At 43.7% G+C, this 60,948-nt stretch overlaps 6 protein-coding genes across 10 annotated transcripts; 3 read left to right on the top strand and 3 right to left on the bottom strand.

The window, feature by feature from the left end:
* Positions 1-1,112: 1,112 nt before the first annotated feature.
* Positions 1,113-5,915, bottom strand: cdk5rap3 (CDK5 regulatory subunit associated protein 3). The gene is made up of 14 exons (XM_046367889.1): positions 5,758-5,915; positions 5,278-5,323; positions 5,059-5,190; positions 4,845-4,945; positions 4,701-4,749; positions 4,195-4,373; positions 3,870-4,006; positions 3,618-3,762; positions 3,314-3,424; positions 3,067-3,145; positions 2,838-2,926; positions 2,396-2,601; positions 1,417-1,588; positions 1,113-1,310 (listed from the first exon to the last, which is right to left on the bottom strand). The coding sequence occupies exons 1-14, from the start codon at positions 5,761-5,763 to the stop codon at positions 1,245-1,247; spliced, it is 1,518 nt and encodes a 505-aa protein (XP_046223845.1). The 5' UTR covers positions 5,764-5,915; the 3' UTR covers positions 1,113-1,244.
* A 1,408-nt stretch (positions 5,916-7,323) lies between these two features.
* On the top strand, positions 7,324-12,839 carry LOC124048264 (proline-rich protein 15-like protein B). Its single transcript, XM_046368869.1, has 2 exons — positions 7,324-7,554; positions 11,722-12,839. The coding sequence occupies exon 2, from the start codon at positions 11,753-11,755 to the stop codon at positions 12,074-12,076; it is 324 nt and encodes a 107-aa protein (XP_046224825.1). The 5' UTR covers positions 7,324-7,554; positions 11,722-11,752; the 3' UTR covers positions 12,077-12,839.
* Positions 12,840-13,401: 562 nt separating this feature from the next.
* pnpo (pyridoxamine 5'-phosphate oxidase) lies at positions 13,402-17,614 on the bottom strand. 2 transcript variants are annotated; one of them, XM_046368868.1, is made up of 7 exons: positions 17,025-17,614; positions 16,237-16,316; positions 16,041-16,140; positions 15,640-15,693; positions 14,915-15,043; positions 14,738-14,808; positions 13,402-14,513 (listed from the first exon to the last, which is right to left on the bottom strand). In XM_046368868.1, exons 1-7 carry the CDS (start codon positions 17,067-17,069, stop codon positions 14,348-14,350), a joined length of 645 nt encoding a protein of 214 aa, XP_046224824.1. In that variant the 5' UTR covers positions 17,070-17,614; the 3' UTR covers positions 13,402-14,347. The 2 variants fall into 2 exon arrangements, with proteins under 2 accessions (XP_046224824.1, XP_046224823.1); XM_046368867.1 differs by having other exon boundaries at positions 16,237-16,361; positions 17,025-17,589.
* A 993-nt stretch (positions 17,615-18,607) lies between these two features.
* mrpl10 (mitochondrial ribosomal protein L10) lies at positions 18,608-20,957 on the top strand. Its single transcript, XM_046368866.1, has 5 exons — positions 18,608-18,823; positions 19,512-19,681; positions 19,902-20,066; positions 20,155-20,299; positions 20,433-20,957. Exons 1-5 carry the CDS (start codon positions 18,688-18,690, stop codon positions 20,684-20,686), a joined length of 870 nt encoding a protein of 289 aa, XP_046224822.1. The 5' UTR covers positions 18,608-18,687; the 3' UTR covers positions 20,687-20,957.
* Positions 20,958-21,507: 550 nt separating this feature from the next.
* Positions 21,508-32,570, top strand: LOC124048260 (oxysterol-binding protein-related protein 7-like). 4 transcript variants are annotated; one of them, XM_046368861.1, is made up of 20 exons: positions 21,508-21,872; positions 24,293-24,542; positions 24,790-24,930; positions 25,043-25,096; positions 25,185-25,298; positions 25,503-25,664; positions 25,764-25,917; positions 26,563-26,684; positions 26,984-27,073; positions 28,316-28,487; positions 28,583-28,674; positions 28,815-28,974; positions 29,060-29,343; positions 29,618-29,755; positions 29,849-29,912; positions 30,095-30,173; positions 30,251-30,546; positions 30,744-30,870; positions 31,090-31,212; positions 31,390-32,570. In XM_046368861.1, the coding sequence occupies exons 2-20, from the start codon at positions 24,393-24,395 to the stop codon at positions 31,496-31,498; spliced, it is 2,631 nt and encodes an 876-aa protein (XP_046224817.1). In that variant the 5' UTR covers positions 21,508-21,872; positions 24,293-24,392; the 3' UTR covers positions 31,499-32,570. The 4 variants fall into 4 exon arrangements, with proteins under 4 accessions (XP_046224817.1, XP_046224819.1, XP_046224816.1 ...); XM_046368863.1 differs by having other exon boundaries at positions 21,509-21,872; positions 24,293-24,533; XM_046368860.1 differs by having other exon boundaries at positions 21,509-21,872; positions 26,984-27,082.
* Positions 32,523-51,207, bottom strand: LOC124048261 (T-box brain protein 1-like). The gene is made up of 6 exons (XM_046368865.1): positions 50,283-51,207; positions 39,319-39,473; positions 38,404-38,525; positions 38,094-38,252; positions 36,514-36,575; positions 32,523-36,157 (listed from the first exon to the last, which is right to left on the bottom strand). The coding sequence occupies exons 1-6, from the start codon at positions 50,828-50,830 to the stop codon at positions 35,365-35,367; spliced, it is 1,839 nt and encodes a 612-aa protein (XP_046224821.1). The 5' UTR covers positions 50,831-51,207; the 3' UTR covers positions 32,523-35,364.
* Positions 51,208-60,948: the final 9,741 nt, after the last annotated feature.

Genomic DNA, 60,948 nt, shown 5'->3' with positions numbered 1-60,948 from the left:
AGCCTCCAGAGGAGGAAGAGGCGTTGTTGTGCCCTCTTCACAACTGTGTTGGTGTGTGTGGATCATGATAGAACTTCAGTGAACTTGAAGCGATCGTCCCGCTCCACTACAGCCCTGTCGTTTCGAATGGGGCGTGCTCAACCCTCCGTTTCCTGTAGTACATGATCAGCTCCTTTGTCTTTCTGACATTGAGGTTGTTGTCCTGGCACCACACTGCCAGGTCTTTGACCTCCTCCCTATAGGCTGTTTCATTGTTGTCTGTGACCAGGCCTACCACCGTCGTGTCGTAAGCAAACTTAATGGGGTTGGAGTCGTGCATGGCCACGTGGAGGATATGTTATTTCCTACCGGCATCACCTGCGGGCAGCCCGTCAGGAAGTCCAGCATCCAGTTGCAGCGGGAGGTGTGCAGTCCCAGGGTCCTTAACATTGTTGTGGAGGCTGATTAAAATGGATTTCTATAAAATAATCAAACTTGACTAACTAACGAGAAACTTTAACATATTTCCATGAAATTGAGATATTGTTCTAATGTGGGATTGGTTTGATAAATGTTACATTCTCGTCTCCATTGGATTTTTCTGGGGAACTGTACACACTGCTTATCACCACCATCTAGGGTATTTGCATGACAACAACATGCATCGATATTGGGATACAGTGCAGATCATTTCAACAATACTGACTCAGCCTCAGCGTTATCCATAAGTGGTGTTCGTTGTCTGTGTGATATCAAAAGAAACCCCTCTAAGGACATCTACCCTCCTCTCCCTCCCCTTTATCCATCTGTTGAGATTCAATGATACTGGCCATTAGCCTCTCAATCTTGCGATCGTCATGAGTTTTGGGAGTGTGATTATGCAGCTAGCTGCCCAGGGGTGAAAAGGAGATCACAACATGTTAGAATCTTAGGTTGCAGTAACAAAGAGCTCAAGGAGAAAGCTGAGGTTTAGATCAAGAATTGTGTAACGGTAGGGGGAGTTGACATTGTGCATCTCATTCAAGTGCAGAATGTGTATACTCCAGAGTGTTCTTATTTCTGTTTCACATCTACTATCTATCTTGCCTAGCAACATTAGGAGCGGTTTAAAAACAGGTACAACAATGTCAGTATATTATTTGAAGAGTTGTTTACAGCAGATAATGAAAAAAGTATTCATAACAACACACCTTTACATCAAATCAAACATTATTTTTTTTCTAGGGAGCTATGGCGATTACACAAATCTGGGTGAACTACAACAGCTACACATTGACTCCCATGAGGTTGACAGGCCGGTTGTTGTAGCGTTTTGAAATGTCCGCTTCGATCTGTAAAACACAACACAATTCACAGGTCAGGTGGGTCCCACACTTGCCCGTCGTCATTGTAATCTACCAGACAGAGACATACGAGAGAGAGACAGATGGACAGTACCAGTTTGTGGAGTTGGTGGGTGCGCTGAGCCAGGAGGTCGATGCGGGGCTCCAGGGTGGCCTGCTCTTCCAGAGCTTCCTGTCTCTTTTCGGCCAGTGTGGCCCGCTTCAGCACGAGGATGTCTGCCTGCTTCAGCTTCTGCCTCAGGACCTCCGAGACACGCTCCACGTACCTGGGACACACACACCGCCTCAGCATGGGGAGTTCCCCTGAATACCCTTTACAAGGAACCAGCTAATGGCAATACTGGTTGTTGTAAAGGTCTGAGAAGATGATAGAGATTACTTTTTTATTTATCTGTTATTTTACCAGGTAAGTTGACTGAGAACACGTTCTCATTTGCAGCAGCGACCTGGGGAATAGTTACAGGGGAGAGGAGGGGATGAATGAGCCAATTGTAAACTGGGGATTATTAGGTGACCGTGATGGTTTGAATGCCAGATTGGGAATTTAGCCAGGACACCGGGGTTAACACCCCTACTCTTACGATAAGTGCCATGGGATCTTTAATGACCTCAGAAAGTCAGGACACCCGTTTAACGGGGTGGCAGGGTAGCCTAGTGGTTAGAGCGTTGGACTAGTAACCGAAAGGTTGCAAGTTCAAATCCCTGAGCTGACAAGGTACAAAATCTGTCGTTCTGCCCCTGAACAGGCAGTTAACCCACTGTTCCTAGGCAGTCATTGAAAATAAGAATTTGTTCTTAACTGACTTGCCTAGTAAAATAAATAAAAAATGTATGTCCCATCCGAAAGACTACACAGGCCAATCATTGGGATATTTTTTTTAGACCAGAGGAAAGAGTGCCTCCTACTGGCCCTCTAACACCACTTCCAGCAGAATCTAGTCTCCCATCCAGGAACTGACCAGGACCAACCCTGCTTAGCTTCAGAAGCAAGCCAGCAGTGGTATGCTGCTGGTAAAGCAGGGTGGTATGCTACTGATGAAGCTGACAGTTGTAGCGTTGTGGCGAAGACTCACCGTGGCGAGGCCTGGATCATGAAGAGGTGCTGCATCCGTAGGTTGGTCAGCCGTTCCAGCAGGTGGCGCACCTCAGCCAGCATCTCCTGGATGCGCTGGCAGGTCTGCCCCTGGATGATGGAGGGGGCCAGCTGGAACTGACACATGGCCACCACATTGCCCTCCTCTCCCATCTCACTCTGCCGCTGGGTCAGGAATACCTCCAACTGCCCAACACACAACCACACTGGCTCAGTCTGTGCTCTCATCTCCAGTCAGTAAACAATGGTGCGCTAAGACCAACTCGCCATGTACATTGCAATCTTAAAACGGAAAAAGGTAATACTACGCACTTCAATACCACGCATTTCAAAGCATAATCTGATAAATGCACAATTACATTGAGACTGGCTTGTCAAAATCTTTCAATAGAGTTGTGCATTAGAGCCGGATGGTTACCTACCTCCATCAGCTCATCGATGTACTGGCTGCGGGTCTGTGGGGTCTCCAATATTGACAGAGCATCCTCCCCCCTGGCCACACCCTCAGGACCTGGTCACACGGCCATAGTTTACAGTCACATTTCACATTCTTAATGTGCTGCTACCATGCGGAAGATGCATTGCGCAGTAGAATAGATTAAACTTTTTTTTTGTCTACAGCTACAGTTATAAAAAGGTAAGAATACTCACAGTCCGTGCCCATATCTAAGATCTCAATTTCTATAGGGGTTTCACTCTCTCCCCAATCAATGACACCTGCATCTGTGCCCTATGGAGGTAAAAAACACATGGAGAGATAAAAGGCATCTTATGTGCCTCAAGCCACAAAGAGGATTAGAAAGTAAGTAAGAAAATAGAAAATAAGATTCATGGCAAACACTAAAATGTTCATACAGAAATTTATGAAGAACAAAATGTATGTCCTCTTAACTCTTACCTCAGAGCCAGGCTCCAGGCTGATGCCCCAGTCCACTCCTCCATCCTCCACCGTGATCACATCTTGTGTCCCTTCTGCCCCTGTCCCACACCCCAGGTCACCCCAGTCAATCTGAATGGACATAGTGATACAGACACCGTCAGCATGACGTCTTACTATAACGATGAATTGTATGTGAATTTAAAGTTAAGAGGATATTTTTAAATGCCCTAAAAGTATTTCACACTAGTTTCAAGATGCAGCCCGGACACTGTCATCTTTTAGACCAACTTGTAATGATAGACAGTGTGTAAGATCAACAAACCGTTTCCTCTGTGACCGTATCAGGGGGCGCCTCCTCCATTACAGGCCTCTCGATGACCGCTGGTGCTTTTCCAGTTCGCCACTCATAGAACGTGGGGTTACCTCTCTTTTGGGCGAAAGTCAGCATGGGCAGCACTGGCTCATCCCTGTGGCAGGACGACACACTCTTACTCAACAACTGATGCCATTCAAAGAGACGTGCCCAGCCCGGCCCAGTGTTTTCCACAGAACCTAGATGGGATTTCACACTCACCAGTCACAGAGAAAGTTTGTGAAGGCTGTGTAAAGTTGGATTTCCTCCTCTAGCCTGGCTGTGTCTCTCCCCACTTCCACAAGAGTCGTTGGTAGATCCTTCACCAGAGCCTGTAGCTCCCGAGCCACATTTTCCCCCTGGGAGAGAAATAAATTTTGTCAGCCAGGCACAGGGAAAGTATACCATTTGAAATACAGAATATCACGCTGTACCCTTGCCTTGAGTTATGGATCAGTGTACCTATGCATCAGCGTAACACATATGCATATGCTGTACCTCTGTTTTCACCACATGCATACCACAGCGTTTCACTATGTGTCCTCACCATGATGCCGTACTGCTTGCAGCCTGCGTAGAAGCGCTCCCTCAGGTCCGCTGCAGAGCTTTGGCACTCAGTCTCTCTCCGGCTCAACTCCTGCTGAAGCTGCTGGGCCTTGGCTACCTGCTTCCTCAGGGCCGGACCCTCATAGCTCACAGTGCGGCTCAACAAGCTGGCCACCTCCGCTGCGTCACACAACGGGGAAGAGTCAATACTCAGTCACACTCAGTCTATATTCAAATCTTAGTTCACACATCCATCAGTGTTCCTCCATCCCGGTCTTGAGCATGGACCCACAGGGTACTGAGGCTTTTTCCCAACCCAGTTTTACGAGAAAAATTAAAAAAAATATCCACTAAACTACAAAATGATTCAACCCTTGAATAGCTGAAAAGCCTGCACACCCTGGGGATCCCCACGACCAGGATAGAGGGCCACCATTTCATCACACACTTACCCAAGTTAACATTGTCTGCCTCATAGATGAGCCCACTATTTCATCTCATACTTACCCAAGTAAACATTGTCTGCCTCATAGAGGGACACTATTTCTTGCCAGTCCTACAGCAACAAAACAGAGAACACTGGTTTGTAGATGGCTACTTGGGGGATAAACGATGACAAAAACAACTGTCAGACATTGTATGTCACTTCACCTTCATCCTCTGAGAGGAGTATCTGCCAAATATGTTTTTGGAAGAGGCCTCTGTCCCCCTCAGGATGTCCACTATCCTCAAGCAGTGGAAGTAGTGGATGTCTGCAATAACAAAGGACAGCACTATTATATATTGGTATGTCAATGGCAAGTACCAGACATCTGCGTTTATCTGAATAGTCGCTGTGGAGCAGTCAGGAGAGTGAGGGACTTACAGGACCCTGAGAGAAGCTCCTTGATCTCCTCGTTCTCTGGCATGTCCTGCATCGCAGCGTTGATCTTCTCCCGGATGCTCATTACAGCACTCTGCCATTTCAGACTGCAGTGTCGTCGGTCCACCAGCCAGTCTACAGGGGATAGCTGGTTAATGTACCGCTACAGAAACCCAAAGACTCGTAGAAAAATGTCCCATTCATTACTATGTCCAATCTTACCTAAAAGCTTACTAGTCTGTATGTCAATAGGAAGATTTTGAAGATTCTGTTGAGAAGATGAGGTTAAATGTTAGCCTAATAACGTTACTTGAACAGCTGCATTTAAGAAAGGGGAATTGTAGCTCCTACATTTTCACGTGAACAGTGGCAGCCATAGGAAAGGTCAAAGTGAAAGTCTAGATATAAACAACCGCATATGGATGGAAAGGAGTGCTTTTGACAATCTGTGAGCATTTACAGCCAACTAGATGCGTTAGCTTGTTATCAATATATGGATAGATATATATAGTAGCGGGTTCGTGTAAATTACTGACACTACCGTGCACGAATTAATCTGCGAGGACAAGATAATGGAGAGCAATTCAGCAAAATATTTACTGGTCGACAGTTCAGCAGAAGTAACGAGATACCATGCAGGCCAAGCTGAACAGTCTTCAAACCACTGTTCTGAAGAAAAACAACATATATTCATACATGTACCTCCATCGCCTCTTCAACTGTTCATGGAATTGTTGGTTTTTTATTATTCTTGGCACATTGCAGTTATATTTCTGCGACTTCTTCAAGTTAATCCGCTATTCCACTATTTACACCCAAAACGACACGTTACCAGACGAAGGACCAATAGAAAAACGTGATGTTAGGAAAGAGAACTTTCATAAACCAATGGAATTGTACCATACTTAGGACGGATTCTAATAGGTACATATTTTAGTTCCGGATTGGATGACGTCTACCAACAGAGGGCGTTGTACCCTCAGGTCTAATTTATGTCTTGAGCTGATATTAATCAGAGCTCAATCACGGGCTCAATGCAGGACTTTGGAATGAAACAATGAATTTTTTATTTAATAGCCTACCAGCATTGATGAATCTACCCAAACATGATCTACATCACCAAGTGGCCTAGAATGGTCATAGTTTACTGTAAGCAAATATTTCCCAAGTCATGTTGAATGTTATTCAAACTTGCAAAGCAGGCCTGGGAATGAATTCCTTGTCTGTGATTTCCCCTCTGACTTTGAGCAATGGTGACACATTGTATTTCTCCTCTGTGGACAGGCTATTAATTCAAAAGTTGAATGAACATTTATTTTTTGTTGAGGTCTTTTCAACTGTCAATAAGAGTGTTCCTAATTGAGACTTTGAATGAAGAGATGGAGATAAAAGGGTCCAGTTTGAGTGTTTTTTGCAGCTCGTTCCAGTCGCTAGCTGCAGCGAACTGAAAAGAGGAGCGACCCAGGGATGGAAACTGGAAAAACATTGTTGCAAACATAAGGATATCAATGATCCAATCACATTAGTGAAGACAAATTATTACCACGTCACTTGTCAGTGTTTTGTTTCAGCATATTATTCCAATGAAACTATAGCCATGAGAAAACATGGCTTAGGCCAATTAAAACGAAGTTGTTTCCACTCCATTCCACTTGGAAACAGATCCAGTTTTGCGGTAAGAGAGGGGTTGTAATAGTGCATTCATTAACCAACTGGAAAGCTGCACACCTCTCAAGTTCACTGTAAAACCCCGCTGAGCACAGACGTCAATTCAACATCTATTCCACATTACATTGAAATGACGTGGAAACAGCATTGATTCAACCAGTGTGTGCCCAGTGGGACAGTAACTTAACAGTACTCTTGAAAGGGGTTGGGCATTCTGACAACAAGTCCCCTTCAAATCGCATGGTTGTTACATTTACTTGCTTGTATTTGGCTGTCTTTGTGTGTGTGTGTGTGTGTGTGTGTGTGTGTGTGTGTGTGTGTGTGTGTGTGTGTGTGTGTGTGTGTGTGTGTGTGTGTGTGTGTGTGTGTGTGTGTGTGTGTGTGTCAGAGGAGGCTGGTTGGAGGAGCTATAGGAGGACGGGCCCATTGTAATGGCTGTAATGGAATAAATGGAACGGTATCAAGCACATCAAACACGTTTGACTCCGTTCCATTGATTCCATTCCAGCCATTACAATGAGCCCGTCCTCCTATAGCTGCTCCCACCAGCCTCCACTGGTGTGTTTGTGTGTGTGCGTGCGCAAGAGAGAAAGAGCGAGAGCAAGAGAGAGAGAGAGACTGCACCTGTGACAGAACACCTGAGTGTCAACATAAGGAGGACTGAGAAACTGAGTGAATGTGAAAAGAGAACAGGAAGAGAAAGAGAGAATAATAAAGTATAAGAAATTAATGCAGAACCTCTAACTAGGAGAGCACTAAGATATGGTTGGACATTTTCACATCTGAATTCCACTCCCTCTCCAGGACAGAGACCAATTCTCCATCAACAAGGTAAGCATTACATTCATGCACACTGTACATCCATCAAGGGACCATTATTTCTCATAGGAATGTTTATAATTGGAATGTCAATGTGCTACTTGTGTTATGTTTATGTTTTTAGAGGATGTGTTTTAGCCTTTATGTATTTTACAGTTTCTTATTGTGTGCATTTCACTATATGTAATACAATTCTAAATATCCTGACACAGTACATTTGCTTACATTTTACATTTCCGTGGCATCAAGGTGATAGTGTCTAATTAAACTCCCCAAAAATCAAACAATGGTGGGAAACAAAAATGCCAAATCAACTGGGTACAAGCCATGTGCCAGCCCTTCTGACATAGCAAAAATAATGATTCAAATTGTCCAGATAGGTCACAACTGATAAACATGAAATATGAAGAGACACGAGGGCCACAGCTATGTGAGAAATCAGTGTGCCCTCCGAGCATCCTTCCCAACCTCTATGTTATAGGTCAACAGTGAACCTTAGTTTGGTTACCAGTATTTTTAGCTAACATTCCACTCCTTGCCACTCCTGTCATTTGCCAAAGACATAGGCCAGTCTCTTTGGCAAATGATAGGAGTGACAAGAAGTGGGAATGCAATAGCTGAACAGAGATGGCAACCAGGCTAAGGAAACCTGGCAGCCAAAGTGAAACCCAAGACTGATGCAACATTCCAGCTCTGTGTTCAAGGAAGCTCAGGCACACAGTACAGTAGACGTCCTTGGACCCACCTTTCAGAAGCTCAAACAATGTATCATCAAGGCTTTGTGCTCAATTAGTGATTTCCCAGTGTTCAGCGTGAACATGCTGTTCCTTCACTGTGATCTTTGAAGCTTCGCAGAACACAGAGTAACTTATTAAACAGGACCTACTGAGAACCCCCAAATGAGTCATATGAGTTCTCTTTGTAAAGGTCAAATCAACGATGGCAGAGAGATGGTAGAATAATGGTCAAAGTTATCAATCTAACCTGGTTAAACTATTTCAGGTAACACTTGCCATTAGCTAGAATCCCTAGTTGCTACATCCATACTTGGACTTATATTCTTCAAGAATCAATGGGTATAATATCATTAATTTATAACTTATAAATGCCTTGTGAGCTTAGTTCAACTGTCATACTCCATCAGAACACAAAATGTTTTTTTAATCTAAGGTTTGTAAACCTCATAAATGTAAACATACACTGAATAGCTTGAAAACATGGTTAAAACTATAATTTTTATATGGTCTCTTCTCGCATTCCAAAGCTCTGTCTATGCATTTGAGAGTGGTTACATTCTCCAGGCCCATCCCTCAGCTTTTTACCTAAACAGAGGCGGGGTAACCACCTTTTTCAACCGCAGATTCGAGCTTTAAGGTACCATTTCTGAAACATTTATATATATTGAAAATAAAGGGTTAATAATCAGTTAATTGACTATTTACAACCCCTATAAATCATCATGTTATAGTTAGTCAGGAAGTTGGCAGGGAACAGGAGTCCAGCACTGAGCCAGGAGGGTAAACTGCACCTTTTTAGAGACATCACAAAGCCATAAAAGGTCATCTTGGGGAGCAACCACATCTGCTTCTTGGGTGTCTGTGACTCTGTCGCAAATAAGTGCAATTAGAAAATGCAAATGAACTCAAAGAGTAAAACTAGTTCGGAACAAGGATTGCATCAAAGAAATTACACAATTACTTTGAACATGACAGTGACAAAGTGAAGTTACTATGAGCCGACCTAGATTGTTATTTCTTCTTATTTCTGCCAATGCCAAGTGCTTCAGATAAGAAAGTGATGTAATTCACATGTACATTTACATGGGTGTGATATCAAACCCACAGCAAGCTGTACTGTCAAGACTGCTGGAGTAAACGTCATGCTATGGGGTTGGGCAAACTAAGGGCAATGAAAATTAATCTGTTACTTGTTGCATTTAAATGATAAATTGTGGACTACAGCCATATCAGAATAGATATGGGCATTTTAAGCAAATAAACATGTTCTATAGAGAGAGTTCCCACAGAACCAACCCAACTTATAAATATATTGCTTTATTTTTTGACTATGATAGACTGTAACAAGAATGTTTCTGTGGCATTCACTTGCTTGGTTGCCCGGAAACTTGGCATTGTCTCATTCTTGCCATCTCCATTGTATGTTGCACCAAACAACTCAAGGAAACCTGAATATAACCTGCTTTAATGCTATTAATGTTAGATAACATGATACATCTATTAACCCCATAACTTATCACAATGTGGTATACCCAAAATAGCTCACATTTAAAAAATGACTTGTGGTATGCCTGTAATCTTACAACACCATGCTAAAATGATCATCAGAAAAGGGTGAGTCTATTACTACTGACGTTTCAACTGGAACGGATGTTGGCTAAAAGGTTGCCAGGTGACTGAGCTGGGGCACACCTCATACTGACAGTGGATAACAAAGCATCACAATACCTGGGCTCAATATGTGTGCTCTTGTAATTGCTACTTGTTTGCATTTATGCGCCCATTGGTTTGCATTGGTTTGTGTCACGCAAATCCAAAATGGAAAAGGATGCAGTTTGCAGGGGCGCAACTTTGGTTTTAGAAGTGGGGGGGGACATAATTATACAAGTTGGATAAACTCTCCAAACAGCTTACCTGACCACTCGGAGGCGTCCGCATGGTCCTAAAGCATACAGTTGCCTTGTTTTGTATCACATTTCAATGATAAATCTGGGCGGGGGGGCGGGGGGGGGGGGGGGGGTGGTGACAAAAATGCAGTGAAAGTTGCGCCCCTGGCAGTTTGTATTGAGTTGGTGTCATATCTAGAGTGGATTCAGGAAACAAGTTGCTTTCTCATCAGCCAAAAGGTTTTTTCTGAGTTGATATCAGATCACATGGAAGAGACACGAGATCCTCTCAATGTGTCGGTTAATTTATTAGCTGAGAGCCTGTATCAAATGTCAGATGAGTCATCTCCTTGATTAGTCTTTATCACTGTGATGTGATAGATACTGCTAACAAGGGCTCCCGAGTGGCACAGTGGTCTAAGGCACTGCATCTCAGTGCTAAAGGCGTCACTACAGACCCTGGTTTGATTACAGGCTGTATCACAACCAGCTGTGATTGGGAGTCCCATAGGGCGGCACACAATTGGCCAAGCTTCGTCCGGGTTAGGGTTTGGCCGGGGTAGGCCGTCATTGTAAATAAGAATATGTTCTTAACTGGCTTGCCAGGTTAAATAAAAAAAACTAAAAAAACAGGGGAGTGAACAATTTACAGCATGAATCCTCTGGTAAATACACACTCATAAGATAAGTACACAGAATATAGACACAGGAAGTAAACCAGCCAACCTGGAAAATGTGATGGAAAGCATTTGCCTTCACATAGGGGAGAAAGGCCAGGACTGGAAATGTTTGTATTTTGGTTATCAGTAAAACAATTCTGAGAGCAGGCTCAACTTGCCCGACTGCCATGAATCACATACATTTTCTGTCTTTCACGTAAACATCTTAAACAACGGGGAGGAATTAGATAAGTTTTAGGCTAATGGAATTCTTGGTTGTTTTCACTTTTCTTTTTTTAAGCCCCATGGGGCCACCTCAAAGCAGGCTCGTTTTCTTTATATTCAGTCAATATGGCCAAAATGTATCATTACCTCAAAAATGTCAACTTTGACTGCATTTACACTTGACCCGTAGTTCCAATTTCTCTTCCATTGTTCCCACAAGCAAGGGGGGGAGGCCAATGACATTACATCAGACCATCTCCTTGACATTTTCAGTTGTCTTAAAAACCCTATTTTGCTTCCAAAAAATATTTCCCCATTAAGTGTGTGACTGTGTGTACATTACTGTATGTATACTTGTGTTTTTCAACAGGAAAAGTTCACAAGTGTTACAGCTGGAGTGTGTTTTTAACTCTCAAGATAAAAGTTTATCATTGTCAGCTAATGAATGCTATTATATTAAAGGTCTGGATCATTTTCACTTTTTTTGCCCTGGAATGTAAGGAATGAGTCAATTTAGTCAGGCAATCAACTACAAGAAACATGTCACCATTGTCACAAGATCCCCCCCCCTGCTTGTGTCTCTTGAACTTCAACTTGAAACCTCTTACTGTGTAACTCTCACAAAAACCCACGTTACTGATTGACATAACCGGGTGCCCTTTTACTCCCTAGGTCAATCCTCCCTCCAGTCTCTGTTTGTGCCATGGCTGACCCTAGCTGGTGGAAGCTAACCTTCTCACCTACGAAGTCTAAGGCAAAAGTTCTGTATGAGATCCCTCAAGAGTATGGTAATAATAATAAGGAACATCACAACAGCCCTCAGCTCCCCACAGACCCAATGGACAACCAATTCAGTGCCAGACTGGAGAAGATAGTGGATAAGTCGGCCACTAAAGGTCGCCATGTTAAGGTGTCCCACTCTGGTCGCTTCAAGGAGAAGAAGAAGATCCGTGCCACACTGGCTGAGAACCCCATGCTGTTCTCTGAACACAGTCTCAGGGATGAGAACCACAGGGCAGAGAAATAGCACATAACCAGGTGCATGCTTTTTAGGCTATTTTTTTGGTCATGCATTACAGACAGCCACACCATTCACGACACCAACACATCCATAATCTTATTGGTACAAAACATATATATACTTCCAAGGTGGGCTCCACACCTAAGTACACAGATAATACTGTAACCAGCTGAATTATCATGCACATCCACAACACTGTTCAAGGTTCATTGATGCAAACATATTAGAATGGAAGGTATTTTTCACCAGCTCATTCCTGAGCTCACTGCACTTGGACAACACTGAACATTTCCAAGAATATGGCAATATGTTGCCTGTGTCTTTACAAGGACTCATGACCAGTAATGTGGAGGGAATTTTTCACTGTAGTATAAGATAAATCAATTATGGAAAATGTTTAGCTGCAAAACTTCATCTGTTATAAATGTTAGTTCCACATATTTTGTATATTTAATGACCTGTAATGATATGAAGTAGTCTAGTTTACGACATGGTGATGTAAGAATGTGTAAACTGGGCCCTCCATCAGGGATTTATCGTCCAGTTTGTCACTTCATCGGAGTCCGGTTGGTGGCGAGGCTTGGGCAAATGGAGTCAGAAAGGAGATGTGAGGGATACATGGTATTGAAGTGATCACAGAAAAGGGCATGTCTACCCATAAGAACAAGTCAGAGTATAATGTGATCCAGTGATTATTTTATTTATATACAGTTCTGTTTCATCTGACACGCTAAAAAGATCTGCATGAAATAAAGTTGATTGAAAAACATCGAAATGTCAGTCAAGGTGTATGGCAATATACTTAGTGGTAGGTCAAATGTAGCTTTTTTTTATTTTACCCCGTTTTCTCCCCAATTTTGTGGTATCCAATTGTTTTTAGTAGCTACTATCTTGTCTCGTCGCTACAACTCCCGTACGGGCTCGGGAGAGACGAAGGTTGAAAGTCATGCGTCCTCCGATACACAACCCAACCAAGCCGCACTGCTTCTTAACACAGCTCGCATCCAACCCGGACACCAGCCGCACCAATGTGTCGGAGGAAACACCGTGCACCTGGCAACCTTGGTTAGCGCGCACTGCACCCGGCCCGCCATAGGAGTCGCTGACGCGCGCGATGAGACAAGGATATCCCTACCGGCCAACCCCTCCCTAACCCGGGTGACGCTAGGCAAATTGTGCGTCGCCCCACGTACCTCCCAGTCGCGGCCGGTTACGACAGAGCCTGGGCGCGAACCCAGAGTCTCTGATGGCACAGCTGGCGCTGCAGTACAGCACCCTTAACCACTAACACTGACATCTTTTGGCCAGAAAAAGCACGGAGTACTCACTTGCAGATTAAAACATTTTCACATTTATTCAGTCGATCACAATTCGCATGTGCCATTTCAACTGTTGCGAATGCAGAGGTCTTCACACACCAAGAAAATCAAGAGAACAACCAAGCTCATTCTCAGACATGACTGACTTTATACACTGACTTACCTTGGCACAATTGAACTCGCGCCAACTCTTCTAATCTTAATTTACCTATATTAAAAAGGCAGTTTGAGCCACAGACATGACAATCAATCCATAACAAATTCAACACGGAGACTACAGCCTAATAAGCCATCTGTATTACATGACAGAGAAACTGCTGTGGATTTGGGCCTTCAGAAGACATATTAGCTGTTAGACAGAACATGACATCCAATACAGTGGAACTCCGGTACAAATGTTAAATAACAGATAGACACTACTGGAGATTGCGCTTTTTATAAGTACAGAGTTTCCGGGGGTTGTGGAGGTCGAGGAAATGCATTTTCATTTGATAACCGGTTAACTGTCAATAATTATCTAACATTGACTACTCTACAAGACAGACTTTGCACATCAAGCATCAAGGAATGTAAAGTATGCCATACAGCATATTGAGATTCGTGAAACCTTGCGTCACAGGTTACATGCTAGACCGTATAGTCACATCACGTTGATCATTTCCCATTGTTGTCCTGGAGACAACAGGCAATCAGGCCTCCTAACCATCCAGAGGGGAATATATATATATATATATAAAAATAAATCACTCTTTGATTTGTTATTAAACAAGAACAATTGGAGAAAACAAGCCATAATTTGCCTTTTTAAAGACACACATATATAGCATGTAGTTATTCCAACATCATTTGGTTCATCACTCATGTAATTTGGTTGACGATGATTACATCATGAGTGAGTTGTACTCTAGGCCCAATCTCCAGCCTCGCCTTTAGTCCATTTCCCCTAATGTAACCGACCTCATGGGGATAGCCTCTGGTAGACCCAGCCCGCCTCAGCATTATGTTCATACTCTTCTAGAACACTCTCTCCATTTTTCAGCCTCGTGAAGACGATGCGGTCATGTAGCCTGTTGGTCTGACCCTGCCAGAACTCTATCAAGTAAGGCTTGACGATATAGCCTCCCCTGTTGGAAGATAGAGGAACAATGTGCAAAAACAAGAACAGGCTTACGTGATAGATCATCTCTCGTGGATAGCATCTGACCAGATCATCTCTCGTGGATAGCATCTGACCAGATCATCTCTCGTGGATAGCATCTGACCAAATTTCTCAGATTTTAATTCTGGGTTAACTGAGATTACATGATAGACAACTTAGTGCACCGCTTTGGTGATTTAATATACTAACCAGTAGTCGGGCATGGGGACATCTGTGTCCTTGTACTTTTCCTTCAGCTCTGCATTTTTCTGTCTCAGGTACTGCAAAGTGAAATAAAACCGGCAGATTTCACATATTTTCATTAATTTCCCTCATTTTGGCAATTAGTCCAACGGTGGATCTCTATAATACATTGGTGGTCCTCACATTTCTGTCAGGGACTGCAGTGCTTTGTCTGCTCACAACGGCCCCGATCTGGCTACTCTTGGGCCGGGAGTGGAAGTAGTCACAGGAGCTCTGGTAGGGGATTCTCTCCACGTTGCCCTCGATACGGACCTGCACACACACATTCTCAAGTGAGCGCCAACTAACTGTACAGAAAATTCAGTGTCATCCTACATTAGTTAAAGGGAAATTCCACCACTTTTCAACCCCATATTTGTTACCTCCAGCACCAGCCGAGTGTCTACATGAGAAACCGGCACATTTCTATGATCTGTGGTTAAAAAGACAATAAATATTAAAAAAAATAACACTTCTCTGTGACATTATGGGCTAGGATTAACCTGCAATGAGTTTCTAGCCAAAGGGAGGGTCTTTTATTTCTCTCCACATCACCACACATCTCATAGAGTTTAAAAATCACTGTTTTTAAAAATGTTTTACATTTTGATGATGTCATCAGGTAAAACTTTTGAACTTCTTTTTAATTTTTTTTTACCAAACATAGAAATCCACCCATCTTCACATATGTAGACACTGGTATTGTGCTGGAGATAATGAAATTAGGTTGAAGTGATGGAATTGCCCTTTAATTCGTTCAAAAACCAAATCATAACATATTCATCATACCAAATCAAAGACATTTGAAGATATTGAAACAATGGGTTAACAAGTATGCTACATTTTAAGAGGTAAAATGAAGCACATACCTGCCTGTTGATAGGCTCCCAGTAAAAGCACAGACATGCATAAGGGTTGCTCTCCTACAGGAAGGGATATGAAAATATCAGATGTAAAAATCGGAAAACAGAAGTAGTACGACATAATCTAGTGGTGCAGGTGCACAGGACATCACGCTGTTTACTTAGCAAGTATCACTTCCCCCTGAATCGGCTCACACCGAGGCTCAAACCCAGGACCCCTGCCTTGCTAGCATGCACGACCTCAATAAGCATCTTACCAGTTGGCGTCACGTGAAAAGCTAGCTAATCACTGGCGCAAGTGGGGACACTTCAGGCTGAGGAGTAAGTTTCGCACATCCATGTGCTACACATGCACTTGAGAGGAAAGGGAGGAAGATGCCTGCCTAGTGACAGTAGTAGGCACTAACCAGCTCACCACCTTTCCGGCTCTCGTAGTTGGTAAAGAACCGGAAGCCTTCTTCACTGTAGCCTTTTAACAAGACCATTCGAGCAGATGGACGTCCATCTCTTTATGAAGAAACAGACAGATTGATAGAAAATGTGTTACAATCTAGTTTAAGAAGCAAGCATTGTGCTTGAGGGACTACTTATGGGGGTACTCACCTGGTGGATGTGGCGATGCACATTGCATTGGGCTCTCCGATTTCAGGACACTTTGTGGCTTGATCAAACCAATCTCCAAACTGCTTGATGGGGTCCAGAGAAACAAGATGATTCTCTTCAAAGCACTAAAACAAGTTAAGATCGAGGCTTTTATATCATCAAAATGCACATTACATTGAAGTCATAAGCATTTAGGGAACTCAACGTGCTCAACGGCCCATGTTTATTATGACATCTTCACGGAAGTTCTGATCACTCCAATTGCTGGGGTGTAGGCTACGCAGTGAGATGAAACGTCAAAACGTAGTAGATGATTAATATGATATGACTAGAGGTGCCACAAACCTCTTCTATAGGACTACACTATCTATCTGTTCTACAACACGCTCTGTCATGTTGCAACCACCTGATTGGGCCCATGATATATAATAGGGGCCCTTATGTTCCCTTTGCCAGTGGAGGAGCTGTTTGGGGGAGAGAAGCCCCTTCATAAGATCACAAGACGCTGGACATAAGCGAAGTGAGCAGATTGAACGTATGACTAAAGTACATTGAATACTTGATGCAATGAAAATGTTGGGGTCGTCAACGTAATTTACATGACAAAACAGGTCATTAATACACAATTGAAACAATGCAAGCACACTGGCTAGACATTGTTGTGCCTCTGGAATATGCATGTGTTTGCACCTGCCATTGACATCTTTATAGCCATTCACCAAATTAGAACGGCGAGGTAACTTGTGTCATAGCCAAAAAGCTAAGGACTCAAACTCGTCAATTCTCACCTCTTCGTCTCCTTTGTATTTTTTTCGCATGTCACTGAGATCCATGTCTGTAGAATCACTGGTAGGTTTCGTGCAAAGTGACTGATAAAATAAGGCTCGACAGCAAGCTATCAAAGAAACCTGGGGATTAAAAGTATTTACCTACTTATATACTACCTATATTCTTCAACGTATTGCAACCGAGCATGCGCCTCATGCTTTACAACAAACACGCAGACGCTGACGTAACCACGCTCGCTGTTTTACGTAAAATATTATGCAAACATTCGCTCAAAGACGTTTTAATATATTGTCAAGATAGTCGAGTGACCGCTCTAACAACGGAATTACATGTCTTCAAATATGTCAGGTGGGAGAAGGCTAGATCAGGTGGGACCATTCGAGCCAACGAGAGAGAGCAGATACGCGTGTGAACAACAGGACTGCGTTCAATTGAATGGAAATGGCGCTGTACTGAACGTCCAGATGACAAACGGGGAGAGGTTGAGTTGTTGTTTTAGAACGCTGTCATCATGGCCACTCCCCTTTAATTACGTCCTCATTGCTTCAAGCCACACCCACCAAACAGGAGCATACAGAAGGACAGAGGCCTCTAGTGGCCAAAATGACGTTTTAGCATGCGCAGCGCCATTGAAGACTTCCACCATTTTAAAGTAGTCACCTGGGGTTGTAACCACTATGGGTTCTAGCCACAACGGCCCTGTACAAACGGTCACAGACGCTATAATGACACAGAATGTCTAAATGGAGCAAACGTACCTCAAAAATTGTTCAAAAACGTTTTGAGGAAATGTGTCGTTCAGTACAAACCGTTCCGCAAAGTAGCAAACATTCAAGCGATCTGAATGCACAACTCCGATATAAAGTAGTTTTTTAACGAAATGCCACGTGCGTTCACTTATACCACTGCATTCTTAATCACATAGCCACTACGAACGTCTATTCGATCAAATAAGCTTTAAATAGCAATTACATATTTTGTTGACCAAATTCGACACGCTCATTGAAAAATTCCTTTACTTCGTGGTCTTATTTTCGTGGCGGAGTCAACCCTGTTGCTTCGCCTCTTTCTCTGTTATTATTATTATTATTATTTTTACTTTATCGACAAATACAAATGAAAATCAATCGGAATATTTTACACTGTCTTCGCATTTATCCGTAATTTCACAGATAGTACAATTACCACTTCAAAGGCATACATGTTCAACTTAATGCAAAATGTAAGATGATTTTAACAACTGCCGCGTTCAAAACAACTGGGATCGGAAACCTCCGACTTCAGTCCGTTCATGACAACTGGGAATCTGGGGGAAACAAACGATATCCGTATGGGAAAAATCTACCCAGAATTCTGAAACTTGGGCATCTGTCTCTTGAGCTCCGACTTTCCGACATGAAGATCACTGACTTCATGTTTTTTACGTGTTCATTGTTGTCTTGTGGTTCTTTTAATTGTTTTGATCGCGGCATTGAAAGTGCCGAACTACCGACACTACTTTCCGCGTTCAGAACAACTGGGAACTCGGAAATCTCCGACTTCAGTGCGTTCAAAACAACTGGGACTAGCTCTGACTGGGAAAACTCAATTTGAGTTGTCAAGTAGCTCGGGGCATTTCTAGAGCTCCGACCTGAAAATGAAGACGTCATGATTTGACCTCGTATGTTTTTCCGAGTTCCCAGTTGTTTTGAACGTAGGAACTGTAATCGGTGTCTGACGTATGATGCACGCCCCCCATTCCAACGCTTCCTGACAAAGATGGCGGCGACCTTGTGCGGCAGGCTTTTACCAAAACAGGGTAACGTACCTCGCTTTTGTAAAAGCGTTATAAATACAGCTACATGTCAAGTCATGTTGGAGCACGAGCCCATGTTCTCGGTTGTAGTACACAGCGCACAGCTAACCTTGAATATGACTAAAATTAGGGCTAACTCTGTCACTTCCTAGCGCGCTAGGCTTCATTATTTAGCTACATTGTAAGTTGCTCCATTGTAGCAAGTAGTACATTACTACATTAGAATAAGCTAGTTACATTGTAGCAATTGCATGGCTACATTGTAACAAGCAGAACATTGCAACAACAGCAGCAGCCATTCAACATACACCAGGACTCAAACCTTGCAACTTCATGCTTTTGCTCTTGGGTGAAAGGCTATAACAGAGAGCTTGATGTACAGAATGATCTGTACACTATAAGTGCAAATCTGTTGCATAGCCCTGCTGCAATTCATCCTATCTTTGATGTCAAACCTGAGCTAAGACCATCATTGTGCAAGGATAGTCACATTGACAGAAAGATGGGTTGTAAAAGACTGGTTGTATTGAATCACTTACACATTATACTGTATTATTGGAATGTATGCACACACAAGTTAAATGCATTGCATGGAATAAAATAATTATCAGGTTTTAATGTCTGCATAGAAACATTTATTATTTTCAGTCCTTCTTTATAAACCCATTGTTAATGTAACGTGTGTCTACAGGATGGCTTCCTCTGACACAGAGTGTCAGGCATGGCTCTAAGGCAGTCACGCGTCACAGGAAGCCCATGCACATCCTCAAACAGAAGCTGATGGCTATCACAGAATACATTCCACCCAAACCTGCAGCTCCCCCCGGGGCTCTGACCCCCCGTGTCAAACCAGTTCAGGAGGTCAGTGAAGTCCAGTGCATGTATTTATAACTCGAAAACAAGCACAAGCAACCCGTCAATGTCAGTGTGTGTACTGGAGCTGTTTTTTCAGAAACACATGTATATTTGTTTAGTGCTGAAAGGAGAGCTCCTCCACCCAGCAGCCGGATAGGAATAGTAGTGGTGTGAGCTGGCTTGGTATCGAGATGATGGCTGATTTATGAATTCTGCATATTCACAGGAAAGTGGCCTGGTGTTGCTCTTGAAGAAGGATTTGCAGACCATGTTCCAGGACTGTAAGATGATCGCTGTGATCCAAAACAACGCCACCAATTCAGAGGACATGCTGCTTCTCAAGCACAGGCTCCACAAGCATGGCATCAAAATCAAGTTTATCCCCAACCAGGTCATATTGTAACTATGACGCAAATTGTATCGCCTATTGCATCTTGAAAGATGTTAATGATGTTTTTAAAAATCTTGTTTAACCACAGGTGATGAGGTCCTACCTGGCAGACAGCCCTTACATTAACATGGGGCCTCTATTCATCGGCCAGACAGTTCTATTTGTTAGTAAAGAGCCAAAGGTGAAGGAAATGCTTTTGAGTTTGAGGACCAGCCCCCAGATGGTATTATTGGGTAAGTAAATACTTTTTCAATGCAATCTGGTGGTCCCACTCTCAGTATAGCAAAATGTTATTCCCTGACTTCAGTAAAGCTACTATCATACAAGCAATTGTGTAATCCCTTACTTCTCCTCCCACTGTTTCAGGGGCCTGTATAGAGAAGATATTGCTGAGTCGGCAGGGGGTGTTGAACTATGCCAAGCTGCCGTCAGTGACCTTGGTCCAGGGAGAGCTGGTGAGTGGCCTGACCATGCTGACCTCGCAGACAGCCTCAATGTTGCAGCGCCACCCCGCCCACCTCTCATTGATACTCCAGCAGTACCTCAAACAGCAGGCTCCCGCAGGCAGTACCAACGGGACCCCAGGGGAGAGCCCCCCCAAGGCAGAGGAGACTGCTTAGGTCTAGACGATTCACGCCCGCGGGGGAGGGGAAGGATGTCGGCAGCACTATGGCTACTGGGAGGTCATGTCTGCAGATTTAAGGTCTGCCTCTGACCTGGAGGTCATACAATGTACAGTACAACATGAACCGCTACAACAACGCTTGAGAGCAACTCTTGGAGAAAACATGTTTTTGTTCCTTTTGTTCATTATTTTGATTACTACTCATGTTCTGTTCTAAGGCCTCTTTGACCATATCAAAAATAAATGATGTTTAAAATATTGTATTAGCCAATGGCAAGTGTTTTGTTATTGATTTCACGTGATTGGTCCAAAAAGCTCAAAGTAAATGGACCAACCTTCTTGGTTGAGGAAATCCTCTGCATTGATCCTTTTTGAATATATGAATATGTGGGTAGACATTTGTAAAAGTCAGTGCCAATAGTCATGCATGCTCCAATAGTTATGAGAATCATACGAGACAAAAATAAACACAAGTGGTCTTGGAGATCCTGATAAAGGCTAATCTAGGGATTACCACATGTTAATCTGGGTCAGTTAGTCTATTACAACTGCTATTCTGAGTTTGTGGGAGGGAAACTACCATATTAATCTCAGTTCAATATCAGTATGTCACAGGGCAAGCCCTACAATAATATTATTATTACCACTAACCCACAGGGTTGTGTGTGCCATATTGTTTTTTGTTTGATTTAACTATAGATCTTCTCATGATGTCAAAACATTGGATCATGTGTATTCTTTGTGTCAGAAGAACATTGACGAGTCTTTATTTAAATGATTGTAAACATGCAGTTATCCAATGGCGATATAGAGACAGACAGGCCTAGGTGCACCCTCAGTTGTCGGGCCTACATGTCTAGCAACAAACATCCAATGAGCACATGTAATTCCTTAGGCTAATGCGGATAATTCCCTGGCCATATTGCGCAGTGGCACAGCTACCCGTGGATTTGGGTGATGCGTTCGACTCATTACACGTGCACAGCGAAGCAGACACTGGCAGTTTCTACAATACTTTTTGACGGCGAGTCTTGTTTTTCCGCACGTGTGTTGAGAAAGACATGGTACCGCAATCGGGCAAAGCTGTGTGATTTGTCAAACAAATGGGAAATCACGAGGTTTGTCGGACATTTCAAAATATATTTATTACCGCGATGAGAGTGGTCACACATGAACTTCAGGTAAGCTCGCAGAGTGAATATTTTCGTTTGATGAATGTGTAGTTGAAGAGATGACTGTTCAGGAACGGGGAATTTCCAAGGATATGGATGCAATTTCAACATGCCCACTCCAACCAACTAAACAAACAACCACATAACCAAAACAAACTACATTAGTTATTGGGTTTACCTTTTTCAAAATGTTGCTAATTGGCAAATAATGCAATATCAGATCATTGTAGATTTGGCTATTATAGAATACATGTTTTTGACACTTTCTTAAGCACATAATTCATTGGACTAGGCCCCTATGTCTAAATGTTTGTTTTATTTTTATGAAATAGATACTAGTTGAAGGTAAACTCCCAAATTAACATGTCATGCTCAAAATGGTTTGTTTAGTTCAGGACATGAGTCAACTTGTGTGGCACAGTCATTTCATAATGGGCTTTCGATAAGAGCCTCCTTGCCCCAATTTAACCATTGTGATGGGGCCCAAGGTTATGCCTTTTTTGCATTGTGCTTTCTTGAGAATAACACGTAGTTTGTATGTAACCACATAGCAAGTTTACTCACCTGCTGGTTTATGACTAACAACCTGTCTGTGGTTTACTCGTGCACACTGTAAATGAGTCAGTCACCTCATATCCTTGTTGTGCTGGAAAATAATATTGTATGGCGAGCCCTGTAATATGCACCGACTTCTCATATCTCTTCAGTACCCTTATACTTATCAGTTGGAGGCAGGATCAACCTCCTCTGTGCACTGCCCACAGAATCTCACCAGGGGAAACTTCAGAGGATTTAGAGCAATGTTTTTTTTTTTTTTTTTTTTTTTCACCTTTATTTAACCAGGTAGGCTAGTTGAGAACACCTTTATTTAACCAGGTAGGCTAGTTGAGAACAAGTTCTCATTTGCAACTGCGACCTGGCAATATTGAGTAGAGAGATGACACCATTTCCCATTTGATGCAATGACTGCAGTCTGGCCTCTTTGGCAGACGTAAATCCTTCATTGATTTTATTAGTTGTAAGTTGTCAATAGTGGTCACCCTTAAACGTAATATAAGATTACATTTTGTCACACTAGCAATGTTGCCTAGAATAACCTGCATTGACTGCCACAGCAAAGGTCAAGGACTAGGGCCTAAACATCAACATGTATCCACATAGCATTCACAATTCAATGGGTTGATTGCCCACTTCAATATGCCAAGCAGGCCCATATACAGAGCATGATGTGGAGGGTTTACACTGTAATTGGCGACTATAGATCATTTTGAATTTTTCTGCGTTGAGTAAGCAAGCTTGAAGCTTGGTTAGCAGCAAATCCTATTATCCTGTTTCTGCCACACGCTTCCCTGACGGAGGTCAGAGAGGCTTCCCTCTCTACCTCTGTCCTCAACCATCACCCCTTTTATTTAATACCAAGCAAAGCCTGCATGGATGCACATGGATACATTCATGAGCTCAAAACACTTGTCTTGGAACCCAGGGGTGCAACTTTTACATTCTGAAATGGCATTTTTTGTCTTCCCCAGTTTTATCATTGGAATGCGATACAAAACGGAGCAATGGTGTGCTTTGGGAACATGCTGACGCCTCTGGGCGGGTAGACTGTTTGGAACGTTTTCCTCATGGATAAAAAAAATAACAATGTCTCCTCCACTTCTAAAACCGAAGTTGTGCCCCCTGATGGAACCTATAATGTATTCAAGTCATACACGTGATCTGTTGTGTTTTCAATGGCTGTAGATGTAACTTTTGCATAGGCCTAGCACTCCCATACCCAGGCCTCGAACCTTTTCTGTTGTCACCGCCAGATCTTCAGTGTTCTCTGCCTTGTGATCTCATTACTGCATGTTCAGGAGAGGTCTTACTAAAAAAGGTTAAGCCAATTAGAAGGGAGGTTAGTAATCTTCTCCTCAGATTCCCAGTCTGTTGGAGTGAGAACAACTCTATCACCCGACAGGTAATGGCCTCTGATGTCATGTTTCTTCCTTTACATTGAAATGGGAAAATGTGTAAATTACACTGGATGGAAAATCTGACATTGGTATTAAATGGCTCAGTATCACAAATACATGTTGGGGAAGGGTGAGTGGAATCTTGGGTTCTATCACAAGCCCCCGTGCAAACCTTTGCCAAGAGCTAGATGTGCTTTTAGTCTTTTTGAAATGACACCCGCCCAGAAGTTATGAATACAGGCCTCATAGGACCTCCGACAAGAGATTTGTCAACCTGAGGTTGTCCACTCTTCAGACCCTTAATTTCAGCTAACAATTGACAAGTTTAATCATTTAGAATATGCAACTTATTCAAAGGAAGCCTCAACCTTACACAGCTTCATTCAACAGCAGTTTATACATGTTGACAGGAGGAAACATGTTTGCAAAGAGTAGCCATCTATGTTTGTATTCTTTCATGTGTTTCTTTCTCAGACCCATACTTCTGAGATGACTGGGAGTTTGTAGAGGAACAGTCTTATTGAAAAATCTACCAATAACACAAGGGAGGGAAGCCTGACATTATCATTTAAAAATGGATTCATTTCAAAATCCGTACGGGTCCACGCTCAACCGCAGCCAATCTCTGATGAGTGGCCTGGAGAAGACCCCTCCCACGTTGAACAAACCCACCCACTCTCGGAGCAGTAGCACCGCCTCCTCCCGTCACTCTCGGGTGAGTACGGTATGTCTCTTCCACCAAGAGAGAGTCACAATGACAAAGAATCAACATCAACACATTCAGTTAACAATAAGCACAACCAAAAATGATGTTCTGTACATAATAGGTCAGGAGTTTTAAACCCATTCTGCACCTGTTTTTAAATATCAAATATCCAAACAAAACATCCAACTGTGTGTTAACATCCCACAAATAACAATGTCTCCAGATGGGTGCTGATGTGTTTGTTATGGTGTTGGTTCACCCTCAGAACATTAAAGACTGGGAGGTGATGGATGACCTTCAGGTGGAAATAATGTCTGGTGACAACTCCCAGGACCTGACCATCCCAGGCATCTGTGAAGGATACCTCCTCAAGAGGAGAAAATGGCCCCTGAAAGGCTGGCACAAGGTCAGCAAACTGCCCATTAATCCAATCCACCAGTGTGTTTGGTCACTATTTTGGAAATGATTTCACATTAGTTTAATTAGTTTAATTAATGTGTTTTTGATCCTACTTTCAGAGGTACTTTGTGTTGGAAACGGGGATCTTACGATATTCCAAAACCCAACAAGATGTAAGTGTACATTCACTATATTATGTATTTTAGTTAAATGATAAAGTCCGCATTAATAATATAATGGGAAGCACTTTCTATTTTAAAGATCACAAGGGGAAAGCTTCATGGTTCATTAGATGTCGGCCTTGCAGTCATGTCTATCAACAAGAAATCCAATCGTATCGATTTGGATGCAGGAGATGTTCTATATCATATGAAGGTATGCCCAGTCCCTTTCACTTACTTCAGCTTGTCTGCCAACTTCACTACATAAATTATAATTAAGTAACTTAGTAAACAAAGTTCCAAAGTTGTCCAAGGTTGAATTGGAGAACGGTTGGATTAGGTTTTCTGATTCGTTTTTAGAGGCCTTTAGTAATACAAATGAACTTGGCGCCACTCTTCCCATTCTTTCCTCTCCTAGGCCAATAGTCATGACTTGTTCTACATCTGGGTGGCCAAGCTGAGTGCCCATCGCATGTTCAAGAAGAATGAGGCTGCTCAAGTGCACAATGGCTTTTTCCAGGCCTTGTCCCAGGGCACCAGTGTGCCTGGACTAGCACAGAGGAACGGCATGCAGGACGTGGTGAGTCCTCTCGCTCTGTACAGGTCCAGTCTCTGTTTGTGGTTTATAGTCTTGTATTGACTTGTCAGTGTCTGTCTCCCTCTCTCGTCTGTATACCAGTCTTCCTACCAACACTACCATAGCACTGCAGACTCTTACGTGGGTGAGATAGCTGCATCAACACCGTCCGAGTTTCCCTCTGTCAACCCGGGGGTGAATGGGAAGGTGTCAGCCTGGTTACAACAGACTCATGACCCAGACAGCTGTGCTCAAGGTACTGCACTCGTATACAAAGTAAACCCAAAATGCTTTAGGGCTGCTAAAGTTTTATTTTTTGTTGCACTCATGTAAATCGCCTAGCTTCTTAATTGTCATAAATGGCGCTTCATGGACAACCATGGTTATCTCAAGGCCATCAGACTGTTAAACAGCCATCACTAACATTGAGTGGCTGCTGCCAACATACTGACTCAAATCTCTAGCCACTTTAATAATAAGATATTAAATGTAATACATGTATCACTAGCCACTTTAAACAATGCCACTTTATATAATGTTTACATACCCTAAATTACTCATATGTGTATATACTGTACTCTACACCATCTACTGCATCTTACCGATGTCCGTTTGGCCATCGCTCATCCAGATATTTATATGTCTATATTCTTATTCATTCCTTTACACTTGTGTGTATAAGGTAGTTGTTGTGAAATTGTTAGATTACTTGTTAGATATTACTGCATGGTCGGAACTAGAAGCACAAGCATTTCCCTACACGCGCGTTAACATCTGCTAACCATGTGTATGTGATTTGATGAGATCTACGAATGTTTCGCTCCAGGTCTTAACTCCCCAGTAGAACTGTTCTGGGATCTTCCCTAAGAGTCTCTGTTTTTATTTATTTATTTTTCTTCAGAGCTGAACCGTTGTCAGTTGGAACTGTCTGAGCTGAACCGACTGGTCCGGAGGCTGCAGTTGCTGGAGGGGGGCCAGCAGGCCTTCACCGACGGCGAGCTGCAGCGCATCATCAGCATGCAGGTGAGATGAAGCAACACTACGGCCCAGCTCCAAACCAACCCTTCCTAGTATAGGTTTAGCAGTGTGGTAATGGTTCCACTCCAGCCATCGCATTGGCTAGGATCAAATATCAACACTTATCCAGTTGTTTCAGGTCTACACATTTTCCTAGCGGTAAGGGGTGACTTTTCCTAGCGGTAAGGGGGTGACTGAACATGGAGTTGCAGGACAAGGGTGTGAGACATGCTTGAATTAAGGAATGTAATGAGATAAATGGCTCATGTCTGTTTTATTTATTTATTTATTTTTATTCCACCAAGAATCTCTCTCTTGAGAAACCCAAGAAGTCCAGGTCTTGCAAGATATGGGGTCACTCGCGCACAATGTCAAGGGTAGAGGCCCTTGGAATGGTAAGACAGGTTAGTAACATACATTTTCTTTTTTACCTGTGGTTCTTAGATTAAATGTGCAGGTGATTTAGACTGACTTTATAACATTTTGACTCATGGATATTTGTTCCAGTGCATTTCCCCGTTGATTTGGCACTAATGTTCACCTATTTTTTTCATACTAAAAATCCAAAAGTTGATCGTGTACCACTAACCAAACTGTAAAGAGTATGTGTTGGTTTTGAGTATTAGCTAACCCAATCATCTGATAACTTTTAGGCTTCCTTTTAATCCAAAATCTTTTCGTGGGATTACTAAATCAGTGAGTCAACACCAGGAAACAAGGCAGACTGCCAACGCAAGGAACACCTAGCTTGTCTAATTGATCTCTTCCATGTTGTCTAGACAGTCACACAGACACAGGGGTAAAAAGAAATGTACAATGGAAAGTAAGGTCAAATCAGATTTAGATTCAGAGACTGAGCAAACCAATGATTTTTTACAATTACAGACTACTATCAGATTGAATGGAAGTTGTAGCTGTGATATATATGTTTGAGAAATAAGACTTTGGTTAATTCCTTGTAGGACATACATGCTCCTACAGTAGAATTGAACATTAGCGGGCCTCCTGAGTGGCGCAGTGGTCTAAGGGGGTTCGAATCCCAAGCTGTGTCAATACTGGCTGTGACCGGGAGTCCCATAGGGTGGCGGACAATTGGCCCTGTGTCATCCGAGTTTGGCCGAGGGGGTGGAGGGTTTGGCCGGGGGGGGGGAGGGGGGCTTTACTTGGCTCATCACGCTCTAGCAACTCCTTTGTGGCGGGCCTGGCCCCTGCAGGCTGTCTTTGGTTGTCAGTTGAGCAGTGTTTCCTCTGATACATTGGTGCAGCTGTCTTCTGGGTTAAGTGAGCGGGTGCGGCTTGGCGGGTCATATTTTGGAGGACACACGACACAACCTTCGGCTCTCCGGGGCCCGTTAGGGAGTTGCAGCGCTGAGACGAGATCGTAATAACAAAATCGCGGAGAAAAAGGGGTTAATGTTTCACGAAATAAAAAATTAAACAATAGCTTTTAATCTTCCATAGTATGTATATTGCATGGCTTGTACACAGTTCTTATTAATTTTCCTTCTACATACAAACATATTTGACATCTCACTAATGTGGGGAATCCGTGACTGGCAAATAATTCTCAGACAAATAGAAAATGGTTGTTCAGTTTGTTCTACTTGTTCATTCTCCATCGTTCCTCCATTTTGTAGCTGTCCTCTAGTCACCTGAACAGCTCGTCCCAACTGGGTGCGTCTGTCCCCTCCCTTCAAGACTATGTCCCCGCCGTCCCGGACTATGTCTACTCCCAGCTGTCCCCTCCCACCAACACCTCCCCAGAAGGCAGGAAGATCCAGCAGGACATCTGTAGCGTGTCCCAAAGAGGTCAGAGTCAAAACACACATGGACTCACACATGTTCTGTGCATTCATTACTACTAATGCTAAATGTGAATTTCTTTATTTTCCTGTCCCTGTCAGTACACGCGTCCCTCAAGTCTGTGCATGATGCCTTGGCCCAGGAGCGTCAGAGACTGCAGGATACCTACCACCAATCAACCACACTAGCTGAGGTGAGGGTATATGCCTCCATGGAGACAGGCTTGGTTTACGAAATGTGTGTGTTTATTTGTGTGCGGGTGCTTTTCCTCACCGACTGTCTTCTTGGCTGTCTTTCTCAGGGTGTTTTAATGTTGTCACTTCCTCTCTTTAGACTGTATCTGGGAACGAGTCCCATCACACGCCATCGGTGACAGACTCTGCAGCTGAGTATTTTGATGCGAGTGACGGTGTCCTGAATGGGAGTTTCTCTGAGTCCGAGTCTGGTCTGAGTGAAGGGACAACCAGCAACTCTGAACCTGAGGAAGGACATGGTGAACACATACACACGCTCTGTAACCAGTTAGCAATTAGCTTTTTTTCCCTAAATTTATTGAAACCGATCTCTCTCCCCCACAGCTTCAGCCACTCGTGAGTACCGTGCCAGCATCTCTAAGACTCCCAACAGTGTCGTGCCCAAAAATACGGGCCGCCGTACCACCCTGGCCGCCCACTGCCCGGACAACGCCCAGGTGGGCCTGATGCAGATCCTCTATAACAACATAGGCAAGGACCTGTCCCGTGTCTCCATGCCTGCTGCTCTCAACGAGCCCATCAATCTGATGCAAAGACTGTGTGAGGAGCTTGAGTACTCTGAGTTGCTGGACACTGCCAACAACACACAAGACCCCTACCAGAGGATGGTGAGGATTCTTAAATGTCTTCAAATGTTGTAACTCAAAGGATGTAAGGCTTTAAGAGCCACCTTAAACACGGAATGGAAAAGTGCTCAAGTTAGCAGCATCTGGACACCTCACTAAACTATGATAAAAATGTTCCGTTGTGTCAAAGGTATATGCTAGAATACAGTATGCACAGAGCCTCACGGTTTAAATGAAACCACGTAACGACAGCTATGCTAGTGATTCGCGGTATGTTAGATTAGAAGACCGAAGGCGTTTCTCTGGTCTTGTGCAGGTCTACGTAGGTGCCTTTGCCATCTCTGGCTATGCTACAGCTCACTACCGCAACCGCTACAAGCCCTTCAACCCACTCCTGGGGGAGACCTATGAGTGTCTGAGAGAGGACAAGGGCTTCCGCTACATCAGTGAGCAGGTAGGAGGACTGAATCTTCTCTCACATTCCTGAGCAGACCAGGTCAGACTAGTTCTGTCGTGTTCAGACTAGACCGTTCTTGTCTTTCATCAGGTCTGCCACCACCCCCCCATCTCTGCGTGTCATGCAGACTCAGATAACTTCTCCTTCTGGCAGGGTGAGCTTTACTGATCTATAACTGAGGAAAACCTTCATTCTAGTCTGCTAGTGTTAGCAAGTGTTCTTGACATTTTCGTTTTTTTTTAACCATTTCTAAACATTTAGAAACTATACTACCTGAAACTTTGATCATTAATGTGTTTCTCATGAAGCACAACATTATTTGTGTCACCTAAACAGACCAGCGGTGGAAGAATAAGTTCTGGGGGAAGTCACTGGAGATCATGCCAACAGGGATGGTGAATGTCACTCTCCCAAGGTGAGAGTCTGCTGCTGGTGGCCATTTCTTTACTATCTGTTCCCTCGAACTGTTAGAAATGAACATCACTCTTTTAGGTTTGGGGACCACTATGAGTGGAACAAAGTGGTGACCTGCATCCATAATGTCCTGAGCCAGCAGCGCTACCTGGAGCACTATGGGGAGGTCATCATCCGTAACCTCAACGGCAACGCGTGCACCTGTAAGATCACCTTCGTTAAGTCCCGCTATTGGGGGTCGGACACCAACAAGAATGAAGTGCAGGGCACCGTGCTCGACCAGACTGGGAGTGTTATCCACCGGTTTGGGGGGCTGTGGCATGAGGGCATCTTCTGTGACACCTTGCCCACTCCACAGTGTATCTGGAAGCCAAGTGAGTATCCCACCCACCCAAGGAAAATAGTCTGAAAAGTTCAAAACGGAGAATTCTTGTATCAAAAAATCCTACAAACCCTAAAGTTTTTATTTATTTTTTAAACTGTTTAGCGATATGCTATCTAAAGACATTGTGGTTTGAGGCTGTGGTTACATTAGCTGTAGCTGACTTCAGTGGTCTATTTCACTGTACAGATTCCCAGCCCAAGGACTACTACCTGTACTACGGCTTCTCAAGCTTCACACTAGAGCTGAACGAGCTCACCCCAGGCCTGAAGCCTCTTCTGCCCCCCACAGACTCACGCCTTCGTCCTGACCAGAGGTGAGTGGTGCCACCATGGGTCGGGCTTGATTAGGAAATGGAAAACCACCATTTTGACAAATATATATTTTTTTATATTAACAGGCCCATGACGTTTTCCTGTTTTTAGGTGACACATATATATCATACATACCAGGAAAAACTCTGGGCCTTTCTCGTAGATATGATGGATTCGATGAATAGGTGTGTTTTTGATGATTGTTCTTTTATTTTCCTCAGGATGCTGGAGGATGGGAGGGTGGATGACTGTGACAAGTTTAAAGAAGAAGTGGAAGACATGCAGAGGGAGCGGAGGAAACAACTGGCTAAGAAAGGACAGGAGCACACGCCACGCTTCTTTAAGTAAGTCCCTTTCCTTTTAGTCTTCAGTGGTACTCGTATATCTAGGATAATACCCCCAAATCTTTTTTAAATATTTTTAAACCAAACTTCAATTGTGATATACAGTAAGATCATATCGGACTCCACTGGTTTAATACTAGGTATGCTTTCTGTAATTGAATCGTTTTTCGTCTTTAGGAAAGCCATGGATTCCTCTGGGAGGGATGTGTGGCTGACCAATGGAACCTATTGGAAAGTCCGAGAGAACCCGGGCTTTGCTAACACACACAACCTGGAACTATGGTGAATAAACAGACCGACTGGGGCCATTTGGTGGAATTGGTGAAGGCATCGATGAACCGTCCTGAGGCCCCACCTTCCATCATTGCCATCTGATTTGCACTCCCTCCCTGGCTGCTTCATGGGAAACCTCTGGGGAAAGTCTGGAAACGACTTGGATCCACTGAAACGTCAAGTTGAAAATAGTCCCCAGAATGTGTAGCGTCACCTGTTCCGCCACCTGGAAAGGATAAATAGACTTTTCTCTCATACTCGTATTTAGTCCATTGCAATGTATTTATGGTCATTCCCCATTTGTGTACATTTATGTTATCCTGTCAAGATGTATTTGCTGTCTAGAGGGCTGGAAGTGTGAGGTTAATATGCTCAGGTCAAGACATTTACTGTGACTATTCTTCAGATATTGTAAAGGTAGAAAAATGTGTATTTAATACTCCCGGAGCTGTCTCCTAACTCAATCGTCATCACTCAATTTTCACACGTCTCTCTAAGTCATCTATGCGTGATTTGTGGATCCTAAATTAGGATTACGCCCATTTATGAATTATTGTTGAATCATATTTATTTCAGTGGCATTGGTGTGTTCAAACATTCCTTTCTCCTACCGGAGTGTTTTAGTAAGTCAAACAATTTGACATGGGAATGTAACCTATAACAGTCTGTCATTTAGGGTGCACATAAATTACTTTTTATAATGTAAGTGTTTTATTTTTGATTAGATTTCTAGTGAACAATAATAATGCTGTTACTTGTGATTTAACATATTGCTCTTGAAAGGGGCTACCAAGGCAACTGGTTGCATAATGAGTCTGTGTTAATAAAGTATATTTTATGATTGAGTATAATTAAATTATAATCAAGCTAGACTTAATATCAACATGTCTAATATACAGTACAATGGGTATGTGGGTATTATTCTGTTTATAATCTTAAGGTTGTCTTTTTAAAATTGTATTTTTTACATTGGTTTGAGATTCAATTTAAACAGTTGTGATTATGAAATGTTAATTCATGAATAAAACACAGTAAAAGACAATTAAAGCCACCTTTTAATAAATTAAACATTTTTTGTCCTTCAATGTTTTCTGCTAATCGAGTCTTTATTACATTAGAATAAAGCGAAGACAATATTTAAAATCTTAATTTAGTACAATATTTAGCATTTCTCTACTGTATTCCTGGATCATCAGAATCTATTTATCCTTTACAGCCTCCTCGGACCTATTGAGTTAATGACTGATTTATACACCTTTACGATAATTTAAGGACCGGCCATTTCACAGACTTAAGGCAAGGTGCCCTACCCCGGAGACAAACAGTCCACACTAAACACAAATTAACATGTTTCATTATCCAACTGTTGGATAGAGAATTTGACCTTTCAAGTCTACCCCATCCTTATCCTCTTTGAGCTTTTTAAGTCAAGACGGGACGACATTTCCCATTCACAACTTAATTCTAATAAAAGGATGGCAATGAATCATGGGTTATGGATTGTTTCTAGAAGATTTCTATTGGCAGGAGTTTGTTTTGTTTATTGTAAGGAGATGTACACCAGGAGGCCGTCCTGAGGAGTCTACACCACATACAGACAGAATGATCTAGATCTCTCAACTCACTAGCAGTCATGTTAATGCAGGTCACAGTGCCAGACAGCGTCACATACAAAATCATGTAACGCAAGATACAGAGTAAAACATTTCTGCACATTTTCCAAGCATTTGATCAAAACAATGTTTTTCATTTGCTCTTGCAATACTGAACACTATAAATAAAACATTAAATCACATCTCATTTTAATTGCACTTAAATAACAATGGATTTTCCACCCCTTAACAAACAACTGTAATAATGAAGTCCCCCTTTTCATTCATTTAAACTGCTTAAGGGTAAAAATTAACTTTTCAGGAAGAGACTCATGTTAGCAATATATTTCTATAGTGTCCAGCATAAGATCAACTCTACATAAGAAAACATCTATAGCTAGACTTTTTCAATTCCATTTGATTCCCTTTCCCCTTTTTGTAGTACATGAAGTCAGTCCAATGATCTTTACTGTGCTGTGGCATTATTGCATTATGATGGTGTCACAGCAAAGTCACATTATGCTAAGCTCTGTTTAGGGAAGGTGTCTTTCTGTTTGCGAACATATTTCATTTACAAGAGTTCTGCAATACCACATTGTCTTCTCCATCCTATTGCTCCAGTTTTATGTCGGAGAATCACAGATTTCTTCCGCCTTCCAATAGGAAAACAAGCTTCTCTGTTTGTTTGTAGAACGGCAGTTTAGCCTGACACAAAATGGCAGAATTTCCCTTTGAAAGTTGGCGTCTGTACAATTCATGAATGAATAATATAAAAACACTTTGAGGAGGTAAACAAAATGAACATCCAGTATATGTAAGTAGGATAAAAAATGTTGTTTTTAAAAATATCTTACATGAAGTATATTCAATCATAGCCAGTAGGGCTGACTGTAGACACACAGACCCATTGTCTTTTTTAAAAACTCAAAAGTCTATTTGTTTTGGTCACCTTCCAGTGTGAGTGAGTGACTGTTTCTGAGTCATGTTATCATGGCTGGCCTGTCGCTTAATAAGTGACAGGCCATGTGTCTTCTGACTGTACTCTGTGTACGATATACCGTATACATAAGTGCAATAAATAATGAGGCCTTGCCTTGATTATATTCCTGTCCTTTCTTATGGCCTCGCAATTAGAGCACACACACACCCAGCAATATGTGGTTTTCGACCACCAGTATCCCAGTGTCCTCTGAGTGAGAGGCTGCCTGTCACACCCAGAGTCACCCCCAGAGACTTCCTCTATGTCAAAACCATATACCCTGCTGGTAATGATTTCTGTTGTGTGTTGTCTGACTGGCTCACGTTTTAATTCATCGCCTTTGTAGTTGCCTCAGATTGTCTGTGAGATATGCTGATTTCCATTGTGTTGTGAGTCTTTGGATTGGCTGCTAAGGCTGTGTTGTTCTAAATGACAGACCTGATGTAGGCCTTGATGCTAATTAGCCTTGACCCTTCAGGTCATGTGCTCGCTAAGCTCCCCTCACCTCTAACACCTGACGCTGGCCTCTGCTCTCGCCTGCACGTTCCCCATCAGCCTGCAGTTCTTCTCTGCTGTCACAAGGGGGAGTTCCAAACTCCTCAGACAGAGGATGAGACAGAAATGATTCCGTTTTGTTATTAGCATACAACCAGTCGTGTCTGCGTCTCAGTACATTGGGTCATGTGACCGCGAGCATATACTAAAAGTGGAGCTGGAGAATAGTGTGTGTATGTGTGAGAGAGAGCGTGTGTCTGTGTGTGAGCATGTGTGTGTGTGTGAAAGAGAGTGTGTGTCTGTGTGTGAGTGTGATGGGGGAAGACTGGACAGTCCCTGCAGGGGTCTGTCAGCAGGTGTGCAGACGTCTTATTTTTGAATCCCCAAACGTTAAAAAGACTTAAGTCAAAGGTCTGTGCGTCTGTATGTTTCTAGGGCAGTGTCTGTGGACCCAGTCATATTGCCTTTGCACTTTGGCCCTCGCACACATTAACAGTCATGTTCAAAGTGTTCCTGCCTGACCTTAGGAGGTCCTTGTCCTCAAACACGTAACCAAAACACAACCTTAGAGAAGCCTCCCTTTTGGGCTGTCAAGAGGTCCAGGTTGTCTGTATGTGTCAAAATGGCTGAGGTGCCATTTACCAGGCCCTTCTGTGATGTTGGCGTTCTGTGGCCATTGGAGCTTCAGTCCAGTGCCATTACATGACTTCATGGGACAGGCAGAGAGACACGGCCATGTGGGAGATACCAAAGCACAAAGAGGACAGGAGGGGGACACTAGGAGAGGGTATTTACGTGGTGGGTGGGGCTGCTTCAGTGGGTATAAAAGCCGTAGTAGCCGGCATCACTACTGCAGTCCTTTTCACAGACCTCCACGCTGCGGGTGGGCGGCGAGTTCTCCGTGCTGGAAGCGTAGGGTGACACTCGTCGCTTCTTGCCCTCTGCCCCGCCCTCGAACAGGCCGGAGTCAGCCGAGTCCACCGATTTGACCGAGGGGGGTTCCAGCCAGGGGTCCTCTCCCCCCACCCCCGCCTCCTTGGGCTTGTCCTGCAGTGAAGGTGGGGGGCGGAGCGGCTCCAGCAGGGACGGGGGGTGGAGCCTGGGGTGACCTGGAGAGGTAGAGGACACAGGCCTGAACCAGCCTAGACTGGGGCCGACTTTACTGGAACAGGGATGGTTGAGGTACTGAGGGGAGGGCCGGCCGGTGCTCCAGGCTGCCGAAGAGGATCCTGAGACGGATACGCTGGCCGTGGCGAACGGGCTGTCCTCGTAGTAGCTCAGCGTGTGGTGGGCCGGCGTCTGCAGGGGGAAGGGCTTGTAGAAGCTGTTGCTGGCGAAGTCACCCTCATAGGAGTTGAAGTCCAGCCGGTTGGAGGTGACACTCTGCTGGGGAGAGCGGTACCAGCGGCTGTGGGGGCTGGCTGAGGGGTCTTTGGTCTGATGGCCCATGACTGCCATGTGCTCGCGGCTGTAGAAGCGGTTCTGGGGCAGGGGGTTCATGTACTGGTCCATCAGGTACCCCTGGGTATAGCAGGTACCTGCCAAAAGCTGCTGGCCCTCGGTGGGAGAGGGGGTGACGCGGTCCGAGTCAGGTGGTGCGTACAGCCTAGGCAGGGGAACGGGGAGGAACGGGGGAGGGGGCGCAACACAAGAAGACGTGTTACTTCCTGGCAAAACATGTGTCACATCAAATGTCTCTTAACCATCTAGCAGGTCTTTCACACCTCCTCATATCGACACATCTTTGTGAGATAGAAATACATTGGCCTATTAGGGTTAGCAATTGTATATTTATTAGTTGGATATATCCAGTGTTGATATGGTAGGACTGAGTGCCTCAGCGTCCGCTTGTACAGACATAGAGCTGGTTTAAAATGTCAAACGTTCTCATTCAAGACTACAGATGTTTTTGAGGGGTTTTGTTTTCTCTTTATTCATTTGGTTATTTTCTGGCATACTCACGCATCATAATTGTCCCGGAAACCTTTCGCAAAGGGGTTATGGTCTATTTTTAGCTGGGTGATCTGTGTAAAAAATAGCAGGAGACAGGATGGGAGAGGGGGCAAGGATAGGATAGACAGATCGTTGAGGAGAGAGTGTGAGAGCTTAGACGCATGGGAAAAAGAGAGGGGGAGAGAGAGTGGGAGAGAGAGGGGGAGAGAGAGTGGGAGAGAGAGTGGGAGAGAGAGAAAGAGAGATCACTGACTGCATTAAATTACTAATGAGGGTTACACACAGTTTATTGTCTTATCGTGGGAAAGTCTTGAGTACACTTCTATTCCTAATGACATTATAAACGTCTATGGCAGTGGTCACCAATCTTTTCTGAGTCAAGATCACTTTCTGAGTCAAAATGCATGCCGAGATCTACCACTCTGATTTTTTGTTAACACGACTTAAAAAAGCCTATGTAACATTAACCAATTAAAGACAGTACTGTACCAGTGAGGTATGTGCAGTAAGCAATAGGCCCAATACATTATCCCCGCATACTGGCTTTGCTTGAATTGACCTGCCAATGAATTGTTGTTCGGGACATTTAAAAAAATATATATTTCAAAATTTGAAGTAGGCTATAAGATCAGACCGGTAATTGATCCATTGTTGTATTACTTGTGAGGCACAGCTGGGTGAGCATACATTTAAATAATTCGCTTTTTATTTTACTGGGCTGATGGTGCCTGCATCTGATGCTCAGTCTCAGAGGAGGGAGAGAGCAACACCTCTCAACATCCCTCCGCTCTCCCTTTCCTCCACTGACACTGACCAAAAAGGGACACCGTCTTCCAGCTGATGGCGAAATTCGAGTCGCATCGCATTGCTTCTGCCTCATGCACAAATTCAGGTTGTTACTCCTATGAACAGAGAAATGTTCCTTGATATTAAAAAAGACCCAAGCCGCTATAGATACACTTTCCTACTCATTCATTACTGCTACACTGCTTGTTGTAGAGCTAAGTGGAAATAGGAAGAACACACATTTTATGGATTAATAAAGTGTGGAATACAAAGTGTTGACAGAGCTGAGTAAGAACTTAAACATGAACTCACTCGTATAAACAGCAGCTCTTTGCTGTATTCGTTGACAGTCTCTCTCTAGTCATGGTTTTAAACGTTTTGAAATCTCACAGTATCAATTTTGCCATAGCTTTCTTTTATGCCTGCTACGTTACTGCAGACTCGGTCATCTGAGCAATCTGATTGGCCAGCGGAGGCATAGTGCACTTGATTTCCTCTCCAGGCCCACCGGGAAGGCAGAGTTTGTGCCTTCAGACACATAAAATGGCAACAGTTTGCCTACCCAGGCACAGGGCAGCTGAATTGACTGTACCTACCACCAACAACCCAATAATAATAAATAAAAAATAGGAACACAAGCCCTTATCGTTGTTTTTTTTTACAGAAATGTTTGCCGATCGACTAGAAATGCCTTGGAGATCGACAAGTCGATCGCGATCGACCGGTTGGTGACCCCTGGTCTATGGTATGCTAAGGAAAAGGGCTAGTCAAATGAGCTGTTGAGGTCGGGCGAGGTGACTCACGTCTGCGTTCTGATAGGCTGTTACGGCGATGAATTGGGTCTCTGGGAAGACGAAGGTCTGGGCCTTGGCGGTGAGGAAGAGGTCCTCAGAACCATCCTCCTTCACTTCGACGATGTGCAACCGTGGCTGGTACTTATGAAGTGACTGCAGAACGATCATCTAAGAGGGAAAAAGCACCGGAGAGTTAGTCCTAGAAGGGCATTTAACGACCATGAAAAAAAAACAATGAAAAGTACCACCAATGGAAAATGTCATTTGGATTTGATGACATCTGTAAATGAGTTTCTGAGGCATTTCTGCCCCACGTTACCTGGCCCACGTTGTTGGCACTGCCCTTGTTGTTGGTGAGCTTGAGCTTGCCAAACGATACCTCCTGCCTCATCCAGTGAGCCCCTGTGTTGGGAGAGTCTGGGTGCATATACATCCTATTCCCTATTGGAAAGAATTAGAAAACAACGTTAATGAAGCTTTCGTGAAGCCCTTTGCAAGTCTACCCAGGCCTACATTATTGCTTCACAAATCGTTTACAAGCAAATGCCATACTAAACAATCAGAGCTCCATTTAACATTAGCAAAACGACCTACTGACATGTTACTAAAGAATCATAGCTACCACAACAATGTTACCACGGCTACCACGGCACTGTAATTAGTCAGGAGCCACACAGCCACACTACATGTTAGTGTATGACACAGGTTGACCTATTTCAATGACTGCAGTGCTGTACGGCGGGTTGAAATTGTCATCGTTCACAAAACAATGTAGCTGCCTTAGGTTGAGTCTCTTGGTGATTTCACTCACACTGGGTAAATTGAAACGAATGGGGTAGAGTGAGAGGGATGACTAGCCACTGAGGAAAAGACTGAATCCATGTTCCATTCAATCGATAAGCATGGTTATAAATGTTAAGGTCACGTTGATTCTCTAACTCTCAATGCTACTCTGGAGGGATCCTTTGGTTTCACTCATTGTACCATTGTACCATTGATTGGAACAGTATGGATGACAGAGAGTGTGGTATGGCAATACATATTTAAGATATTTTTACATTTAAGTCATGTAGCAGATGCTCTTATCCAAAGCGACTTACAATAGCAATTTGGGTAAAGTGCCTTGCTCAAGGGCAGATGTTTCACCTAGTCTGTTCAGGGATTAGAACCAGCGACCTTTCGGGTTGCTGGTCCAACGTTGGCCGAAACGTTCTCAACCGCTAGGTAATCATACCTGGCATGTTACCCTCTGCTTTGCCACACTGGACCCACTTGCCTCCCTGGTACCTCCAGTGGTGCTGGTCGGATAGGACCACGTCCACATACACATTGTAGTGGGCTGACGGGTCCAGAACGCTGATGTTGAAACTCAGGAAGGGGAACATCCTCCTAGAGTAGAAGAGAGGAGAAAGAGGTCATCAGAAGATGAGAGAAGAGGTAGATAGATATAGTTGATTAAAATACACTGAGACTGTAGCGTTTTCTTATAGGGCCAGATTGAATTTAAGTAACACAAAAATGATGCGGTATTGCTCTTTATAAAAGCCGTATTATGAGTGGTGTTATTGCTTTACTACCATTATTCCAATGTGGATATATACACACAATTGAAGTAAAAAATATATGAATGCAATGAACATTTCCTGACTTGACAGCTTTACAACACTACCATCACAATGTCAAAATCTGCTTTTAGCTACACATTGTACTGTAATCGGAAGCAATCATAACATTTACATTTACATTTAAGTCATTTAGCAGACGCTCTTATCCAGAGCGACTAAGGCATCTTTGTCAGAAACAACAGCGAGCCAAGATAAAGAAGGGACTTCTGGTTGTACATTTCCGAAGGTGTAGTGTGCGTTTTTTTTGTGTGCGGGTAGAGGGCTGAGGGGCAGAGTGGGGTGGAGGGGGGGGGGTATGAGTGTAGTGGAGGTAAAAATTTAATATGACCGTTAATAAAAGATGGACCAGAAAGCAGCATCTGATTGCTGCAGCTTTACTTTGGTGAACGGATTTTGAGCACCGGGGCCGTGAAGTTAACGGGAAGGTCAGCCTGTCCCCAGGCAATAAAGTAGGGGAATGCTGGCAAAAGTTTGGCCAAACACACACACACACACACAGGAGCACGTACACAACACAACCACAGGATTGCTTTCTGCTGGAGTGGATTCTCCCGAATACATTATATAACCCCTTGCCCTCAGGCGCCCTGCCAAATATACTATATATACACCGATCAGTTTACACTGGGTTGTATATGCCTTCATTATGATACTGCAGGTTGCTGCTGTATGTGGCGCTAAATCCTCGTGGCACGCTTGACATTTGGTCCGTTGTTTTTACACTCCGTAGTACCTGAGGCTACAGCGCTGCCAATACAATACATTCGTTGAGATAGTGTGCTTCAGTGACGGATAGATACTTGATCAGATAAGGCTTTGACCATTCATTTGCGGTGGTTCTAAGTTCTAGAAGCTGTGCTAAAAAGACACTTCCTTTACACAGATACTCTCATCGCCACCAACCAGCCAACTCAGGAAATGACTATTATCCATTGCAGTCCATTTGGAGACGGGCTTTAAAATGTAGCATGAGCTAGAAACAGCATAGAGCAATGCAACCTGACCACCTGCTCAGTGTGTCAATGCGTTTGTACTGTGTCCCTATCCAAATAAAATAAACTATGGCGAGAAAAACAATGCAATTTCGCAACAAAATGAATAATTAATACTGCAGGCGCTGACTTTTCAGAGGGTGAAATGTTGGTCTCTTTAAGCCATGGTAAAGTATTTAGTCCTACAATACTATAGCAGAGATTGAGGGTAGAGAGATGCTCTGCATCTTTTTACATTGACAGTCCCGTCTGCCTTGGTATGATAGAAGGGGCATTACCTTTTCCACTTGGCGTGAGCCTATAAATTCAGCTCATTTAAATTCAGTCTATTCCACCCTCAAGCTGTTTCAGCATTAAGCAGTGTAAAACAAGTGAGGTGTATAAAGAGATATTTGTTTTGGGGGGAAACGGTGTGTGTGTGCGTGTGTGTGGACAGAGGGCATTCACTCTGGAGGGTAACTCCTACACCATTGGGGGTGTATGTGTGTGTGTGTATATGTGTGTGTGCGTGTGTGTGGACAGAGGGCATTCACTCTGGAGGGTAACTCCTACACCATGGGGGGGGGGTGTATGTATGTGTGTGTGTGTGTATATGTGTGTGTGTGTGTGTGTGTGTGTGTGTGTGTGTGTGTGTGTGTGTGTGTGTGTGTGTGTTGTGTGTATCTCACAGATTTCAGTGCCACAGTCATTTAGTCAAGTCAACCTGTACTCTGCTGATACAAAACAGAGTTTCCTCTTCAATGACCACGTTTCCATCCACAGTTTGTTTGCGAGAAAAGTCATACCGTACACAAATAAATCACGACAGCTCTGATATATATATATTTTTTAAAGCCAACAGATCATTTTTAGGTTCGACATGGTTATTGGAGAAATGGCGGAGGAAACGCCTTTAAGAGCAAATATTGATTTAACAACCATCAAATCGAGGTAAACTTGGAGTCACGTGATGATGTGTAGTGTGGTCCTCCCACTACAACTCGGGGAAACAATGCAGTTTACAGATGAAATACATGATGATTAACATCACACAGGGTGGTGAAAGTGCACAGTGATCTTGATGCTCCTTTCCAATAAATATCGAGGGTCTCGCTCTTATCCATAACAATCTCATCATGTAGACTAGACTACCCCCACAGCATACCCACACTGTACCTGCGAGCTGTTAGTAGGCATATTTGCTATTTACCGCAACCGTTTGTGTAGAGATGAAAATGCAAATCAAAACACATTGAACATTCGATTTTTATTCGGTCCACGAAAACCTAAGTGAAAATGTCAATTTTGTGTACACTACGTCATCACGTACTGGTTTTCATCTGTGACAAGTCAGTTTGGTGGAAACCACTGGTGGGAAAATGTGCATATTTTATTTATGCGGATCTGAGAATATTCACATGAAAATCTGCTGACAATTGGGTGAAAACCTAGCAATTGTTACAGAATAAGTTGTGTTTGCGTTTGTTCTGCATGCTTCTGTGACAAGATGGAAGCGGTTGTCATATACTGTGTCTGTAGGAGATAATGTGCTAACTGATTTCATTGACACAAACTCACAAGACCTTACACACATCATATACCCTTTGTACAACATCTAATTAGGTGATGCCATGTTTTCCTTCCGCAGTAAAACCCCTACACTGTTGGATAGCAGTCTGGCTACGTGCATTATGGGCAGCCTAGTGCAACAATCAATCACAGTTCTTGGTGAAATACAAGAATTGTGGCAGCTCCTTAGCTGCTAACGAATAACAGGCTTCTCCATCCAGGTCTGTGTTTAAAGGTCCAGTGCAGTCAAAATGCTGTTTTTCCTGTGTTTTGTATTATTTTGTACAACACCTGATTAAACTAACATTGTAAAAGTGTGAACATGTTTTATCAGTATGATTTCCTGATAGTTGCTGGTTGAAAATACAACCTATATACGGGTCCTTCTAATCAGCAGATTTGCATGGGCGGCAGTTTCGGCTTTCGCGTCAATTGATTTATAGAGAGATTTGCAAAACTCTCTGACAATGATAGATAATTTTCAGTTTTCCCCTCCCCACTCAGACCACTCTCAGACAGTCTTAGCTAAATTCATACTTTAGAAATAGTTGTTTTCTTAATGGAAATCTATTACAGTAAGGCGCTTAATTGTTACACAGAAATGATTTGATATTGAAAAAAAAAAACAAACAGCTGCATTGGGCATTTAATATAAGTGAAAACAGAAACTGGCGGCAGGCTGTTTGAGTCATGAGCAGAACCCCACTAACCCTGCGCCATGAGATTAACAGAAAACAAGAACACTGAAAGTTGACATTTTCCTTCACTTGTATTATCAGACTTATTTAAAGTGAGGCCTTTTATCAGAAATCAGAACTTGTCGAGGGGGAAACCAACGACGGAGCCTCAGACATGTGGAGGAGGTTTCGGGGTTTTCGTTATTGAGAGTGCAGACTGAGGTCTGGAAACTTCCCTGGCAGAGGTTGAAGGGCAAAGAGGCTGACTGAGATGGGACAACGACAGAATGGCCTAGCCATGCCATGATTCAATGTCCAGTGACTCCTGCACTAGTGTCTAGGACTGTAGGCGAAACCTGTCTGGTATGACAGGGCAGTGTCCATTCTGAGTAAATCCTCGTATTTACGTCATATGTAGTCATAGCTGTACCTGTAGTACTTGCCAGACTGCCACTCATTTCAAATGTGGGTGAAGTTAACAAACAAAATGCCAATGACAAAAATGGGACTGTCGTTGAAATGGGGTAGAGAGAAAGAGAGAGCACACAGTCAAGGAAAAACGGGGTAGAGGGAAAGAGAGAGAAAGAAGGAGAGAGAAAAAGGAGGAGGTTGTCCTGAGGATGTGAAGCAGAAGCTGGAGAGTGACTGGATATTCACCAGGGAGAAGACTTTGATGCTTGAGCGCACCCACTGATTCAACAGGACAGGAGTTCAGGTCCAGTTTGTGTCACCACACAAGTACACTTGATCAACTCTGATGAAAACATGCCAGTCTACAGCTGCTGCTGGACACAAGCAGAGTTTCACACTATTTATAGGCATCTATTTATTCTCTGTCCACTGTATCAATGTGCAGTATAGATAACCTCTCTGTACATAGAAAACAGTACAGGTGCAACAATTGGAATATATAGACAGATGATGTTATTTGATACACATTGAAGATATGATTGATGATACAGGATATTGTTGGCATTGGATGAATCAGTAAAGCAGTAGACTTCAAATATTGGCTGCACAGTAATTAAAATACACTGAATATATGCAAACATATTATTGCTGCAACCATGAACCTCAAATCAAACCCACTGGGACAAAAACTGGTTGAATCAACGTTGTTGCCACGTCATTTCAACCGTAAATATCTATGTGATGAGACTGCTCTTCTCTGTATCACGGAGGCGCTCCGCACCTCTAAAGCTAACTCTCTCTCCTCTGCTCTCATCCTTCTAGACCTATCGGCTGCCTTCGATACTGTGAACCATCAGATCCTCCTCTCCACCCTCTCCGAGTTGGGCATCTCTGGCGCGGCCCACGCTTGGATTGCGTCCTACCTGACAGGTCGCTCCTACCAGGTGGCGTGGCGAGAATCTGTCTCCTCACCACGCGCTCTCACCACTGGTGTCCCCCAGGGCTCTGTTCTAGGCCCTCTCCTATTCTCGCTATACACCAAGTCACTTGGCTCTGTCATAACCTCACATGGTCTCTCCTATCATTGCTATGCAGACGACACACAATTAATCTTCTCCTTTCCCCTTCTGATGACCAGGTGGCGAATCGCATCTCTGCATGTCTGGCAGACATATCAGTGTGGATGACGGATCACCATCTCAAGCTGAACTTCGGCAAGACGGAGCTGCTCTTCCTCCCGGGGAAGGACTGCCCGTTCCATGATCTCGCCATCACGGTTGACAACTCCATTGTGTCCTCCTCCCAGAGCGCTAAGAACCTTGGCGTGATCCTGGACAACACCCTGTCGTTCTCAACTAACATCAAGGCGGTGGCCCGTTCCTGTAGGTTCATGCTCTACAACATCCGCAGAGTACGACCCTGCCTCACACAGGAAGCGGCGCAGGTCCTAATCCAGGCACTTGTCATCTCCCGTCTGGATTACTGCAACTCGCTGTTGGCTGGGCTCCCTGCCTGTGCCATTAAACCCCTACAACTCATCCAGAACGCCGCAGCCCGTCTAGTGTTCAACCTTCCCAAGTTCTCTCACGTCACCCCGCTCCTCCGCTCTCTCCACTGGCTTCCAGTTGAAGCTCGCATCCGCTACAAGACCATGGTGCTTGCCTACGGAGCTGTGAGGGGAACGGCACCTCAGTACCTCCAGGCTCTGATCAGGCCCTACACCCAAATAAGAGCACTGCGTTCATCCACCTCTGGCCTGCTCGTCTCCCTACCACTGAGGAAGTACAGTTCCCGCTCAGCCCAGTCAAAACTGTTCGCTGCTCTGGCTCCCCAATGGTGGAACAAACTCCCTCATGACGCCAGGACAGCGGAGTCAATCACCACCTTCCGGAGACACCTGAAACCCCACCTCTTTAAGGAATACTTAGGATAGGATAAAGTAATCCTTCTCACCCCCCTCCCCCTTAAAATATTTAGATGCACTATTGTAAAGTGGCTGTTCCACTGGATGTCATAAGGTGAATGCACCAATTTGTAAGTCGCTCTGGATAAGAGCGTCTGCTAAATGACTTAAATGTAAATGTAAATGTAATGATGTTGAATCAACGTGGAGAACTAATTGGATTTGCAAAAAGTCATCAACATAAGGGCATTTCATCTCCCCCCACTTTTAACCTAAATCCAATGACATGGTGATTTGTTTGGTTGATTTCACGTTGAATTTACGTTAGTTGACAACTGAACCAAATGTAAATGAAAAACTAAATGTTGAACGTGACGTGTGCGCCTAGAGGGACGGTTTTTATGAGTGGACGCCACCATGCTGTACATGCTCCATATTCTTCACATCCGTAAAGAACCTAAACATCAGAGCATACAGGAAGTACTTGGGTTAGTTCTTTCTGAAGAGTCTGCATTAGACGTTTCTGCAAGACATTGCATCCTCTATCTATGCACTCACCAACAGCTGTACAGGATATGACAAGTCATTTAAAAATCCTAAGACACTAAAACCTTGAAATAGTCCTACTTCTGCTTCACGAGAGAGAGAGAGCGAGAGGGGAGAGAGAGAGAGAGGAGGAGGGGGGGGGGTTTATCCTTTGCCAAGATAATACATCCATATCAAGAAGCTGATTAAACAGCATGATCATTACACAGATGCACTTTGTGCTGGGGACAATAAAAGACCAATCTAAAATGTGCAGTTTGTCACACAATGCCACAAAACACAACTTTTTTGAGGGAGTGTGCAATTGGCATGCTGACTGCAGGAATGTCCAACAGAGCTGTTGCCAGAGAATGTAATGCTAATTGCTCTACCAAGAGCCGCCTCCAACATCATTTTAGAGAATTTGGCAGTACGGGTGCTGAGGAGTATTTGTAATAAAGCTCTTTTGTCTGGAAAAACAAATTCTGATTGGCTGGGCCTGGCTCCCCAGTGGGTGTCCTGGCTCCTAAGGGGTGGGCCTACCCATGGCTGTGTCCTGCCCAGTCATGTGAAATCCATAGATAAGGGCCTAATGAATTTATTTAAATTGACTGATTTCCTTCTATGAACTGTAACCCAGTTAAATCTTTGAAATTGTTGCATGTTGCATTTTTATTTTTGTTTAGTAGATGCATTAATTACCCAGACACAGACTAGGTTGCACTTGATGTTTACAACCACTAATTGCTATCTCTACAAATGCTAATGTGCATTTTTATTCAATGCCAGCTTTCAGGAGCACCTCTTGACAGCTACAGTAAATAAAACAGCCCTCTGACACTTTCCGCTACACTTTCTGCTACAGTTTCAAAAGCCAACTCCATGTACTGGAGCTGTAAAAAATGATAATACAAACAATGGATTTATATAATACTTTTATAGGACCAAAGATGCTTAAAAACAATCAACAAACAAACTCTACTTCATCCTTCACCCTCATACTCTACTTCCGACATGTTCATTATTCGTTTCTAGATAGTTTATACATGGGTAATAAACAGTTCTAACTCAATGGTTTAATTGTGATTGATTGATCCTAAATATATATATATTTTTTAACGTTGAAATGTTTTTTGTAACATATTAAGTGAGAAATATACCCTTGATGTGTTTCTCACAACATGAACAAGATTCAATGAACCAGAAACAGACTCTGAGCAGGTAACCGTGATTCCTGTGTCTCAAGTTAGCTCAAAACTCTTCCTCTGAAGGAGGCTGTCTACACTGTAAGAACGCACTGAATCCTTCTAAGAACACATCATGCTAAAGACCAATAACAGTTCGAAACAGAATCGAATTAGAGAACATTAAAGATTTAAACAATGTAAAAATCCAGAAGGCACACAACAACATAATGGTTGTCTTGTTCTCCACAAGATGCCTTCTTTTACAAGAGATGTTTCTGAAACGTTAACAATGGCTGAACGCAGTTGTCGCTATGAAAAAAATGCATGTCCTGGTCAAATTCGAATCACGTATAACCATCATCTGACATCGTCTCCTTAGTCATGTTGCTATCAGCAAAAATGGTGCACGGCAGACCACTATCAAAATATACAAACCTCTCATCAACAGATAAGGTTTCATTGAGGTTACTGTTGCCACTGCCATGAGTCAAACAGAGATTCAGTGGTGGAGGAGATGGATGGGCCAAGCCAATGTTAAACGAATTGGTCTTGTCTTAGAGGAAAACTTGAAAAGAACAGGAGAACTAGGGCCCCTGGCACAGGCATAGGGATTGCTGCACATTTCAAAGGCCAGACTTGTTCTTCTGAGGGAATGGGATCCTCACTCGCTGTACTCTTACTGTATCCGAGAAGAGGTGAGGGTGAAGAAGGAAAAAAAACACACCTTGCCTTCCAAGCTTGAACATCAAAGGTGCGTTGCACCACTGTTCTGTGTATGGCCATCTGAAGCCTGGCTGGTGCTCGGTCTGCAATTCACCCCCCCCACCTCTCTCTCTCTCTCTCTCTCTCTCTCTCTCTCTCTCTCTCTCTCTCTCTCTCTCTCTCTCTCTCTCTCTCTCTCTCTCTCTCTCTCTCTCTCTCTCTCTCTCTCTCTCTCTCTCTCTCTCTCGGCTTTACAGAAGTTCCATTGGAACAGATGAGCATCCCGTACCCCAAGAGCTCGAAGACTTTTCTTTCACTAGCAGTGGAAAATTCCATCATGAGAAGAGTTTTTGTTTATAACATGCAGTATTTCAATTCAATATGAATCTAAATATTACTATCGTGTGTGCTATGTTGATGAGTGCCTCTTTGTGTGTGTGTGTGTGTGTGTGTGTGTGTGTGTGTGTGTGTGTGTGTGTGTGTGTGTGTGTGTGTGTGTGTGTGTGTGTGTGTGTGTGTGTGTGTGTGTGTGTGTGTGTGTGTGTGTGTGTGTGTGTGTGTGTGTGTGTGTGTGTGTGTGTGTGTGTGTGTGTGTGAAGGAGGGAGGGGGCATTATGTGTATTTTAAGAGATGTATTAATTACTTTAATTACATGAGCTGGGATGACCATGACCAGACTGTCATTTTCCACAGGGTTATGTGCCAGAAGATGTTATGTCAAAAACTGACACACACACACACACACACACACACACACACACACACACACACACACACACACACACACACACACACACACACACACACACACACACACACACACACACACACACACACACACACACACACACACACACACACACACACACACACACACACACACACACACACACACACACACACACACACTGCCTGCCCCACAAATAATTCATTTGGCCCTAAATGAATTTTTGATACATGGCCATACATTTCCAAAGTCCCAGAGGACAGTGCAAGAATACAGCAAGGATTAAAATGCGCCAGTGTCCAGGATTTCTTGAAGTCGCGAACAAGACCGTCACACAAAAATTCACAAATGCATACATAAGATGCGCAGCTGTAGTCCTAAGGCCAGGTCTTAGAATTCGCTTATACTTGAAGAGCTCTCTGCAGCAGAACTTTCTCGGTGACAAGAGAATACAATGTAATGGACAGACTGGAAAGAAGTGGAATTTTTGACTCTCATAGATGTTCATTTCATTTTTAAGAAAGAGCGAGAGATGACACAGTGACACAGTTTAGCCTATAAAGGGTGAACATAAGTAACTGGACAAATTCTGGGTATACAACATGTGAATATGAAAAGTAGCCTATGAAAATACTGTACATGTTAATTAAAAAAAATAGTAGACTTTTCATTGATCAATGCTGTTTTGTGCACGCTGTTGTGATTGATGTTCATATATTTTAGAATAATCACATTTCTACGACAAACACAGGTAGCCTAATAACACATTTATGACACAATTGTTTGTATCTTAAAAATATTCATCCAAATGATGTATTTATATCATTTTAAAAGCTCCATGTTGGTAGTAAATACAGTGGTAACTAGAAGGGCAAGCATGTAATTCATTTAAAATACCAATGTCCTATTATATGACAGCGCACTTGGTCTTTTGACAGATCAGAATCACGAGAAACCGATGGCCTGAAACCTTATGTCAGATGGATGTGTCGCATATTAGTAAATTAATCATCATCGACATGACTGGATCTTAATGCTCGATGACCTATGCGACAGTGCCTCCAGCAATGTCTTCCCCTTGTGTTCGTTGCTGGGTGGGTTGGGAGCCAGTGGTTTATTCCACCGTCGTGATACCCTCTGCACGCACTTCAGGAGGTCAGGCTGAAGTGTCATTATGTTTTCCAGCAAACAATACTTCTCTGATATTGTGGTTAGTATTTATGCTTGTCATCATAACACATTGGACTCAAACCGACGCATGAGAACTTGGATTGCTTGGCCTATTATTTTCATGATTAGTTACACAAGTTAAATTAATTACGATTTAACGGTAAAATGACATTTGAATACGCAAAGGAAAACTAGAAAAATATGATGTGAGAAGCTCTTAATGCTGGAGTTAGTTTATTTGAAGTTTAGCCTAAATATCATGCAGTTTTCATCTTAGTAAAATTGCTCTATAGATTTTCTGCGAGTTTTTTAACACTCATTTCATATCTAATACATATTTTTGGAGCACTTTGTTAGTCTGTATAGCGTATCGATACCCTCAAGCCCTGTCTGGATTAATTCGTATTGGCCTAATTCATTTGCGCGTGACAGACTCGGCTTTGGCAGTTTGGCACAAATTGAAACTTCATAATAAGGCCATCATTAGCAAATACCTTGTTTAGGAATGATTTCGAGGATAACAAGAGCAAGGCAGTAAAGGAACTTTCCCCTCATCAATGATTTGCCCACGAGCGCTCATACCTGTCCTTGGCACCTGTCAACAACGTTCAGCGCGCGCCTACATACCTATGGTACAAATCGTGCTACTTTGTCATTTTGTGGCTAAATAAGATGTAGGTTTATAAATAGGCAATAAGTTTCCCTCTGACGGAATTTGCATTTCTACTCACCGCCCCTGTTTCGTTATGATCATTTCGGTTTGGTATTTGTGGAACTTCGCCCACAGAGGATAGTTGTTGAGGAGAGCCTGCGTCTTTCCGCACACCTGTAGCCCAGGTAATGGGTAGAGTGGCGCGCGATAGTACCCATGTTGAACGGGTGCGGGATAACTCTCCGCAGAGGCAGGGTAAACTTCTTTGCTAGTTGTCGATAAACCTTCGCTCCCCGTTGGTAAATAAGTCTGTCCCGTTCCGTTTCTAGTCGGCGACCTGACACTGCTGAAATGGCAGCTATTGTGGGGAGTTGGTGAGTAAAACCTCCCGGGTTGCGCTCCGAATCCGGCCACAGTTTGGTCTGCGTGGTACGGCAGTGCCGATCCGTCCTGTCCGTTTTGAATTGAGTCTTGGTAATATAATCTGGTGTCCTGAATTCCCATTTTAAAATCCACGGAATTCTTGCTGCGTTGAAGGTGATTGTTGATATCGGTGTCTTTTCCGAAAGTTTGCGTATCAGTCCCATTCAACATACTGAGGTAAAGATTGCCACCTATGCCGCCCATTTGCAGCCCCAGTCTCAGTGTATGTGCAATGTCATAGGTTCACCGTGCCCCTGTTTCACGTCCAGTGAATTGAAAGCGCCTTTACGGATTGTGAGATAAATGCACAAACTGAAACATTTCGTACACCTACCGATGCTTTTTTTCTCACTCGAGCTAAGTACAATTGACTAAAGTTCCTATACCAATAAGTCTATCGACTTCTGGAAAACGCACCTTACATTTAAATATTCCAACAAATTGGCAATCATTTAAAATAGCCTACTATTTATTCAAATAAACTGGCTAATTATTTTATATTTGGTCTTCGATTGTCTTGTCTTCTTTTTACAAGAGTCCCTACCAGTATCTCCAACACATGCCCAGGTTCATAAACTATGATATATACATTTTGCGACTGGTAATTGGTTGGAGGTGGGTTTGATGTCGAAGCTAGACGTGATAGGTTTCCATTTCGCAAGAACCCTCCCTGTTCCCTGAGGACTTGCTCATGCGCATATTCTAACTAGGCAGACAAGAAGATAAACAATTTGAACACTTTCTGAAATGGTTATGAGTGCAACAGTTTCTCACATTACTTCAGGTCGTGAACACATTTTGAGGAAATATAAATAATAACGTGCACGAATCGGTTACTGGAATTGCATGTTATCCAAATAAATTCATTATTTTATTTCAGTGGCAGGTATATGAAAGTAGGCAATGACGATACTATATTCAAAATGATAATGATAATAACAACATGAACAATATTATTATGATTACTTAGTGGTAAACCACTACAATTCTACTACAGGCCTAATATCCTAACGATAAAGTATAGCCTACTTGGAATACAGCATACGGAGAAATTAGACAGATAATAAACATATATACAATGTATACAATTAAGAACACCTTCCTAATATTGAGTTGCAGCCCACGCTCCCTTTTTTTTTGCCCTCAGAACATCCTCAATTCGTGGGGGCATGTGAAAGCATTCCACAAGGATGCTGGCTCATGTTGACTCCAATGCTTCTCACGGTTGTGTCAAATTGGCTGGATGAACTTGGTTTACCATTCTCGATACACACAGGAAACTGTTGAGCGTGAAAAAAACCCCAGCAGAGTTTGCTTTAAGTGTATTTAACAAGTGACATCAATAAGGGATCGTAGCTTTTACATGGATTCACCTGGTCAGTCTATGTCATGGAAAGAGAAGGTGTTCCTAATGCTTTGAACACTCAGTGTAGGTTTATTGCTAGTCAGATGTAAAGGATTCATATAGCTTGATAAAACTAACTGTTGTGATTCTATTATTTGATACCCTATTCCCTAATTTTGACCCACAATCTGTTGCCCTTTTGGTTTAAAAACAAACAAACAAACAAAAACAAGTTAATGGTTAGTCTTTCGTTTTATTCATAACCTTTGGATTGTACAAGATTCAAATGTGTGGCCTTTGTATTTCCATAATTCAAATGTTGTAATAACAAGCGTTTACAGCGTGAACAGGCGTGCGCAATACGTTCAGGATCACACTGACACCAGACTCTATGATCTATATTTTCTCAACTGTCTCTGAGTTGATCCATTTTCTTACCAACACACAGCATTCCGATGAAACACAATTTTTTTGTCAGCATTTTAGTCATCATCGCGAGGGAGGGAGAAGCTTCCGCACACCCACATGTAGAAAAAGTGCCTATTAGGGTAACAAAAGCAGTGTGAAGGATTCAACGTAAACGATACCGTTTCAGAGTTTTGAATGTCGAATTTTTTTTTTCCAATATGATAGCGCATTACTATTTACTCAGTCATGTTTCTTAAATCTAGCAAATAAGGGCTTGTGGAGGAATATATTTGCAGTAATCTAATACCAGTCATTGTCACCCATCATTGTGCGATTAATTGAAATGAACCTGCACATGATCAGTTGTTGATTGCTTAATTAAAACGGGAAATGTCAAATTTGAATTCTATCTCTGACTTTGAAATCTTTAACAGTTTCCTTTTTGAACCTAAATTGGTCAAATCTGTGATATTTTCTGTAAAATGGGCCACGTAAACACATTGATTTCACAAGGAATCAAGTAAATATCATAACTTAGTTGATTCCATAAATAGTTATTTCTAATAATTCTGTGAAAACAATGTGATATCACTGCTACAGTACATGTTTGCTCAGTAACAGTGTAGAATACTGTACTAGAAAAGTGTAGAAGATGAAATAGAGCCGTTATCGACTGAGATTGTCTGTGACTGACTCCTCCAGCAACAGACTCAGCACTTAACAACTGTCCCAGTGTGTTCCGAGAACACAGGCACTTCTTTCAATTCTGCTCGGAGAGGAGATCTCCATGATAAACACACAGATGAAACAGATAACACACACTCACACACACACACACACACACACACACACACACACACACACACACACACACACACACACACACACACACACACACACACACACACACACACACACACACACACACACACACACACACACACACACACACACACACACACACACACACACACACACACACACACACACACACACACACACTAATAGCCTCCGGGACAGAGGACGCCGTTTCTCCTTCCCTGCTCTAAGGCCAACCTGCTGCAAGTTAGTGCCCCAGGACATTACCTCAGCTTCTCTTTTCTCCTCCAACCATTACAAACAGGCCACGTCTAAGTTCTCAACTTATCCACCGGTGTTGAATACCGAGCAAACATCACCAACATAATTATAAGGTACTAATCTCACATTTTATGTTGAACAAATGATTCATTTTTGCACTATTAAAAATAAGAAGCTACTCACTATATTTAGGTCAAAATGCAGTACAAAGCTGCCTTTGACATGGCAATCGAAGAAGCTCGAATGGACCTTCAGCCTTTTAAGACGTCCGTAGACTGACAGATTTAGAAGTGCTAAACTCCTGAACAATTTGCACATCGTTGAGGAGTCAGTTGGTTAACCCAGGTCTTTATCAATATTGTCATCTAGCGCCTTGACTATATACATTTACATTTAAGTCATTTAGCAGACGCTCTTATCCAGAGCGACTTACAAATTGGTGCATTCACCTTATGGCATCCAGTGGAACAGTCACTTTACAATAGTGCATCTAAATCTTAAAGGGGGGGGTGAGAAGGATTACTTATCCTATCCTAGGTATTCCTTAAAGAGGTGGGGTTTCAGGTGTCTCCGGAAGGTGGTGATTGACTCCGCTGTCCTGGCGTCGTGAGGGAGTTTGTTCCACCATTGGGGGGCCAGAGCAGCGAACAGTTTTGACTGGGCTGAGCGGGAACTGTACTTCCTCAGTGGTAGGGAGGCGAGCAGGCCAGAGGTGGATGAACGCAGTGCCCTTGTTTGGGTGTAGGGCCTGATCAGAGCCTGGAGGTACTGAGGTGCCGTTCCCCTCACAGCTCCGTAGGCAAGCACCATGGTCTTGTAGCGGATGCGAATATAGTGATACATTTCTGTGAAAAGTGTCACATCTCACGCCGGACATTAGCAGCCTCTAAAGATATATACGTCGAGGGTTACATCATCGTAAAATTCTTAAATAGTTATACTTTACACTTGGTTGTCACCCATCAAATGTATAGTAGTATAGGCCCACAGTGTTGACATGGAATTAGAACTAGAACCCAAGACACATCAATGACATTTACAATGGGTGGCAGGTAGCCTAGCAGTTAAGAGCATTGGGCCAGTAATTGAAAGGTCGTTGGTTTGAATCCCAGAGCTGACTCGGTGAACAATCTGTTGATGTGCCCTTGAGCAAGGCACTTAACCCTAATTGCATCTGTAAGTCACTCTGGATAAGAGTGTCTGCTAAATGTAACAACTTGTTGACAACAGTAGGGTCCTTATGACTTCAGGTGGACACCATTAATTCAATCTGTAGCAACTGGCCCCCCACTGAACCCTGATCAGGCATTATGGCGCTTAGACGGAGGAATCACAACAGGGTACGTGACAAACTGTGCTGCATCATTGTTGGTTGACAACACGCTTTTCCAACTAGTTTATGTGTGGTAAACCGAAACGTGCTTAGACCATTATGTTCCAAAATTCAGGCAAATATATCATAGAAATGTTATCCACGTGTCCCCTGTCAACTTTACCCACTGAGAGCATGACCTCTAGTCATTAATACCAGTGCCTTGACATTTCACCAATGTGGGTAGACCTCCCAAGCATGACCCACATGGATCTCAAATCAATGAATAAACTGCAGCCTGTATGAATCACAATGTGGATTTATGGCGTACCACATTTGAAGTTGGTTTCCTGCTTCCTGCACAACACTTCATGAGAATGGAGGATCTATCAGTCATTACACCACCTGACACATGCATCACTGCGAAATATGAAACATTTGAATCTTTGTTTAACATTAAATGGATCACAATTGCAGAGTTATGTCAATTGGCATAAGTCATATGAATATTGTTATGATCTGTCACTACATGTTATGACAGGTGTCACATACTCTTCGGACTATGTTATATCAAATGCATTGGGGCGTGTTTCATGGCAGCTGTGAGAATGTGATGAAGTCTGGCTTTGTGTTTGGGTGTGTTGGTGCTGCTGAGGCGGTGAGGTGCAGGTGTTTTGGGGAGCTGTGAAGGCAGAAGCGAGGCGCTCCTAGTAATCGGCGTGCAAATGGTTCTGATTAGAAGGACTTAACGGCGGCACATGCTTCCCAACCGGCTCTTGGAGAACCGCCTTCTGTTCAGGTTTGCGCCGTGGCAGAGGGGCCCTAATTAACACAACATACGTTAATTAAAATCTCCACGCAGAGTGTGAAAGGAAACTTCAGGAGGCATCACCTACAAAGGCTGTGAAAACAGAGGGAGGCCAAATGAAGTGGGGAAGGGGGTAGAAGGAGAGGGAGAAGGAGCGAGAGACTGCGAGAAGTGAGAGAGGAGAAGATAGCACTTAGTGCTTGGTGGAATTCACACCTGATATCGCATGAACTCTTGGAGATGTGCAAATGTATTCCACTGCAACCCTAGAAACAAACAAGCTGCCACTTCCTTAGTTTATAATGAGATGGTAATCACTGCTGGGTGGGTTCCTAGCTCAATAATAGAGCTCCAGCCATGGCCGGGAAATGCCGGCCCCACAGCTGTGAACAGACGACTGTGACCCGAAGCTCCAGATGATTCTTGGACATTGAATAACAAAAGCTTTCCATGCATCCTTGGCACAGTATTCAGAATAGAGGTTGTCTTTATGGCACGGCTTAACGGGTATTTACAAGCACACTGTATTGATTGGACTTGAAAAAAACATTTTGGAGAGACCTAATTCAAGAATTCACACATGCTGGTAGGCCCAGGAAAGAAATCCAACTAAAGAAATGCGGAGGCCGTGTTCTCTTTAACCAGTGATTTCACAGAGAAAAGTGGGAGTTAACATGGTCTCTTGATAGAATTGTTATGGAGCGGCCCTTTGACATTTGCATTCAGAGAAAGCTTGCGTAAGACGAGGGCAGTGTTGAGATGGCTAGTGGGACCGTGCACATTCTCTGGTCAGCCCGTGAACCCTGGCTCACCCCCAATAAACACCCATCGTGTGTGTAAGCCCCAGGCGTTCTCAAACACCCACAGTGGCCCTCACACACTCGGACTCCAGGCGTGACCTTTCGGCCTGGAAATGTTAACCGTGGAGCAAACTGTTCAGAGATCAGTCACAAAGACCTCTGTGGTTGCCGTGGACACTCAGCAGACTCAGCTGTAGTAACAGTCAAACTAAATCAGTCGACGTAAGGCCTCAGGCACACCAATAGTGTTTGCTGGCCGAGAGTACTTAGTACCTCTGAACGTAATTTGTGAATGTTTTACATGTAGAATCGCGTGAAAAATGTAGGCAGTCGGTAGTCACTGTGCGTGAGCCTTTAGATAAAACACATAATCTGTAAATATATGGCTCAATCCAATTTATGAGTGCTAAAGCATAAAGGCATGAGCACCACATCGTACATTTTTTTGAAATGAGGTTTGAATGTTTGGAAAGAGTGCTACAAGAAAAATTGGGGCCACATTAAATCAGGTGGTGGGCCAAAAATGGTTCCTGGGCCGCATTTTTAAGACCCCTGGTAAAGACAAATAGTCTGAATGCCTCTTTCTCAAACAGCGGATCTCACTCAATGTCATGGAGGGTGCTCAGGTGTCAGTATTTTCTCCTCTCTCGAGGGCTTGCTTGCCAAATTGACTGGGACACCATGATCTAGAGCTTTATTACTCCCTAAAAAAGGGATACACCTGTGGAATAAGCAGGACTATGTGATCCACAGGACTTTTATGCAGGATCAGAAACTTTAAGTTGTAAGATGAGCAAACCTTGTTTCTAAATGCTAAGGAATTGTATCCCACCTTGAGGGGCTAGAGTGTTTTACACCAGGAAGTGCTCTTATAGGGAACTGAGCATGATGCATCCCAGGCCTTCAACTCCATCCATGGGAGGTCCTGAACATGGACATGCCACACAGCCATCTTTATGCTCCTCAGACAGCACAGTGCCTGTGGTTTGATAGGATGGGGCAGCTGTGCACTCTGTCGCATTCCTCTGGCTTGCTTCACTGGCATAGAGTGACCCCCACTTCTCCAAACACTACCAACACTACCATGAGTCTCAGTCTTCCCTCATAGGGACTATGCATCTCACTCTGCCTGCACCCCCCCAATGCACAGACAGACGGACCCCCCACTACAGACCCAGTCCACCCAGCAGGGCCCACTGACTGCATGAAGAAGTCATTGCCCCTGTCATGTCCACTCTGACCCCCAAGTACAGGCCTGGGGACTGCCATGCCAACACTCATTTGTAACTGATCTATGGAAAACTGGATAACACTAAATCTGGAATGATAGCAAACTAAATAGGGGTACTTAAGTTGCCCCCCAAATATATAATGAAATCCTGACTGAAGTGTAGCTGTGGATGTGTAGCTTTTGGCCACTGGCCCAGAAAATGTACTTGGCATCATGTCAGGCCACAGCTTTGTTAGTGGTCTGACATGAATAAATCAAACTGAGAGCCCATTTATCTACACTTTTATGCAGAAGTCAAACAAAGCTAGGTGAAGAGGATCCGGCGGTCTAAATCTGTAAGGGCGAGAAGCAGAGAGATGGTGGAAGAGAGACCCGTTGTTAAATGAAGACATGAGAGTGTCAAGGGAGTGTTATTGAAGCAATAAGGTGTGGTATATGGCCAATATACCACGGCTAATGGCTGTTCTTATGCATGGTGCATGAACACAGTCCTTAGCCGTGGTATTTTGGCCTAATATCACAAACCCCAGAGGTTACTTAATGCTATTATAAACAGGTTGCCAATGTAATTAGAGCAGAAAAAAACAAATGTTTTGTCATACCTGTGGTATACGGTCTGATATACCACAGCTGTCAGCCAATCAGCATTCAGGGCTCGATCTACCCAGTTTATAATGAAGCGTAAGGGCCATATTATAATTGACGGAGGCGACACACTGAAACAAAAATAATGACGCATGGACATTCCACACAGCCATCTTTATGCTCCTCAGACAGCACAGTGCAACTTTGGGACTCTGACCAGAGTTGATGCCATGTTGTTCATTGAATCATTCAATGGAAGAGGTTTAAACGTTTCCAATACGTGTCCAGATCACAGTATTGCCCCTGCCCTATTGCCTGCACAATGGCTCTTAGCACAGCCACTGTATTTGGAGGACGAAGAGCTGAGTGAACCACACATCTCCTGTGCCCCTTTACACTAAGTTCAGGCGGTGTATCTCTCCCAGAGTTCTCCAGCAGCCTCCAGTGTTGGGTTGGCTCTCCCCTCTCCGCTCCCCTCCGTTCACCCAGGGCAACAAGAGTTTGCTAAGAAAGGCCAGGCGCGTCAGCCACTTAGCTTGATTCTACGTATTTCAGTAAGTTCACAGCTAGTTCAAGACAGCTTGGATTAGAGAGCAAAGAGGACACAACAAGGTTAACGGATTTTGAAGATGCAAAAAGCGAGCAGAGTCAATGAGATGAGCCACTAATTTCACTGCATCCTCATCACATAGTCAGTCTCAGTGGTGGTGCCGACGAAACAGACTTAATGAAATTACATTCGTACGTACAAAGTAATACAGTATCTTTGCCCAATATTGACAAGCAGGCAGAGGCTAACGCCAAGCTGGAAGTCTGACTCTATTTTAATTGCTATGGGATATACACTACACTACAGCTGCCATTTTGAATAGATCTAATGCCTAATTATCATGTCATAAATCCCAGTGGACAAGGTGTCAGATGCTGTCAGTTCAGATGGAGAATTTGGAGGGCTCCATGTCCCCCCCCTCCCCTTCTAGACAAAGGCGCTGTCTGTCTGTTCACTCAATAATTCATTGAGCCCTCATGTTCAACGCTTTCAGACACCTCACATCCTTTTTTGTCCTTCCAGCCTCAACATTTGATTTGCCCCCTCATCCATCCATCCCTTCACATGTCCCCACACTCACAAACTGATTGATGATTCATTGATTGTCGATTGATGTAGATTATGCTACATCACATAATGCCACGACGATCAATGATATAGTGGATGTCATGGCGATAAGGCAGAAGACATATTTAGAGCGAGGGACTCATTTAAGCAAAGAACGTAGTTAAAGAAGGAAATGTATGCGGAACCAAAGTCATTTTAATGACATTTCACAGCATAACATTTGACATAATTAGGTTTAAATGGTTAAAAATCCCTCTTTTTTTTCTGATTGATCTCAACCCGGTGTGGATATCGTTAACCAGCAATCCTCCCTTCCCCTCTCCCTCTCTCAACCCTCTCCCTCTTTCCCTCTCTCCTTACCCATACATTCATGGTGACACATTTGGCACATGGTCTTGGCCCTGCCACCCTCTCTCTCCCGTTCGGGCCAGTTGAAACGGCCCTGCCACAAGCCTGCCAGTGCCTGGTGTATTTAGTCCTGGGACAGGAAGGATCACTGTGGGAAAACAGCCTGGGAGAGCCATGCTCTGAGCGGCACAGGAAGGATCACTGTGGGAAAACAGCCTGGGAGACCCATGCTCTGAGCGGCACAGGAAGGATCACTGTGGGAAAACAGCCTGGGAGAGCCATGCTCTGAGGGGCGCAGGAAGGATTACTCTGGAGCGGCACAGAAGGATGGGAAACAGGGGAGAGCCATGCTCTGAAACAGCCTGGGAGAGCCATGCTCTGAGCGGCACAGGAAGGATCACTGTGGGAAAACAGCCTGGGAGAGCCATGCTCTGAGCGGCACAGGAAGGATCACTGTGGGAAAACAGCCTGGGAGAACCATGCTCTGAGGGGCGCAGGAAGGATTACTGTGGGAAACAGCCTGGGAGAGCCATGCTCTGAGCGGCACAGGAAGGATCACTGTGGGAAAACAGTCTGGGAGAGCCATGCTCTGAGGGGTGCAGGAAGGATCACTGTGGGAAAACAGTCTGGGAGAGCCATGCTCTGAGGGGTGCAGGAAGGATCACTGTGGGAAAACAGCCTGGGAGAGCCATGCTCTGAGGGGCGCAGGAAGGATCACTGTGGGAAACAGCCTGGGAGACCCATGCTCTGAGGGGCGCAGGAAGGATCACTGTGGGAAACAGCCTAGGAGACCCATGCTCTGAGGGGCACAGGAAGGATCACTGTGGGAAAACAGCCTGGGAGACCCATGTTCTGAGGGGCGCAGGAAGGATCACTGTGGGAAACAGCCTAGGAGACCCATGCTCTGAGGGGCACAGGAAGGATCACTGTGGGAAAACAGCCTGGGAGAGCCATGCTCTGAGGGGAGCAGGAAGGATCACTGTGGGAAAACAGCCTGGGAGAGCCATGCTCTGAGGGGCACAGGAAGGATCACTGTGGGAAAACAGCCTGGGAGAGCCATGCTCTGAGGGGCACAGGAAGGATCACTGTGGGAAAACAGCCTGGGAGACCCATGCTCTGAGGGGCACAGGAAGGATCACTGTGGGAAAACAGCCTGGGAGAGCCATGCTCTGAGGGGCACAGGAAAGATCACTGTGGGAAAACAGTCTGGGAGAGCCATGCTCTGAGGGGCACAGGAAGGATCACTGTGGGAAAACAGCCTGGGAGAGCCATGCTCTGAGGGGCACAG

Source organism: Oncorhynchus gorbuscha, linkage group LG11, assembly GCF_021184085.1.
Source record: "Oncorhynchus gorbuscha isolate QuinsamMale2020 ecotype Even-year linkage group LG11, OgorEven_v1.0, whole genome shotgun sequence".
Classification (NCBI taxonomy): Eukaryota; Metazoa; Chordata; class Actinopteri; order Salmoniformes; family Salmonidae; genus Oncorhynchus; species Oncorhynchus gorbuscha.
The sequence above is the reverse complement of the archived record's forward strand: the minus strand, read 5'-3'. Positions and strand labels throughout refer to the sequence as shown.

Coding starts and splice junctions, on each gene's coding strand:
- cdk5rap3 (XM_046367889.1), bottom strand. Junction 5,191..5,277: donor ACAGACTAGTAAGCTTTTAG/GTAAGATTGGAC, acceptor TATCCCCTGTAG/ACTGGCTGGTGGACCGACGA. Junction 4,946..5,058: donor GGAGCTTCTCTCAGGGTCCT/GTAAGTCCCTCA, acceptor TTGTTATTGCAG/ACATCCACTACTTCCACTGC.
- LOC124048264 (XM_046368869.1), top strand. CDS start 11,753: ATGGCTGACCCTAGCTGGTGGAAGCTAACCTTCTCACCTACGAAGTCT.
- pnpo (XM_046368867.1), bottom strand. CDS start 17,069: ATGGATCTCAGTGACATGCGAAAAAAATACAAAGGAGACGAAGAG. Junction 15,694..16,040: donor GCCGGAAAGGTGGTGAGCTG/GTTAGTGCCTAC, acceptor CCCTTCCTGTAG/GAGAGCAACCCTTATGCATG. Junction 14,809..14,914: donor CTGCAGTCCCTGACAGAAAT/GTGAGGACCACC, acceptor TTCACTTTGCAG/TACCTGAGACAGAAAAATGC.
- mrpl10 (XM_046368866.1), top strand. CDS start 18,688: ATGTTTTTCCGAGTTCCCAGTTGTTTTGAACGTAGGAACTGTAATCGG. Junction 19,682..19,901: donor GTGTCAAACCAGTTCAGGAG/GTCAGTGAAGTC, acceptor GCATATTCACAG/GAAAGTGGCCTGGTGTTGCT. Junction 20,300..20,432: donor CCCCCAGATGGTATTATTGG/GTAAGTAAATAC, acceptor CCACTGTTTCAG/GGGCCTGTATAGAGAAGATA.
- LOC124048260 (XM_046368860.1), top strand. CDS start 24,393: ATGGATTCATTTCAAAATCCGTACGGGTCCACGCTCAACCGCAGCCAA. Junction 24,543..24,789: donor GTCACTCTCGGGTGAGTACG/GTATGTCTCTTC, acceptor GTTCACCCTCAG/AACATTAAAGACTGGGAGGT. Junction 29,344..29,617: donor AAGACCCCTACCAGAGGATG/GTGAGGATTCTT, acceptor GGTCTTGTGCAG/GTCTACGTAGGTGCCTTTGC.
- LOC124048261 (XM_046368865.1), bottom strand. CDS start 50,830: ATGGGCGGCATAGGTGGCAATCTTTACCTCAGTATGTTGAATGGGACT. Junction 38,526..39,318: donor AGCAGAGGGTAACATGCCAG/GTATGATTACCT, acceptor TCTTTCCAATAG/GGAATAGGATGTATATGCAC. Junction 38,253..38,403: donor GTGCCAACAACGTGGGCCAG/GTAACGTGGGGC, acceptor TTTCCCTCTTAG/ATGATCGTTCTGCAGTCACT.